This window comes from Engraulis encrasicolus, unplaced genomic scaffold, assembly GCF_034702125.1.
Source record: "Engraulis encrasicolus isolate BLACKSEA-1 unplaced genomic scaffold, IST_EnEncr_1.0 scaffold_149_np1212, whole genome shotgun sequence".
In the NCBI taxonomy this organism is placed as follows: Eukaryota; Metazoa; Chordata; class Actinopteri; order Clupeiformes; family Engraulidae; genus Engraulis; species Engraulis encrasicolus.
This window is the reverse complement of record NW_026945010.1, coordinates 17,186-89,274: the sequence shown is the minus strand read 5'-3', so window position 1 is coordinate 89,274 and position 72,089 is coordinate 17,186. Positions and strand designations below refer to the sequence as shown.

The 72,089-nt window shown below is 42.2% G+C and overlaps 4 protein-coding genes across 4 annotated transcripts; all 4 read right to left on the bottom strand.

Moving 5' to 3' along the window:
* Window positions 1-45,022: 45,022 nt before the first annotated feature.
* On the bottom strand, window positions 45,023-45,834 carry LOC134442387 (stonustoxin subunit alpha-like). Its single transcript, XM_063192559.1, has one exon. It carries the CDS (start codon window positions 45,812-45,814, stop codon window positions 45,335-45,337), a length of 480 nt encoding a protein of 159 aa, XP_063048629.1. The 5' UTR covers window positions 45,815-45,834; the 3' UTR covers window positions 45,023-45,334.
* Window positions 45,835-46,140: 306 nt separating this feature from the next.
* On the bottom strand, window positions 46,141-53,092 carry LOC134442389 (E3 ubiquitin-protein ligase TRIM47-like). Its single transcript, XM_063192561.1, has 5 exons — window positions 52,441-53,092; window positions 51,937-52,017; window positions 50,646-50,879; window positions 48,434-48,590; window positions 46,141-46,208 (listed from the first exon to the last, which is right to left on the bottom strand). Exons 1-5 carry the CDS (start codon window positions 53,062-53,064, stop codon window positions 46,141-46,143), a joined length of 1,164 nt encoding a protein of 387 aa, XP_063048631.1. The 5' UTR covers window positions 53,065-53,092.
* Window positions 53,093-57,863: 4,771 nt separating this feature from the next.
* Window positions 57,864-63,902, bottom strand: LOC134442386 (tripartite motif-containing protein 16-like protein). Its single transcript, XM_063192558.1, has 3 exons — window positions 63,750-63,902; window positions 60,898-60,957; window positions 57,864-59,718 (listed from the first exon to the last, which is right to left on the bottom strand). Exons 1-3 carry the CDS (start codon window positions 63,760-63,762, stop codon window positions 59,183-59,185), a joined length of 609 nt encoding a protein of 202 aa, XP_063048628.1. The 5' UTR covers window positions 63,763-63,902; the 3' UTR covers window positions 57,864-59,182.
* Window positions 63,903-63,977: 75 nt separating this feature from the next.
* Window positions 63,978-65,878, bottom strand: LOC134442388 (tripartite motif-containing protein 29-like). The gene is made up of 4 exons (XM_063192560.1): window positions 65,872-65,878; window positions 65,412-65,710; window positions 64,564-64,659; window positions 63,978-64,241 (listed from the first exon to the last, which is right to left on the bottom strand). Exons 1-4 carry the CDS (start codon window positions 65,876-65,878, stop codon window positions 63,978-63,980), a joined length of 666 nt encoding a protein of 221 aa, XP_063048630.1.
* Between the last annotated feature and the right edge of the window lie 6,211 nt (window positions 65,879-72,089).

Sequence of the window (72,089 nt, the reverse complement as noted above, 5' to 3'; positions counted from 1 at the left end):
CAGTTCTTTGTTGAGAATAGCCACAGCTGATGGTACAAATGACCGCTTGTAGCCATTCTTCCTAGCCATTGGAATTTTCAGTCTGCGTCCAGATGGCAGCATCTGGAAAGCACCGTGAAGAGGGTGAGTAGGATCCAGATAGACTTGATGTGCCTTCTTTGTTAGGGCCTGCGTGTGCAAGTGTGGAAGTTGCAGCTGTTTGTATCCAATGATCTTTCCAGCCTGGTTGACGATCTGTGCCAATTTGTTCTTTTGTTTGACAGAGAGGTATCCATACCATGACACAATGTTGAATGTCAGTACACTCTCTGTCAGGGACTTATAGACCATGGACATTGTGCGCTGACTGGTGTTAAGGCCCCTGAGTTTCCGCAGGAGAGCCAGGCGCTGTCTACCTTTTTTGAATGTGTAGTCCACATGGTCTTGGAACTGTAGCTGACTATCTATGACTGTCCCAAGGTATTTGAACTGAGACACCTGCTCCACCTCCTGACCCTTCATGCTGATTGGCTTGAAGGTGTGCCCAGAGTCTTTATTGCCTCCCTTCTTGCTGGTTCCCAGCCACATCTCCTTGGTTTTGGAGACATTAAGATCCAGGAAGCTGCTGTCAAACCATGCAGATAGGGTGTTGATGTACTGCAGGTAGGGGGAGCTGTCTGTTTCCGACAGGCAGGCAATTAGGGCCATGTCATCTGCATACTTGATGAGGGAGAGGTCATCAGTGTTGCATTGTAGCTCATTGGTGTATATGGAGAAGAGCAGGGGTGATAGCACACATCCTTGAGGGACACCGGTGTTGAGGACCAGAGAGTCAGAGAGGCAGTTCTTGATGCACACCCGCTGAGGTCTGTCCTTCAGAAAGTCCCTGATGAGGAGGACCAGGCCAGAACTGACTTTCAGGTCACAGAGGCGCTGTAGAAGGAGGTGTGGTTGCACCGTGTTAAAGGCAGAGGAAAAATCCATGAAAAGAACACGAATCCAAGTGACAGTGCAGGTTATTTAGGAGAGTGAGTGTAGCGTCCTCCACCCCCCTGTTGGAACGATAGGCAAATTGCATGGGGTCTAATTGACCTGCTACCTGGCGGGTCAGATTATTGCGGATTAAGCGCTCCATGCATTTGCTGAGGATGGGAGTAAGGGCAATGGGTCTGAAGTCATTATTGGTTTTGGCGTGGGGAGTTTTTGGCACAGGGATGATGGTTGCTGTCTTCCAGGCTGTAGGATAAGAGTTGCTGTTGAGGAGCAGTTGGAATATTTTTGTGATGGTTGGACCTAGTTGGGTGGCACATTCTTTTAGCACCCTCCCCTTGAGTCCATCTGGACCAGGGGCTTTGTGAGGGTTTAGCCTCTGGAATATGGAGGTCACTGTGTGCTCCTGAATGATCATAGGGTCAGGTGTCAGACCAGCACACACATCATCACACTCCTTTTGAAAGTCATGGATATCAAACCTAGAGTAGAACATATTTAAATTGTTGGCGAGCTGGAGAGGGTCTTGGTCGTATCGCGAGATGAGTTTTTGCTCCCTGCCCATCATTTTATTCAGCCCTCTCCAGGCATCTCTGGCATTACCAGTCCTTAATTTTTCTTCAACCTTATCCTTATAGTCCAGCTGGGTCTTTTTCATTAGCCGTTTAACTTCCTTAGTCAGTTCCTTTGTTTTTTCTAGGTTGCCCTCCATGAAGGCTTTTTTCTTCAGGTTCAGTTGATGTTTCAGTTCTTTACTGACCCAGGGTTTATTATTTGAATATAATTTGATTTCTTTTGTTCCAATTACTGAGTCCACACAGAAATTAATATAACTTGTTACAGTATCAACTAGTTGCTCATTATTGCCCTCACAGTCATTAAAAAACAGTTCCCACTCTGTTGCCTCAAAGCAGCCTCTCAACATGTCCACCGAGCTGTCTGTCCAGGGCTGACAGTGAATTACAGTGGGTTTAGTCCTTTTCAGCGATTGGCGATACTTTGGGAGAAGGTGAATGACGTTATGGTCTGACAGCCCCAGAGGGGGGCGGGCCCGGGAGACATAGGCGCCATGCACATTCCCATAGCATTTATCGAGAATTTTGCTCTGTCTAGTCGAGCATGTGATGTACTGTTCCAGGTTTAGCAAGTGTGGAGAGACGACACATTTATTAAAGTCCCCCAGGAGAAAGACAGGGTCGTCCCCTGAGTGGCGCATGCGCTTTATTATAACTGGCAGCTATGCTCTCTGCCGCGAGTTTAAAATCTGGCCCAGGAACATATACCAGGATAACTGTTATTTGGCCAAATTCGCGAGGCAAATAGTATGGTCTGAATGAAACAGTCATTAGTTCATAGTGAGCTGTGCATTTAGTGTCACGTACAGTGATGTTTGTTGCCCAGTTGGAATTTATAAACATGCACAGCCCGCCTCCGATGCGCTTTGCTGTCTTAGTTGCGTCACGATCATAGCGAATTAAGGAATATCCCTCCAAGTGTATGTTGTTTATTTCATCGTTCAGCCATGTCTCTGTTAAACAAATCAGACTGGATTGTTTGTAGTCCCTGTCGAGCATTATGAGTGCCGAGAGTTCATTCATTTTGTTTTTAAGTGAGCGCACATTAGAAAGAGTTAATGTCGGAAGAGGGAAGCGACTCCCCCTCCGTTTCAACCTGTTACGAATCCCGCCTCTTGATCCCCTTTTCTTTTTCTTTTTCTTTGTATCGCCCCATCCGTGGTTGATTATTCCAGGAGCGTTGAGGAGTAACTTCGGAGGTTCATTGAAGGAATATCGGAGATTCAGTAGATCCTCCCGAGTGTAGCGAAAGTTGGGTACCTGACAGTGCAGTGGAGTTTCTCTTCCGTGTGCGCTTACAGTGTCCCAGATTACTGTCAGGATCCATGTCAGTGTCGCAATCTTTGTCAGCATGTTGTCCAACATGTTTTCTTCCCGTGTTATCAAGAGCTTTACTTACAAACTTAACTACAAACAAAGACAAACAAAGACAACTCGTCACACGCCACTACTGAGGGTCAGCACGTACGCATGCGCCCCTTCGAAACAAAACAAACCAACAAATAACACAACGGTACTATAGAGTAGAATAGGAGTATAGCACTGTAAAAGCTAGCCTGATGCCAGGAGTAGCCTTTTGTCTTCATCATCACATGTTAGGTATGAACATGATAGTTTGTAGAAATACACTTACAGTTTTTGCCGACTGCTTGCACACAATTTGCAAAATTTGGCTCATAGAGTCAAAACTCTACACACAAGCCAATTACTCTCAACACTTGGAGATAAACCCATCACATATATGGCAACATGAAGCTCTGCTATAAAAGCATAAACATTGCCATAAACACCTACAATCTTTTGTCAAAACCTCACTTTCATGTCAAAAGACACACAAAAGCACCAAATGAGAAAACAAATTAGATCAACTTTAAAACAGTTGTCTGCTTTATACAAAACACAGCAGTCTTTCTTTTTGGAGTAGTCTATTCAGTCTCACAGAATGTACATTTTCACAATACCCCAAAATTCAGTACTGTACATTACAAAACTGCACCTTACAGTATAGGACATTAAACCGAAGCAAAATACAGTATATCTCAAACAGTACATCACTCTAAATACAACAGTGTGTTGGTGGTCTTATGAACCTTTTTTGTGTATTGGTTATATTCACACATTTTCAAACATCTAAATATGATATAGTAAATATGGGGTTACGTCAACATGCTGTAATGACAATCATCAATGACAATCAAGTCAATATCAAGTCAAGTCAAGTTGGTTTAATTGTCAATCTCTTTACATGCACTGGTCATACAAAGAATTTGAAATTACGTTTCTTGCTTTCCCATGCAGACATAGACTAATCTAGATAAGGACATAGACAGTATTGACATAGACAGTACTCATACATGGACATAAGACAGTATGGACATAGACAGTGCTCATACAGACATTTAAAGTGCAAGACTGGACAACAGAAGACTTGTAGAGAACATACATTAAGAGGAGGTATTTTGTTGTGCTTTTTTTTTTCTAAAAGTCCTTTGTAGCGTTCTGACATAGTAGCATTGAAGAAAAAAAAAAAAATAATAATAATAATAATAATAATACAGTTTTTGCCAACTGCTTGCACACAATTTGCAAAATTTGGCTCATAGAGTCAAAACTCTACACACAAGCCAATTACTCTCAACACTTGGAGATAAACCCATCACATATATGGCAACATGAAGCTCTGCTATAAAAGCATAAACATTGCCATAAAAACCTTACAATCTTTTGTCAAAACCTCACTTTCATGTCAAAAGACACACAAAAGCACCAAATGAGAAAACAAATTAGATCAACTTTAAAACAGTTGTCTGCTTTATACAAAACACAGCAGTCTTTCTTTTTGGAGCAGTCTATTCAGTCTCACAGAATGTACATTTTCACAAGACCCCAAAATTCAATAGGCCTACTGTACATTACAAAACTGCACCTTACAGTACAGGACATTAAACCGAAGCAAAATATATCTCCAACAGTACATCACTCTAAATACAACAGTGTGTAGGTGAGCTTATGTACATTTTTTCTGTATTGGTTATACGTATTCACAAATTTTCAAACATCTAAATATGATATAAATATGGGGTTACGTCAACATGCTGTAATGACAATCATCAATGACAATCAAGTCAATATAGGCTACTTTGTTTGGTTATGAGGTATGAGGTATCTAACGAAATACAATACATTTTCACAGACACACTATGCAGCTGACATATAGGCCTACATGACATCATCAACATTATGTTCAGTCAGTTTGCTCAAGTGGTCTTGCTTGGTTGTGTTCTGAAAATGACACTATTTCTACAAACTATCATGTTCACATTACCTAACATGTGATGATGAAGACAAAAGGCTACTCTTGGCGGCATGTATCAGGCTAGGTTTTACAGTACGTGAGTCAGTCAATGCCATACTCCATATTCTACACTTTAGTACCATTGTGCTATTCGCCTTGTTTAGCATACAAGCAATCAAAGTAAAACAAATAAATGTGAAATAAAACAAATGCAATGTAATATAAAGCATGCAACTTTGTAACATGGCAGAATAGTGTTCAATTTTGAAAGCATGTGTTTTATTGTCTGTGTCTAAATCTTGTCATACATCAGTGTGTTTTGTTTTTTTAACAGATGTGTTTTCACAATGACACTCTGAGATTTTACTTTTGAACAAAGTGTCTTGTGTATGAAATTGTGTGTAGACAGCTGGAGTCTGTGTGTTGCGTAAATGAGCAAGTGCCTTGCTAAACCGGTATGAAAGTGTAATGCTTACTTTTGTTTAAAGTCAAGCAATAAGTGTTTAAGTTATGCACCAACAACTTAACGATATGCTACTTTGGTTTAAGCATCTGCCTATAGTGTTTAAGCAGTAGGAAAAACTGTAATAATAATAATAAATATTAAAAATGTCTATCAAGTACACCAGCAGCAGTGAGTGAGTGAGTGTGTGTGTGTGTGTGTGTGTGTGTGTGTGTGTGTGTGTGTGTGTGTGTGTGTGGGTGTGGGTGTGGGTGTGTGTGTGTTTGTTTAGTGCAGGTAGAAAGTGCGGTGTGTGTCTGTGTGTGTGTGTGTGTGTGTGTGTGTGTGTGTGTGTGTGTGTGTGTGTGTGTGTGTGTGGTGTGTGTGTGTATGTGTGTGCGTGTGTGTGTGTGTGTGTGTGTGTGTGTGTATGAGTTGTGTGTCAGTGTGTGTATGTTTGGGTTTAGTGCAGAAAGTGCAGTGTGCGTGCGTGTGTGTGTGTGGTGTGTGTGTGTGTGTGTGTGTGTGTGTGTGTGTGTGTGTGTGTGTGTGTGTGTGTGTGTGTGTGTGTGTGTGTGTGTGTGTGTGTGTGTGTGTGTGTGTGTGTGTATGTGTGTGCGTGTGCATGTTTTGAGTTAGTGCAGGTTGAAAGTTCAGTCACAGATGTAGTAGTGCAGGTGGAATGTTCAGTCGCAGATATGGTGGTGGGGATGAGGGGGGGGGGTGTCAGTGGCCTGGCTGGCTAAAGGCTGACATATAGGCTACTTTGTTTGGTTATGAGGTATGAGGTATTTATGAATTACAATACATTTTCACAGACACACTATGCAGCTGACATCTACATGACATCATCAAAATTGTATCATGTTCAGTCAGTTTGCGGTCTTGCTTGGTTGTGTTCTGAAAATGACACTATTTCTACAAACTATCATGTTCACATTACCCAACATGTGATGATGAAGACAAAAGGCTACTCTTGGCGGCATGTATCAGGCTAGGTTTTACAGTACGTGAGTCAGTCAATGCCATACTCCATATTCTACACTTTAGTACCATTGTGCTATTCGCCTTGTTTAGCATACAAGCAATCAAAGTAAAACAAATAAATGTGAAATAAAACAAATGCAATGTAATATAAAGCATGCAACTTTGTAACATGGCAGAATAGTGTTCAATTTTGAAAGCATGTGTTTTATTGTCTGTGTCTAAATCTTGTCATACATCAGTGTGTTTTGTTTTTTTAACAGATGTGTTTTCACAATGACACTCTGAGATTTTACTTTTGAACAAAGTGTCTTGTGTATGAAATTGTGTGTAGACAGCTGGAGTCTGTGTGTTGCGTAAATGAGAAAGTGCCTTGCTAAACTGGTATGAAAGTGTAATGCTTACTTTTGTTTAAAGTCAAGCAATAAGTGTTTAAGTTATGCACCAATAACTTAACGATATGCTACTTTGGTTTAAGCATCTGCCTATAGTGTTTAAGCAGTAGGCAAAACTGTAATAATAATAATAAATATTAAAAATGTCTATCAATTACACCAGCAGCAGTGAGTGAGTGTGTGTGTGTGTGTGTGTGTGTGTGTGTGTGTGTGTGTGTGTGTGTGTGTGGGTGTGGGTGTGGGTGTGTGTGTGTGTGTTTAGTGCAGGTAGAAAGTGCGGTGTGTGTGTGTGTGTGTGTGTGTGTGTGTGTGTGTGTGTGTGTGTGTGTGTGTGTGTGTGTGTGTGTGTGTGTGTGTGTGTGTGTGTGTGTGTGTGCATGTTTTGAGTTAGTGCAGGTTGAAAGTTCAGTCACAGATGTAGTAGTGCAGGTGGAATGTTCAGTCGCAGATATGGTGGTGGGGATGGGGGGGGGGGGGGTGTCAGTGGCCTGGCTGGCTAGAGGNTGACATATAGGCTACTTTGTTTGGTTATGAGGTATGAGGTATTTATGAAATACAATACATTTCCACAGACACAATATGCAGCTGACATCTACATGACGTCATCAAAATTATATAATGTTCAGTCAGTTTGCTGCTTGGTTGTGTTCTGAAAATGACACTATTTCTACAAACTATCATGTTCACATTACCTAACATGTGATGATGAAGACAAAAGGCTACTCTTGGCGGCATGTATCAGGCTAGGTTTTACAGTACGTGAGTCAGTCAATGCCATACTCCATATTCTACACTTTAGTACCATTGTGCTATTCGCCTTGTTTAGCATACAAGCAATCAAAGTAAAACAAATAAATGTGAAATAAAACAAATGCAATGTAATATAAAGCATGCAACTTTGTAACATGGCAGAATAGTGTTCAATTTTGAAAGCATGTGTTTTATTGTCTGTGTCTAAATCTTGTCATACATCAGTGTGTTTTGTTTTTTTAACAGATGTGTTTTCACAATGACACTCTGAGATTTTACTTTTGAACAAAGTGTCTTGTGTATGAAATTGTGTGTAGACAGCTGGAGTCTGTGTGTTGCGTAAAGGAGCAAGTGCCTTGCTAAACCGGTATGAAAGTGTAATGCTTCCTTTTGTTTAAAGTCAAGCAATAAGTGTTTAAGTTATGCACCAACAACTTAACGATATGCTACTTTGGTTTAAGCATCTGCCTATAGTGTTTAAGCAGTAGGCAAAAACTGTAATGTCATTTTCAGAACACAACCAAGCAAGCACTTGAGCAACCTCACTGAACATGATATAATTTTGATGATGTCATGTACTGTAGATGTAAGCTGCATATTGTGTCTGGAAATATGTTGTACTTTGCTAGAGTAAGAATACCTCATACCCAAGCAAACAAAATATATTGACTATGTTTTTCATTACAGCATGTTGACATCAACCACATATTCATATCATATTTGACAATTTGTGAATATACTCAATACACAAACAAATGGTCCATAAGCTCACCTACACATGGTTGTGTTGAGAGTGATGTACTGTTTACAGTTCTTGCCTACTGCTTAAACACTATAGGCCGATGCGTAGCCTCTTACTGCAGCAGGGGTCACCGACTTAACTACATCATAACAACATTGCTATGACATTACAGAGAGCCATAGTGCTGCGCTAAGGGGTTAAAGCACTTTTGAGAGTTTGGCTCCCCGGCTATATGGGGAAGGGATGGCAAAGGACCCAGGCTGCAAATCAAACCCGGGTCGGCCGCATAGCAAACGAGTGCCCTACAATTTGTGCCATGGTAGGGCCCAAAATGCATCGTTTTGTGAGTACAGACCATATTTGTACTACTGTGGAAGTCGGGTGTCATGGCATGTGATTTTAGTGTGGTAATTTTGGAGATACTGCCAGGATCCATTAGCACTTTTACTAAGCTATTTGGGATCACTCTGTAACTTGGGCCAATGTTCAGCCAAGGTAGAAAAAACTTCGGCTGGGCTACTTGACTGATGTCACGGTTCAAATAACTCTAGACTGAATCTACTCCGAACCATCACTTTAAGTAACAGATTAAGACATAGCCATTACAGTTTTCGTGACAGTAAGGTCATAACCTAGGCTCTGCGCTAAGGGGTTAAACTAAAGTAGCATATCGTTAAGTTGTTGTACCATAACTTACAGTAAACACATGTTACAAAGTCAAGAATTACACTTTCATACCAGTTTTGATAAGCACTTGTCCCTTTACACAACACAAAGACTCCAGCTGTCTGCACACAATTTTATACACATGACACTTTGTTAAAAAGTAAAATCTCGGAGTGTCATTGTGAAAACACATCTGTTAAAAACAAAAAAACACTGAATGTATGACAAGATTTAGACACAGACAATAAAACACATGCTTTCAAAATGTACCACTATTCTGCCAGATACAAAGTTGCATTCTTTATATTACATTGCACTTATTTTATTTCACATTTATTTGTTTTACTTTGATTGCTTCTATGCTAAATTCACACCTTCCTACACTCAAAACAAAACAACAGATAGCACAACGGCACTAAAGAGTAGAATATGGAGTATGGCATTGACTGACTCACGTACTGTCAGGCATGAAAATCCCTCACCTTTCGGCGAAATTCGCCGTTTTGAAATCAAAATGGGTCATTTCTGTGAATCGTGTAGATCCGAGGAGAAAATTTTAGGGGAGGGGGGGGAGGGGGATCGAGCGAGGAGAAAAGTGTAGCACCAACTTACTGTAGGCCTATCATAGTGTATCGCTCTACCGCAGAAAACTTCATACAGTTTCAGGAGAGATTCCATAACTGACAATGACGTCTGACCAAACACTGCATTTGTTGCTGTCGGCACAGCCAATAACGTGAACGAGCTCAATGTAAGTCCCGCCCTTCATACTTCTTTGAAAGCGCAATTTAAAACAGGTGCCGCTTTGGTCTGCGAGGCTGGTGTGGTTGTATGAAAATATCTTTCTGTATAGTTCTAGAACATCTCTGATTATAAGAAAATGTCCAAACGATCTGTCACAGATAGGCTAGTCTACACGTTTCCCAGAGAGGTAGCTATTTGAGATCATGATTCTTGTTATGAGAACATCAGGACGCAAGCATTTCGGTGAGAAGTGAGTGGATGTAGTTAGCCACAGTGGTTAAGCTGTTTTTCCTAATAATTTGAAACCGCATTTGCCCTGCCCACGTGAAAATGTATTTATTCTCAAAAGAGCTCCGTTAATGAAAGCTTGGGTAGGACTATGGTACGTTTTCCTGACAGCTATTTTAACGGGTCTGTGCGCTACGAAATGGCGAAAGTATCTAGTAGGCGCTTGTAAGAAGCGCATGTAGGCTACGCGAGGCATCCAACATCATGCTTCGAATCATATGCTGCGGCTTCTTATAGCACGCACGAGAGGGAGAGGGAGAGGGAGAAAGAGCGAAGCCTAGTCAATCGTTTGACACGGGACAAATTGTTATAGGAATCATGCTAAGTTTTTTGTAATCCCTTGCCTACATCTAATGACATATTAAAAATCTACCGATTTATATTTAGTGGAACACGGTCAAACAGTTTTTTTCACGGTCAAAGTTGGAGCTTTCCTATTATTGTTTTTCATAGGGAAACAGATATACTAGATGAATGGACTAAAATTTGAGTAGTTTGGATAAAATTTCAGTAGTTTATCCAAACTATGACAAAGATTTTTTTGTATTTCAAGTTATGATGTATGAAATATGATGATTAACCAGGCAAGCGTTGAGGGGACATTGGATAGTGTTGAGAGGAGGGGGTGCTTTGTTGCCATTGGCAGTTGCCACCTGCAATGTTTAGGTTTTGATAGCAGAGTTTCATGTTGGTATATATGTGTAGGGTTTATCTCCAAGTGTTGAGAGTAATTGGCTTGTGTGTAGAGTTTTGACTCTATGAGCCAAATTTTGCAAATTGTGTGCAAGCAGTCGGCAAAAACTGTAAGATATATTTTGCTTCAGTTTAACGTTCTGACTGTAAGATGCAGTTATGTAATGTACAGTATTGAATGTTGGGGTCTTGTGAAGATGTACATTCTGTGAGTTTAAAAAGACTGTTACAAAAAGAAAGACTGCTGTGTTTTGTATAAAGTAGACAACTGTTTTCACATTGATCTAAGTTAATTTGTTTTCTCATTTGGTGCTAATGTGTGTCTTTTGACATGAAAGTGAGGTTGTGACAAAAGGTTGTTGAGTTTTTATGGCAATATTTAGGTTTTGATTCATTCCAATTATCTATATCTCTTTCAGTAACCTACCAGCTGGTCTTGAGAAGATGCCAGTTAATTTGACACATTTGGCTGCCACCGCCTTTCTTTTTTTATTTTAGCCCTCTTTCTGCTTTCCATCACTGACGCTCTGTTTCGCGCCAGTGTGATTTAAAAAGACGAGTTTTGGGCCAAACCATCTGAAACACTTGGGAGGGGTCGGGGGAATTATGCTGCTTACATGTTAGTAGAACCACAGGTTTTCTAGGAAGGGGCTCTGGACCTATTTAATTCACTATGATGCAGCTGGCGGTTGCAACTTAATTGATATTAATGCAAGAATAAGACACAAGAAGTTAAAATTAGTTGTCGCCATGGGCCACGTCGATGGTTTGGGCCGGGAAAACTCCCGATCACTTTAATGTGCACCCCGGCTTTGTGTGTGTGTGTGTGTGTGTGCTTTTGAGTTAGTTCAGTGTGTGTGTGTGTTTGTTTTGAGTTTTGAGTAGAATGTGTAATCACAATGCAGTGTGTGTGGGGGAGGGGGAGGCGCTTTCCGTGCATGTGTGTTTGTAGCAGTGTGTGTGTGTGTGTGTGTGTGTGTGTGTGTGTGTGTGTGTTTGTGTTTGAGTTAGTGCAAGTAGAATGTGCAATCACAATTGAGTGTAGGCCTGGGCTATTGGATGCAGAATGCAAATGGCAAAAAGGCAGATAGGCTAGGAAGGGAGGTGCTTTATTTCGGAGCAGAAAGGTTCAATTTATGCACCACAATCAATAAAAGACCGCAAAATGTTGGAATTAACTAATCTACTTGTAGGTTACCAAAAATCATCTGTGTGCAAACATGCGTCATGGCAAGCACGGTGAACCGATCTGAATATTATTAGGCTTAAAGGAACAGCCCAAGCAGCAAATTAACGTGCCAAACATTTTTTAACATTTATTTTTGATGAGTGACACGTTAAGAATTAGTTCAGAATTGGTTCAGAATTGCGTTCAGATACACTGGCCCTCATTTATCAAAGCAGCGTACGTGCGTACGTTCTTTTTCTACGACCAGTTGGCATTTATTAAATCTCATCATAAGCGCAGGAAAGATGAAATCCTACGACTGCTCTCAGACGGTGTACGGCGTTTTCAAGTTGGACTTGAGATGACTATGATCGCCAACTTGTGCAGCAGTTGTAGTGCAACAATATTATCATAAATATGTGACCTACATAATTACAAAAGGTTTTGTATATGTATATTGTATTTGTATATTGTATATTTTGGCTATAAGCCAACGTCTACCTATTTGAATTGGTGCACCTTTCCTGGGAGCGCGAGAAGGACATGTAAAACTCTCCTTCCCCAACAAATGGTTTGGGCACTGTTTGTTTGCCTGTTTCACGTAGGAACCCTTTCTTGACCTCATTTACAAAAAGGTTTATCATATTTAAAAAAAAAAAATAATAATAATAATAATATAATGCAATAATATAGATTAAAAAATATATTCATTATGTCTACTGTGTCAAGCAAACAATTAATTGTAAGTATTTGGAAATCAATCTCTACCCCTTACATATTGAGAACCGAAACACTGTTGACTGCTGCTGTTGATTATTTCCATGTGTTATTTTGTTGTCTGCCTCGCGTAAAGCCTAATTTCAAGCTGTCAATCAACCAGAAACATGGATGTTTTAGCCGGTTTACGTCTCTTCATGTCGCAAACTCAGGGCAGTGGTCTCCTTCCTGTTGTTTTAGAGAAGGTGTGATTATTCTAATTACGATGGTTTTCAGACGCTGGATTTATCAACAGCCGCTCGCTCTTACGATGGGATTGGAGAGGTACACATGTTTAGTAAATCTCACGTCATACGACGAGATGTCAATAAATTGTTTAAATGAATTGTAAATAGTTCACTCTCTTTTAGTTATAAACTTAAAATATCCTATACCCCTTGGGTATAGCTTTAAATAAACCTTAGATATATTCACTTAGTTCCTATTTAAACCAATATACCTTTGAGTTATTCAAACCATGAAATATCACATTCAAATACCTTCACAGACTGGCGAACAATGTCCGTTTTCGAAAGCACACGATATGGCTAACTCACAATGAAAGTTTACATTAACATGAATGGCGACTGCCTGAACTTTTAACGCGAGTGGCAGTAGGTCTTCTTAAACAGTCCCAAAGTCGTTGTAGCAACGTCATAAGCTCATTTTAACTTATCTTCATGTAAATCCGACTTCACACGCACACATCAAAATCTTTTCTCCTTCTTCTCCAGCTTCAACTACACTTTCTGCAACCTCTCAACTCTCTAGCTTCTGATTGGGTAGGCCTACAGAAATTAAGACATAACGAAATATTATGTATCTTCAGAAACTTCTCTGACATTAATATAAACATCTTTCAGACATTTAAACCCTTCAGAAAATAATAGTAAAGCAAACAAAAATACACATTTCAGGAAACTCTCAATGCATATTGCATTACATCCTCATTTTAGACATGACGTCACCACACATTCAATGTAATGAACTCTCATTAATCCAAGCTCTTAATATTTTAACCTTGTAAACTAGAACCTATTTATTACTAATTCTGGTAACACTTTATTTTAGGGACACATCTATTAGCACTAATACATACAATATTAATGCATGTGTAAGTAACTTGTAAGGCATGTACTAAGCAAAATAAGACAGTTGTTAAGCATGTATTCACAAATGTCTTGTTCATGCCCAATTAGGGATGTATTACTAATATAACCTTAGTAAGGACCAGTAAGCCTATATTTCTATTTATTAGTAAGTAGTAAGTGGCAGAATACAATGTGTATAAGCTCCCGACACACTGTGTGAACAAACCCTGAACAGTGTGAAAACAGATGCAGAATAAGGGTCCCTATTCTAAAGTGATGCATTGGTCAGTCCAGATGGCTCAGGGCCTCTGCACTACCAAAGTCCTAGGGCCCCCACACCACCCAGGCCTGCACTACCTAGCCCCCCCGATCTATAAAAAGGGAAAGGGTAAATCAAATAATTAATACTTATCCAGCTGAGTCATCTAACTTTCTCTTGTTCATATCAATGAGTGGGAGGTAACAAGAGCCTATATATAGCAAGGATTGAACGTACACTTGTCAATGGCGGTGGGTTGGTGAGATGTATTTTTTTTTCATGTACCACTGAGTTTTAATTGTAAAAAAACCCCAAAATAAATGCAGGACATTAGAATAATAGTTTTGAAGCAAAACTAAACTACTCTTATGTGATAATTAAGTGAATGTTTGAGAACATTAGCTTCAAGAAGTGCAGTGCATGATGGGTACGCAATCTAGGCCAACAGACAACCTACCCAGCTCTGAGCCTACGTCCTTATCTCCTCCCCTCACTTGTGAAATTTAGTTGCTATCCAAACAATTTGCCATGTACGTAACAACAGAAATATTATCATTGCTGCATTGGCCATGCATTGCATTTCTGACTAAGGGCATACCCATCATGCAATGCACTTCTTGTAGCTAAGTATCTCAAACATTAACTTTTTTATCACAAAGGAAAAACTTAGTTTCGCTTCCAAAGTATTACTCATCGTTATATTCTGCATTTATTGTAGGGTTTTAACGAATTGGTGTATGAAAAAATGACATCTCACCACCCACCGTCATTGAGAAGTTTACGTCCAATCCTTGCTATATAATGCTTCCAATTACTCAATAACATAATGAGTAGAATAAGTGAGATCTTCATACCTACTGAGACTAATGTAGAATCTGAAATGTTCTTACACTTTGCTTCCCGGGGTGTGGGTGTGGGTGGGGTGGGGTGGGGTGGGGTGGGGTGGGTGGTGGTGGTGGGTGGTGGTGGTGGGGGCGGGGGACGTAGAGTCGGGGCCCTAGGTAGTGCGGGGGCCCTAAGCCATCTGGGCTGAGCAATGCATCACTTTAGAATAGGGACCCTTATTCCACATCTGTTTTCACACTGTTCAGGGTTTGTTCACACAGTGTACCAGGAGCTTATACACATTGTATTCTGGCCCTTACTGCTTACACATAAATAGAAATCTAGGTCTACTAGGTCCTTACTAAGGTTATATTGGTAATAAATCCCTTATTGTGCATGAACAAGACATTTGTGAATACATGCTTAACAACTGTCTTATTTTGCTTAGTACATGCCTTACAAGTTACTTACACATGCATTAATATTTTATGTATTAGTGCTAATAGATGTGTCCCTAAAATAAAGTGTTACCCTAATTATGAACAGTATTTATTCAAAGTATGTATTATACCATCTATTTATTATTAAAGGATATTAAATTCTCACAGGGCTACAGTAGAAACATGTTTGCAACTGGTGACAATATTGTGGTGGCGCATAATACGATACTACCGCTTAACAGAATCAAAACTGGTTTGGCCTGCTGTGCGTTTGGACTGTGTTACAAGTCCGTAGAACGGAACCATGCCAGCACCGTACAACGGCTTCAGCCCCGCTCCGTTCTGAGTCCAAATGCACAGCACAGCCTGTCCAGCTAGTTTTGAATCCGTTAAGCTGTATCGCTAGTGAAGTCAAACACTGACATGACAGTAAAGTGTCTTTTACAATCTGTAGTTACGGTGAGCTATTGTAGGCCTACTACATGAAATATAACCATAATTGTCTTACCATATACATGTCTTACCATTATGCTTCTTCTGTTTTGTGGTCATCTGCCATTTTCCCTCGAGGTATAGCTATCTGATAAAACAAACAAACAAAAAAGCCTGTTAAGCTTTAGAATTTGATCTCTCTACTGCCGAAGCCAGTAGTTTTGCAGCATCTCCACCGCAAACCGCTGCATAACCACCGCATTCCGTTCGTAACCACTGTAAAGAAAACAATTTAGTTCACGGATTCAGTAGTGCTCATAGGCTATATGTGTACACTTAGGAAATTATCAATCAATATAGCTACGATTCCCACTAGCACTTGTAGTCTGTCACCATCAGCGACATACTGTAGCTGCCTCCCAGTTTTTCTTCAGAATGTCTACAAACAGTCACTGTAAACTTAGGTTAAATTAAATAATATATAGCTGGTATTCAAGCAACACGTAGGCAATTTAGTACCCTATTTAACAGAAAGCACTTACTTGTGGTAATTTTAGACGAGCCCACTTTCAATTGATTCCCATGCACGTCAGGGTTCCAAAGACTAATGGTCACTACATTTGGCTGCAATGTGTTTTACGGGTGTGTCATGTATCCGTATGGGACCTGGTGAAGCGACTTGTCTGCAGCATCGCTTTAGATCCGTCTTACGGATCTGCGCCATATCCGTGTATGACTTGTAAAAATACATCTGTTTTAGTGCTGCACCATATCAGTGTATGACTTGTAAAAACACATCTGTTTTAGTGGCAACAAACGGATCTGGACCAGGTCGGTGCAGCCTCTTGAAAACAGTGCAGACTCGGTTGGAATATTGAAGACAGAGTTCTGGTTCTGTTACGGGTCCGTAACACAATCAGAAACCTCATCTGAGCTAGTTCTTCTAGGCATTGACAGTTGGAGTTAGACTGTCTTCAAAATGCATTTACAGTAGGCTATCACACAGAATGTTGTACAGCTATGGCACTGGCAAGATTTCAACAGTTTGTGTTGTTGTCTATGTTCCATGCAGTGCATGAGGTAGAATAAGTTTGGTGTTTGAAATGCAGCTCCTATCACACACACGAGTGACGTCTCTCTACTTTCACCTCACACACAATAACGTCTCTCTAATCTACTGGTTATAAAAAATCAATCAAACAACACCTACCATGGCAGAAAGAGTAATGTTTACAGCTTGCAAACACTGTCCATATTTGGCAGGTCTACTTAAGCAAGAGGTGGAGAAGCGACTGGAAGAAAGTCTGAAAGTGTCTGTCAATGGGACGCTGTGCGCACGTGCATATGCCCAACTCGCAACCAATTTTGAGAATAGATTAACGCGCGACATTTTCTTTATCGCCCGATAAGAGCATCACATTATCGCAGCACGTTAACGCCGATAACGGCCCACCACTAATAAATATGAAACAAAATCTTATCAATATACTCCTATCGTCTTCTCATCTTATTCATAAAATAATAGCCTACAGAGGTGACACCTATAGTAATCCTAAATAATAGCCTACAGTACAATACATGTCTGTAAAGATATGGAAACATTTCATTACAGCCTAAAAGCCCCCATTGTTTTTTAATGGATAAATGTTATTAGCGAAATGCTAATGGAAAGTCACCGGAGATCACGTTTGAAGTTTCAACACGTCGGAAATCCAGAAATAGAAATTGTGAAGAAGAGTGTTGATAGTTGGTAGTAAAGAGGATGCAGGGAAAGTCAAAGAAGGTGAAAATATGAAAGATGAAGGATCAAATAGTCAAAGTTTACGGAGAAATCAAGAGGGTGAAGGTCTCAGTCAGGTCAGGCAAAGAACAACAAGTGAATTTTCAGTTAAACAGAGCGGTCGCCTAGCAACCGGAAAGCCGTGAGCTGCACAGCTGGATCCAGTTCAGACAAAAACAATTTGGACTTCGCTAAATGTAATGTAACATGACCTCTGTGTCCTCAATGGTGGTTACGGCCATGCTCAAGTGTCTTTGGCACTTAGACAAAATGTAAAGATACATATTGTCTAAATTTCCTTCACAAAGTAGACTATCGTCTGTGTAATTAAGCATGTAATTATAGCGTAATAATAATTACCTAGCCTACCTGACATCTTTGTAAGACTTGCACATTGCATAATTGATGACATGGATTTTCTCTCTAAAAAATATGATTGCTTGAAAAAAAGTGGTCATGTGTTTTACCCAAGTGACGGGGTAAACCGAGACAGATCAGAGAAATGAGGGGTAAAGTGAAGAATCTACTGAGATGTTGTTCATGAGCTGCAGTCTAACTCAGCATGGCTTGCCCCCAGTGTATGAGCTGTACCTGATGGAGGCAGCAGGTGTGAGGGGGGGTGAGGGGCCTCCTCATAACGATGGTCCAGATGACATCACTTTGGCCAAACAGAGAACCTGTATGGAGGTGAAGCATCCCGGCACAGCAGCCTCCGGAGACCTGGAGCATGAAGAACCCCACTCTGGAATCACCATACCCTGGAAAGACCACCCTGATGAGGACATGGCTAAGGAAGACCTCTCTGCAGACAACACAGCAGGTGCCAGTGGGGGACAAAGGTGAGCACAGTCAGGCTTGTACGTGTTGGGAGGCTCAAAAGTAAGTGAATAAAGAAGCACCCATCAGATTTCTTTTTTCGTTTTTAATCGCCTCACATCACAGACGTTTCGGGCTTACACCCTTCTTCAGTGTGAAATGAAGGGTGTAAGCCCGAAACGTCTGTGATGTGAGGCGATTAAAAATGAAAAAAGAAATCTGATGAGTGCTTCTTTATTCACTTACTTTTGAGATTTGAGTTCATTCATTGACGAAGTTAAGCACCCAGTGTAGTCCTAAACGACAAAGTGTTGAGCGCGCTTCCTGATCCTTCTACGTGTTGGGAGGCACCATCCATTTCCTCACAAATCATACTTTCTTACACTTGAATGACAACCTTACTGGGGTACGCACATGCCCAACTACAGGGGTATGCAAAAGCGTCCTTTTACATACTGCTCTTCCATTGGCAAGTAGGGACCACCAATATATAGGGCATGGATGGGGAACTGGAGGCCCGTGGGCCATTAAATTATACTTAATCTGTTGTAATTACTGTTGGCCAATATAGGCCTACCGGCAGGGGCGGAGCACTGGTATTGTGACAGGGGGTTGCAGTCAGATCCGTGGTCATTTGGGAACTTCTCATCATAAAAGTTGCCCAAAATGTTGGTTAGCGGGTGTGCTAATGAGGTGGACGCAGCATGTTGGCATTTTGTAACAATACGTAGATCATGTTGTCTACTTTGCTTCCTCAGCTTTCATCATGGTGGACAGTCACCAGTACCAAGGGTCATATCCATGAAGAGTGACCGGTCAATGGATCGTTTTATACAATTTACAGGAGAAAAAGACATAACCAGGTATTGGAGCTGCACCTCCACATTCAATTCAATTGAATTCCAATTTATTATAGTGTGGTATCACCGTATATGGTCTCAGAACACTTTACAAATGCACGATTGATATTACATAAAATATTGATTTAAAGATAATATCATAGTTACATTTTACTTATTACTTATTACATTAGTTTAAAAAAGGAGTTAAAAAATTCAAAATAATTAGAAAACATAAATGTTTTCAGCCTGGTCTTAAAAATGTCCACAGAGGGATTGGGAGGTCTTTCACCAAGAAAATGAACTGGATTGTATGGTGGATGTGATAACGGATTACATTCATTTTTGCGTCGACACCGTGGTGCCCAAGAAAACCATTAAAATATATCCAAATCATAAAGACTATGTTACATCTGACATAAAGGATTATGTATTATGTATTAAGAGGAAAAGGCGGGCCTTTCGGAACAATGACACTGTGGAACTAAAGACTGTCCAAAAAGAACTGAAATGGAAACTAAAAGCGGCGCGGGACCAGCATAGTTTAAAGATCAAAGAAGCATTCCTCGCTAAGGACACAAAAAATATGTGGGAATGTATAAAGGACATGACAAATCTAAACAACAAGGAGAGAGCACTCAGTGTGTACAATGAAAAGGAGTGTGCAGATGATTTGAATATGTTTTATAAAAGATTTGACACTGGGGGGGACGGGGGCCTGCCAGCAAATGTGGTCTGTAGTATTGATGATAGAATTGTCATTGACACATCTTCTGTAATAAAAGCTTTTAAGGCCTTGCACATTAGGAAAGCTAGTGGACCAGACAGGATACCCCCACTAATTTTACACAATTCGCATACAAAGATAGGAGAAGCACTGGGGACGCTTTATGCACGACATCCCATCTTATTCTGAAGCACTTGGAAAACAGCAAGGCCTATGCCAGATTGCTTTTTATGGATTTTAGTTCAGCTTTTAATACCATTAAACCAACTTTTTTGTTAGACACATTAAAACGAATGGAGGTGAACCCAGCAATGATTAAATGGTATGAGGCCTTCCTTACTAGGAGGACACAGCAAGTAAGGCTTAACTCCACACTATCAGACTCTTTGACTATCGATATTGGAGTCCCACAAGGCTGTGTGAATTCCCCGTTATTGTTTACTTTGTATACTAACGAATGTAGAAATTACCATCAAAATAATTTTATAATTAAGTTCTCAGACGACACAGCAATTCTGAGTCTTTTAATGCAGGACTCTGATATGTCTGGCTATCAGGAAGAAATAGACAGGGTGGTGAGGTGGTGTGAGTCTAATAAACTGGTGCGACTAAAACAAAAGAAATAATCTTTGACCCAAGATCTATAGGAAATCATTCTGTGGTGACATTGAATGGGGAGGCGGTGGAACAAGTAGTCATATACAAATACCTGTTTTATTTGACTCTGACCTAAATTGGGGCCAGCAGGTTGAGTTTTTATGTTCAAGGATCAGTCAGCGTCCTAATTTTTTGAGAAGGCTGAGAGTGTTTGAGATCGATTGAATCCATTATTAGATATTAGGCATCACAGTATGGTTTGGGAATTTGTCTGTGAAATTGAAGGCCCAACTACAAACACTCATAAAAAGAGCAGGGAAAATTATGGGCATGCCCCGTCCCACATCAATTCAGGTTTTATTTGATGAAGCAGTGATGAGGCAGGGATAGACAATCGCAGAGGACCAGGAGCATAATCTTTCATGGTAAATATGAACTGTTACCATCAGGTAAGATATAGGATACTAGCCTGGGAACTCCCATACTGCCTTTAGTTCTACACAATCGTTTCGATCTGAAAGACACTCACTTGTGATTAGGTCTGGTGTTAACCAGGCAAATAGCATACCTAATTGTAAGACAAATGGTTGTGTGTGTGTGTGTGTGTGTGTGTGTGTGTGTGTGTGTGTGTGTGTGTGTGTGTGTGTGTGTGTGTGTGTGTGTGTGTGTGTGTGTGTGTGTGTGTGTGTGTGTGTGGTATGTGTGCGGTTGTGTGGGTCTGTGTGTCGTGTGTCGTGTGTGTGTGTGTATGTGTGTGTGTGTGTGTGTGTTGGGGGGGGTGGGGGGTCTTCCTAGTTCCACGCTGCTAAGGTTGTATACTCAGGATTCTTTTTTGTGTAAATGTTCCAGGTCTATTCAATTGGGGAGTGTGTGTGTGTGTGTGTGTGTGTTTGTGTGTGTGTGTGGGGGGGGGTGGTATGATATATTTGTGTGTATATGTGCATGTTTGGATGTAGGCTACATGTTTACATGTTTTGTGGTCCAGTCCTGTGTGTTTTTATGTTTGTCTAATGTGTTGATATGTGTTCTTTGTGTAAACGCTTAGACTCTGTGCCCATACCAAATTTCTCTCTAGAAAAGATAATATAGGCTCATCCTTTCCTATCCTATGAGCCAGCAACCCTAATGACACATGGCAGGCCATTCCACAGTGTTGGGGCATGGAAAGCAAATGCCCTATGACCTTCTGATTTATTTTGCACTGAAGGGATACTTGGAAGACCAGCATTTGCAGAGCACAGTGGGCGTGCTGGTATGTAGGGCTTAAGGAGCTCACTTAAGTAGGCTGGACCAAGATTATTTAATGCTCTGTATGTAAGGAGGAGGATCTTGAAATCAGCCCTTGCTTTTATAGGCAGCCAGTGGAGAGAGGCTAGAATAGATGTAATATGGCTGTACTTCTTTTGATCTCATCAACACTCTAGCTGCAGCATTTTAGACAAGCTGAAGACTCCTTATTGTGCTTGCCAGAGAACAGTGCATTGCAATAATCGGCTGCCAGCAACATGATCTCCAAAAATTCTGTGCTCCTGGACACGGATGCTAAGGACACGAAATCCGTGTCCAGGAGCACGGATTTTGCCAAAATTCCGTGCTCCTGGACACAGAATTGTTTTCCGTGCTCCTGGACACGGAATTGTTTTCCGTGATGGACACACAGAAGTGCTCTCTCTATACTCCCACAGCTCTATGTTTCCACAGTCTTGTGTTTTCTCATGATTTTTCTAATTTCAAATGTTTTTCCTCTAAAAAAAACATTTCTTACTGACAGGTTAGGGTTAGGGATTGTTTTGGTCTGGGCACAGCTAATATTCTTTCATTCATTATATGAATTTGATAGCCTATCAACCAACTGGAAAAGGTATTTCTCAAAAATATGTCTGTATGACAGGTTAAGGTTAGGGAATGTTTTGGTCAGGGCACAACTTAAATTGCTATTTAGGATTAGCATTTGGTATGTATTTTCTAATGATAGAGTTAACACAGTGCTGTGGGAATATAGAAAGCACTTCCGTGTGCCCATCACGGAAAACAATTCCGTGTCCAGGAGCACGGAATTTTGGCAAAATCCGTGCTCCTGGACACGGATTTCGTGTCCTTAACATCCGTGTCCAGGAGCACAGAATTTTTGGAGATCAGGCTGAATAATCCAGCCTTGATGATACAAACGCATGCACAAGAGTTTCTGTATCCTGGAGAGAGAACATGGGTCTAATCCTGGCAATATTGCTAAGATGATAAAATGCATCTAGTGACAGCTTTGATGTGGAGCTGTGACTTCAGTAATTTCTTTGAAAATTCGATCATTGCTGTATTTAGCATTGTTATTCCCTTGCAATTGATTTTTAGCACATCAAAAAACTGCTAGAAGTGCTTGCAAAGTGCACACCTCCTCTAAGGTAGCTCAGTTTGTTTGAAGACATTGTATAGGATATTTGTCATGATGTGGTATGTATACATACCATAGGTGTGTTCAGAGAATTGAACTGTCAAGTGTTAATGAAATTGTATGATTTTTTTTATGATCTTTTTATGATTACAATGTCAACTGGTCTATTAGTTCACCTGCCATTGTGAAACTGACGAATGTGATTCATGTCTTACTGCAATATGTAAATTCACTCATTGGAGATTGCAGGTTGCTACATATTGGTGGCATTGTCAATTGTATTGTTATATTATTATACTGTTTGAGGTGATGAGGTGGACGCAGCATGTGGTGTGATGTGAAGCACTTTCCATTTTGTAACAGTAGAGCATGTTGTCTGCTTTTCTTCACCAGCCTTCATCATGGTAGACAGTCACCAGTACCGAGTGTCATATCCATGAAGAGTGACCGGTCAATGGATCGTTTTATACAATTTACAGGAGAAAGTAACATGACCAGGTATTGAAACTGCACCTCCACATTCAGTAATTTCTTTGAAAATTCGATAATTGCTGAATCATTGCTATTCCCTTCACTGATTCTTGAGAATGTGGATAAAACAGTTTTTAATTTTGAAAGAAAGAAAGTTGTTCAAATCCAAAATATGGAGGTAAATTATCATAGACGAAGGTCGTGACTCTGTGATGTATAAGATCAATATTTTACTTTTTTCATAAAATAGAATATTACTTGGTTTTGTCAACACCGTCAGACACAATTAGAAGTAAAAACATGTTTACCGTGTTAAAGGGACACTGTGCAGGAAATGGTCAAAAAAGGTACTGCAACTATGCTGCTCATTTTTATATTTTCATGAAAGTTTACAAAGTAATAAACAAATATTTTGTAGTATGGCCCAAGTACAGTCAGTTTTACAGCTAAAAATGGCTATTTCTGGAAATTCAAAATGGGGGACCACGGAGAAGATCCCCTTTTCATGTATGAAAAGTGCAATTTTTCCAGTCATAATGAATAAATTGAATGTGATGGTGGTGGTAAGAATTCATGAAAAAGGTAACATTAGTGAATGGGCAGCATGAATTCTGGAAATAAACAACTTAAAATCTTACACAGTGTCCCTTTAAAGTGAAGAATTATTTCCATGATACATATTGTAAGCATATTCTTAAAACATTTCTAAAACACGTAAAACTCTTTCTGAAAAAAACTTCTTCACCTCCGTCAAATGTCACCACCATCAGGTTGTAAATATACGAAAAAGGTTCCTCAGTAATGACAATGACCTTGTACATGTCTAAATTAAATGGCTTTTAAAACATATCTGACTGTGGTGAGGAATAGTTTGTGGGACACATTTTGAGCAATCAGACAATAATAGTAACTAGATGTACTCTGAGTGTTCAGACATCCGCCAAGGAAGCTGTTTGATAGAACATTTGACTATGTTACACCCTATTTTAAAGGATAAGTTCAACCAATTTCAATATGCAGTTGTGCTCACACCCATGTAGGGGTGATATTCCATCAGTGAGTTTTTTTATTCTTTGTCAATTGAAATGATGATGGCTGTCCTTGTGACAGCAGGTTTTACAGGGTGTGGGCAGGTTTACAGCAATGAAAAATAATAAAATTACTAGACATGCACCGGATCCTGATTTTTTAAGATCCTGCTTAAGATCCTGCCGGAACCGGAACCGAATACCGGATCCTACGCCAATCATCATCTGGTACATTACAATGCAGCCAATAATTTCTACAACTATATATGAAGGGTTTATTTGCAAAGCGGTGTATCTCTATTTTTTGACTTTTGCATTTTATTATTGGAAATGACTGTTCAGAGGTCATATCACCCATGTGTGAATTATTACCATTCAAATATTTTGAGAACATACTTTTTTTAAGCTATATAAAATGCATTTTGCAATGCAATTCAATGGAATGCCCAATACAAAAATGTCAATTTCCCAACATTCTATAAAATGGAGATACACCGTTTTGCAAATAAAGCCTTCATATACAGTATTGGCCTATTTGAGATACGTGGCTACCTGGGACTACTTCAGCCTAATTCTTTCTTCACAAAATCTTCCTGAAAAATATATCCCAGAACTGCAAAAATATCACACTCAGATAGGTCTACATTTAACCAGTATAACAGTTCATAGTAAGACCACACTTAGGATATGATGGTGGAGTTGGAGTTGGTTAGTGCAGAATGCAGAATATTCTAATGGCACAGAATGGGATAGACTGAGGATAATCACGGGCTACTCCTTTTCCTGTTAATAGATAGGTTGGTAGCCTATGTTTTACAAATTTTCAAAGAACCTTCACCTTTGCGATTGCTGAGTTCAGTACTAGCGTGATTTACGCTACTGTGTTTGGAGCGCTCCGCCAAATCACGATTTAGGCTACTCCGGTTTGGCGTGTTGGGTCTGGCCGGTACCGGACCCTGTCAAAAAGGCTGATATCTGTCCGGATCCGGAACCGGATTTTAGATCCGGCGCATCTCTAATAATTACATTTAAATCTTTAAAACAACTGTACATTTGTGTAATAGAACCCTAGATCATTACCTGGATTTATTTTCTTCATGAAAATGTAGGCCTAATTGATTTTCAACAGAATTTGCACTTTTATAGATGGACATGTTTCAAGAAACACTGCCTTGCAGTTGGTTTTTAGAACATAAAAAACAATTAAGGTGTTTACATGTCTCAAAGAAATTGAGTTATTGACTGAATTGGTTACAGCAATGGACATTTAATGAATGTCGTTATATTTTTATGTGCATATAAACACACCCATTGATGCTTGTTGTGTGATGGCAATTCTTGATATCATTTCTAATGGGCCTAATTATTAGGGAGTTGGTCTTAAGATCAAAGGATAACAGGTTTGAAACACAACCTTACCAGTAGGAAAGAGATTCATCTTTACACCTTCATCCATGGCTGAAGGTATTGAGCACAGCACCTAACCCTCATATTATATTTTTTACAGATATTTTTGAAAATTATAACAAGATGAAATATAACCAAGAATGAATTATATATGGGATGAGCAAAATAAAATGAATTGTAATAATTATGTAAAGGCAATAGCATGAAACTTAGGTGGACAGATTTCTGGACAGAAACACCAGCCTGTCAGTATGTTCTGGCTTCAAGGACACTCTCAAAGGTAGGTCACTAATGCCACGATTAAATCACGATCGAAATCACAACTTCGATTTCACGATTTTATCACGATTTTCGATTATTTTCTATTAATTGTTCAGCCCTATTGTGGACCGTTTCATATTTCAAATCTGGTGTTTGATTAATGTGTTACTTCATATTCAAACAGTTTTAGTCAATTTTTTGACAGGGGTGGGCATGTTCTCCATTGACTCGCATTGCCTGAAGGTACCTACACTACCTACGGAAGTTGGGAAGCTCCATCTTGCATTTCCCAGTGCTGTCACAAATTGCTGTGTCCTCTAGTGTTATTTTCTACCTATGACCCAGGTTTATACATTACAAAGGACAGCAACATGTGTTCCATAAATATGTTACAATTTATTTTGTACACAGATCGTTAGATAAAACAAACAATTCCTGTCGTCTCACTGAGTTCTCGTTCAAGTCACACATGTCCCCTTTTTCGCATGTCACATTAGACCATGGCAAGCACTGTATTGTACTATGGGGCACCTATATGTATGCTAAATTTGACTGCAATGGCCCATGCACCGCTACTGATACAAAACAGGCAGGAACTGTAAGCAAGCATTCGTAGGCCTACTTCAGGCGAGACTGCACACCCCAAATGCCATTTTTCTCAAATTTGGGAGATTTTGAGATTGTTTCAGAATTTGTTCCATTTACATGTCTTCTTTCAAAATAATGACAGAAAAATATAATTAAAAGTCGTTTGGTTGCTTATTTTGTGTATTTTGTATGAGTGGGACCATGAATTTGGCATAAAATCGCCTAAATATTATACTCTACAAAATAGAGACTGATTTTTACATCAAACCCACACATTCAACACATGTCAGACAAAGGTATTGTTTTCTACATTCCAAAGAAGGTGATATCATGGAACATTTTTTGCATCCTTTTCTGCAAAACACTAAATTAGACCAGGAAGTCAGACCAACCCCTTTTGGCCCTATTTGGCTTGTGTTGACATTAGCCTTCAAGATAGGCCAAAAAAAATTGTTTAATAGATAGGACTATGAAACTGCTCCAGTTTGTAATGGACATAAAACCTTAAAAAAATTGTATTGGAAGTTTTCAGAATTTTATTTATTTATAAATGTATTGTGCAAATTAGGCCCTAGCTCATTAAATATGCGCACAGGCGTCCTGAATATCAATCCATGAAATACCTGATTCTCTACTACCTAGATACACCAAACTTGGTATACGTATTCATATCCTCCCCCTGTTTCTGTGTACCAAAGGGTTTGTGGATACAGTATATCACGAAAGTGAATACACCCCTCACAGTTTTTGCAGATTTTTGAGTATATCTTTTCATAGGAAAGCATTACAGAAATTTCACTTTGACACAATGATTAGTGGCCTTTTAACAACTTATTTAACCGCTTAAATTTCTTGTTCACCCAAAAAAAAAAGAAAATAAGGCCATTAATGTTTCAACATGCACTGACAAAAGTGAGTACACTCCAGATTAAAATCTGGTAGAGAAGGGGCTGTGTTGGCTCGAATTGTCTCGAAATGAAACGAAATGGAAAGGGAGGTCATCAGTGTGCGTTTCAACCTTTCTTTGCATTGAACTTTCACATTTTGAGTCTGCATCTGTCTTAAATAGATTGGTGTGAGATTTGAATGCTTCAGTAGTCACAGTGCATGTTGACATGCACGTTTCTTTTAGGTGTATTTCAGATTGCCAATGTTGACAGCATTCATGCATCCCCAAACCATGTCAGTCCCACTACCATGCTTGGCTATTGAGAGGATACACTTAAGTGGCTGAAAGGGACCAAGTGTGAAAATGGCCTTATATCGTCTGGTGAATCAGTGCTTTCGTGTTCCCACAGTCCTCTCACCTTGGCACCTGGGGCAGTCCTGTGTGATGTTTGCCCAAAGACGGCATGTAAATCCTGCCTGACCTGCATGACCTCGTTCTGTGAGATCCATGTGAAGCGCCACTACACAGTCCCTGCACTAAAGATCCACAGGCTGGTGGAGGCCACTGAACACCTGGAGCAGAGGCTGTGCCAACGCCACAACAGAGAAGTGGAGCTGTACTGCAACACTGACCAAACCGCTATATGTGCTCTATGTGTGAAGGAGCATAGGGGACACCATGTAACAGACCTGGAGGAACATCAGGTAGATTGTATTGCCATACAGCAAGATATATTTAAAAAGCTATATATAAATGTCATGTAAATGTAATATTTAATATAAAATATGTAATTTGGAAAAGCCAACATCACAATGTTCACTCTTGTATCCTTAGCGATTAAGGAAATCAGTTTCAAATACGACAACAGGTAAGCACAGATATTATCAATTAAAAGACAAATGATTGGGTTGGTTTATCATTTATTTTTAGCCAAGTATGGAAGGATATACATCATTAAAACCATTTTAATGTCATTCCCAGCTGTGCCTCCTTCTGGGCCCATTGAGTTCACCTCAGTGAAGCCAGACTCTGTGTGTCTTTGCTGGGGACCTCCTGAGGGACTCACTGGACCCCACACATTCAGGGTCACATGGGAAGCTGAAGACAAACAGGAAAAATGTCAAGTCCAAGGGCAGAAGCTACACGTTCAAGAGCTCAGTCCAGGAGCAGAGTACACCTTTACTGTGGCCACCCTCATGGATGATGGCAGAGATAGTCAGTGTGTGGCAGCAACTACACATACAGGTTTGTGTTTGACTTTCCTATGTCACCATGTATAGTTATTAATATTCCTATTGACATGTGCAGGCACACACAAATATACGCGCATGCATGCACGCACGCACGCACGCACGTATGCACGCACACACACACACACACACACAATCACACAATCAACATAAGCAAAACGTTGGCAGATAGGGGGGCTTCACTTTGGCTGAATCGGTGTGAGGAGGCCCTAACTCCCTCATCCATCTCTAAACCACCCAATAATGAATGGATTTCCTCTTCAATACCAAAGAGACAACCTAACAGTCCCTTTAAAAAAATAAAATAGAATAAATACATAGTAAACAAATAAACTTACAGTAGCCTACATATTTGCTTTTTTTCTCAGCTGTTCCCCCTCCGGAGGATCTTGCTGTGAAGGTGGATTTACCATCAGCAACAGTGTCATGGAGCAAACCAGCAGGAGTGGACCAGGCCTCATACCTGCTGACCCTCAGCACTGATGGGGAATGCATAGACACCGTTTCAGTCAAATCTCTCCGACACAGCTTTACTGAGCTGCATATTGGGGGAGAATACACCATCAATGTTTCCACAGTGCTACATGGAAGACAGAGCCAGCCTGTTTGCAGACACATCAGAACAAGTAAGTCAACTCCAATAGGAATATCTAGTTTCTTCATCATGTCGTGAAGCATTTTCAATTGCATATGGTGAGACAGAGAGGAAAATACTTCAAAAATTGACCAGTACACACACACACATGTCCAGGTATGAGAATGTATTCTCAGATTGAAGTGATGTTTCATCTAAAGTCCTGTGGGTTCCTGACAGGTATTCCAGCCCCAGAGAACTTGAGAGTGGTTTCAGTGACACCAACATCTGTGGATCTCAACTGGAGCCTACAGCAGGGGATGCAGCAGATTCCGCACAGGTTCCTGATCTCCTACAACAGTGAAGGAACTGAACTGCAGACCATGTAGTATAGGTCCATATGTATGTTTTGGAACATTTGATATGGATTTGTCCATTTTGTGCTTCTTTTTTTAGTTCTAGGACCCACCCGAATACAAATCCACCTGTTTCAATTTTTTCCCTTAATATTTAGTGGCAAATTCAAGATGGCTGCCATTATGTGTACAAATGTCACCATTAATGCTGTTTTAAGGTTCAGTTGAACTTTCTTTCAATTCTAGGGCAACATTGAAATGTTTTCCTTCATTTTTTGTGGCAAAATCCAAGATGAGGGCAGTCATGGGTGAGCGGTTAGGGCGTCAGACTTGTATCCCAGAGGTTGCCGGTTCGACTCCCGACCCGCCAGGTTGGTGGGGGGAGTAATCAACCAGTGCTCTCCCCCAACCTCCTCCATGACTGAGGTACCCTGAGCATGGTACCGTCCCACCGCACTGCTCCCCATGGGGCGCCACTGAGGGCTGCCCCCTTGCACGGGTGAGGCATAAAATGCAATTTTGTTGTGTGCAGTGTTCACTTGTGTGCTGTGTCACAATGACAATGGGAGTTGGAGTTTCCCAATGGGCTTTCACTTTTCACTTTCACTTATATATATGGCAAAATTGGCATATTTAGTCATTTTAAGTCTATAAAGCCATTGTTGACTTGTATTGGTAATATTTGTTAAAATGTGAAGGAAAGGTGAAGGAAAAATCTAAATTAGTGGTGCATTCGGGTCTATAAAGCCATTCATTTGTGAAAGATTTCATGCAGGTCCAAATTATTGTTCAAAGATAAATTACTATGTATCACTTCATGTACACTACAGTACTTATTATGCAGCGTTACCTGTACAGTAATATTGCACATTCACTGGATTGGCTGTCTGTGTCAAGGCCAAGGCCTACAACCTTGCTTCAAGGTCAGCTTCAGCTTATCTGAAGGCTATGAAACCTTACTGTATGTTCTATCCGGGATGTTGTATTCCTCCAATGCCAACAATATTGCCATGCTCTCTGCTCACAGGACTACACGCTTTTGCATGACAGTCCACAACTCTAGCGATGGGTCACATATGATATGGCCTTCCTTTCGTTAAAGGCCAACTTGCTTCACACACTTTGAACAGCCCTCATATAACTCCAAACATACTTGAATCATCCATAGTGTCTCACATTATGCTTCAACCATCAGTAGCATCCATTGAGATCACGTCTATGTGGGTCTGCTGTATAGCTCATCTGTTTGGGCCCAATTCTGAAGCCATTTGTAGTGATAAAGAGCTCACACGGCTTGGAACCAAGACCTTCTGTAATTTGAACCAAAGAGTCTTGAGACAAGAGGGCTTATTCACGTCATAACAGCGTAGTACGAATCGATGGCGAATGGAAGCATCAGGGAAGCATGCAATAGGTGCATTCGACATGTGTCAATGCATGCATGCGCATTTAGACAGCAATGCACCCTGGATAGAAAATGCTGCATGACGGTTAGATTTCCTGTCAAACTTCGAAATTTCGTCGACGTTGCATTGACGAGGTGACATGTCACATGGTGTAAAACTATCGCGGGATGAATGCGGCTGCAGTCAGATCTTGCAACCTCTGCAGTTGCTTATCCCCTTCAACGCTCGTCGGCGGACTGCCTCCGAGGTCACGCGCCCATGAACTGGTTGGTCAACAACTCACTCACGTGTGTAGGGGTCTTGTCTCACACCTCTACACAAGTTTGCGCAGGTCCCCACTTCAGCTCCTCCTCACTGCCTGTCCCCCCACTCCTCACACGTGGTGTGTTAGTAGAGCAAACCGGTGCGAGCTCATCGTCTCGTTCATATTTGTGGCCGACTTTAAATGCGCTGTATTTAATAACACCCACATCGTGACAACAAGTTCTCGCTCACGTGCTTCCGTTAACGTTGGTTGACAGCAACAAAGTCGTATGGGCTTATTGACACTTCCGGGAGGGTCGGAGTGTGGAACAGGTCATAGGACAGCATGAATGTTTGTCAGCTGTCCTTAATTACCCCCAGCAATTACTGCTGACCAACAGCTGCCGTTAATTTGGCCACAAATTATCCATCATGGTGTCGCCCCCACTGACCATGCGCAGTTAGAGTACCTCTGGCGCAAGGGAGTACGGAAATTTTATCCATCGCACCTACTGACCAATGACCATGCGCAAGGGAGCATAGAGGTAGAAAATAACACTAGAGGTGACCCCGCCCCCCCTTTTACGGCAATCTGTAGTGGCCATTATCTGTAGGTTGATCAGAGAAATGGAAATGAATGGAGAGGGGGGCTCACCTCTGTCAAAAAATGGCTTAATAACGTTTAGATGTCCATCAACACACTGTACAAGGACAATAGTTGACGTGTGTTTATAAAACATATTATTTGATTTTTATTTGATTTGATGTATTTTATCGACTCATATGATTTAAGTAGATATTTAGCCTGACATTTCAAATCTGGTCTTTGATTAATGTGTTACTTCATATTCACACAGTTTAAGTAAAACATTTTGACAGGGGTGGGCGTGTTCTCCATTGAATTGCATTGACTGAAGGTGCCTACACTACCTACGGAAGTTGGGAAGCTCCAGCTGCCATTTCCCAGTGCTGTCGCAAATTGCTGTGTCCTCTCTAGTGTTATTTTCTACCTCTATGCAAGGGAGTTAATTTTCCATCCACTCGTGTCCTCAGGCTATGCCCCCGTACTACACCGTGGCCAATGCATTTCCCCCCGAGAGATTGTTCTTCTGTTGAGTTTCTTTGATTTGAACCCAGAGCCCAAGTACCAAATGTCTCGACTACAGGGGGCGTGGCTGTCCTCCCTGCTGGTTTCTTGGTCTGTCTGTATGTGTTTCAGGTGCAAGATTTAGGTAGGTACTCTGACTGCCGATTGCTCATGAGTGGAGATGGTGCACAGGTGCACCAAACCCCTTAAAAAACTCCCACACGCAGCAGAGCAACGGGGCACAAGGACAACTTGGTCTTTAATGCAAGATTCTGGGTATCTTTGAGTGTAACACTAAATGAAGTGCCTTTCCAGAAACATTTCATAATTCATTTGCATTTAATAATAATCTATCAAAATTTATATATTTTTTTTTTATTCATGTAATTTAAATATTTTTATGTATTATCAAATACATGAATTTAAACCAAACCAACAGTGGGGTTCCTAAAAATATATAAGTGCATGTCTTCAGATATGGAGTTGCAGGGTTTTGCCTCTGAACTCTTCAAATATAGGCCTACGTTTTGACAGCTGCAGCAAAGAAACTGGTTAATTGTCACGACAACCAGATTACACACACGATCCAGGGGTTATTAGATGCCATGTAGAATTTTGACAACAGATGAAATAAACATGGATAACATTTTATGTAATGACTGTGCATATCAGAGTATTACCAATAGGCATACACAACAGCATAATAGCTTAATAGACCTGAAAATACCAAATGTCCTTTTCTTGCTATAATGTTGGCCATCTTGGATTTGCTTCTAAAAATTAAAGGGAAATGGAAACAGGTTGTTTTGTATTCGGAGGGGGTCCTACAAAAAAACAAACAAAAAAAAAATGATCAGAGGGGCCAACTCAGATTTGGGACAAGACACATTTGTTGGTCATATAAAAAAGGTGTTCAATGCTTTTTTAGATGTCATGTTGCAACAAATTAAATATATTTTTTTAATGAAGTTTAAGGGATGGCTGACTGTACAGTCTGAACAGTAAGTATCCATCATGAATATTACAAATACAAGAAATAAACAATGACTTTAGAGGCATTGAAACACCAAATATGTAATTTTGGCAATGTTATGTCAGACATATTGGATTGTAGAACAGAGGGGTCCAAGAAATATAAGAAACACCAATTCGAAAAATGTATATTACATTCAATTGTATTAGAATACGACTGCACATCCACCATCTTGGATTTTGGGTGTTTCCACTGCAGGAAAAAAAATGGAAACAGGTGGATTTGAAGATTATGGGGATTGTAGTTGATAAAAAACACAATTAGGAAAAATCTATATGAAATGTTCCTAAACCTCTTTTTTCAGACATTTCAACCTGCACTAATCTCCACAGAGTCCTGCAGCACAACTCTTGCAGGCCTGCAGCCAGACACTCAGTACAGGATCGGTGTCTGCTGTGAGCTCAGAGAGGAAGACAGAAAGAGTGAAGTTACCTTTGGTATTGCTCAAACAGGTGAGGCACAAAGTAGAGATCTTTTTTAGGCATTGATGGTCAGAACACTAGATTAGGCATACGTATTTTGGCATGTGAAAACCAGGACACTTCCTGTGATGTGCATGTTGGGGTGGGGATGGGGGATGGGCTAGGTGGATTTGTTTGTTTGTTTATTTAGTAAGGCTCCACAATCTCTTTAATAACCTATATTCCAGTTCCGCAAATTATTTCAGAATAGCCTATATAAATTTTGTACACCTCTTGTTCTATTTGATGTTAGTGCTGGACAATCTGGATTCATTAGTTTACTATCCAGTGCCACATATTCCAAATGACCTGTTTTTTTTCTGTCCAATTCAACCAGGTGGTATACAGAATGTGTAGGTAAAACCAGGTGATTTGAAAAAAAAAAAACAAGCACTATATAGTAAGTTACTGGACTATAACTAATGAATGTAAGTTGTCCATCACTAAAATGTGACATCTAGATATGTTAATGAAGTTAATCTTGATGTGAATCAGGAGATGTCTGTACCATAAAGTTTGTGGGCTGCATTGACTCAGAATGACAAATGTATGTGCAGGAGTTAACATAAATTTGATTGTGATAGCCTTTCATCTTCTTAAACCTTTTCATGTCACAGGTGGGGCACGCGTTTGCTGGCCGCGCCCACTTTTACTACTACCCTGGGAGTTCACTGCACAACACCAAAAACACACCAAGACACAAGTTCCAGTTTTCGTTCTATTCATTTACCACCACTGCATTAAAAGTCAAAGGGGTAGGCCTAGTTGTCTCTGTCCATTACCCAGGACAGGGGCTGTTCACTCACGGAACTTGCTACTAGCCACAACTGGCTAACCCTAACCACGGGACAGTGCAAAATGAATGGGTGTCAATGGAGTTTTTCACCATTATAATTTTTGTGATTTTTTATAATTTTTTGTCCTGAAATATTAATATTAAGTTCGAAGCTAGAAATAATAAGACCCCATTTGAGTAGCGTTTCGATTATTTTGCGCCACTAGATTATTATATACTCTGTCACAAAGCTCAATTTTTATGGGGCCAAACCCATAAACATTAGCACGATGCTAGCGAGTACAGGTTGAAATCTTCTAACCTGCTGTAAAACTACACACCTGAACGATTTGTCAATACAGCCTATTGTTAAACAACAGTCATAGTGCTTACCAGGAATGTTTTGTTGATAATATTTGTGACTGGAAATGGCAGTAGCAATGTATTTAGCATGGGTTCCCCTTTCCATTCCATACATTTTCCCACATGAAGGACTGGCCTACGCTCGTTACTGCAGTATGCATGCAAAGCTAACTGGCTACAATGGGAACCAATGAGACTGAGCCTTCTCCCTGTGTTCTAATTTCTCTGCCCACGGGGGAACCCACCCACACCCAAGTCTGAAGTCTCCAATGGCATGCTTGGACAGTCCAGCCACCAAGTCCATCCGTACGGGGGTTGCGAGCTTGACAGGAGAGAGAGAGTACAGACTTTAGTTCCATGGTTCCATGCAGACAGTCTTTGCGCACTCACACACCGGCAGGGCTGCTCAAAGCACACGTGAAGAAAATACACCAAAGTCCACTACAAACCGTACACACGTGAATTACACTGCAAAGGGGGCATGGCACACACGTTCAATCGGGAGCAGCTGGTGGTGATGAGAAGCGATGAGAGTTCTTCTGCGTAGGCCCGGAATAGGTGGTTGGTCTTCAGCCGTCTTGGGTGAGAGCGAGAAGAAAAGAGAGCGAGAGAGAGAGAGAGAGCGTGAGCGGCGCACTCACGGGGGCCACAGTAACCAGGCGAATACGAGTCACTCATCTTCACGGTGGGGTGCATGTCCGTCTCACCCCTTTCCATCGAGGCAGGTTCACCTGGCCGTCACTCTGATTGCGGACTCCTTCTGGGCACTATGCCAGTCGCGCTCTCCTCCGAGCTGCCAGTTTGCCTTCTGATCCATAGGATCGTGTCCACTTCTCATCCAACTTCTCCTCCCTTTCGCCTGGCTCTGTCCGGTTACCGGTGTCCGACATCTCCCATCTTGCCGCTCCACTCTCGCTTCTCTCTCCCCTCAGGATGGCATTCTCGCAGTCATCTCTCCTTGCGGCTTCCTCCTCACAGTCTAGTTTCTTGCCGTTTAAAACTCTGCTCACCAACCCACGTGCACCAATCACCTCCATCCTCCTCACCTGCGCTCCATTGTCCTAATCATGCTCCAGGTGCATTACATTGAGAATGAATGACATCTAGTTTTCGGTTTACCCCGTGACATTTTCATCTACCATATTATTATTATTATTACACTTGTTAATTTTATTTAACCCATTTTCGCCAAAGGCACATTCAAAAAACGCCTGCTGAATGCCTGAGCCCTTTTTGGGAAAAGGTGCTCTCTCTACCTTTAAAACCTAAATATCTCAGCCTCTACAGCGCATAAGAACATGAAATAAGGTGCATGGAAAAACCAGGACCCTCATCTTGCATTAGGATGTGTTCATTCAGCTCTAACGTTTCAGAGGGAGCTTTGTCCCCTCTGCCTTTAGAGAAATAAACAATATAGCCTCCTAACATAGACAGTGATTTTTCTATTATAATGTTTTTATTGTTTTACCATATTTCTATTTTCTGATATATTTATCTTATTATATATGTGTATATAGCCTTTGTATCAATCTACCATCATTTTTAATCCTTGTCGCTATGTGACTCCATGGCTGTGTCTCAAATCACACACTTGTGCACTTCGGGCACTGTTTTTCAGTGCTTAGGGTGCTCACGCTGAAAATTTCAGTTGAGCCAGTGCACTGAAAGTGCCAGGATGATCCCCTAACAATGGCGGAAAAATGCAGTGATGGACACTGCACGCACTAAACGGCGGCCATGTTGACAATGACACAGAGGAAATGTGGCATTCAGTTCAGTAGAAGAGTTTGGTCAACAGTCTCCTAATTCTGTAAGGCAGTCTTTCTCAAAGTGGGGCGTAAGCCCCCCTGGGGGGGCGCGGAGGCATCTCAGGGGGGGCGTGTGACATCTGATTTTGGATTTTTTTTTCTCCCAAGGAAATGATTTCCTGTCTCGCCAATAAGTCAATAAGTTTAAAGCCCTCACCAACATTATATTATTAATTGTCATGAATTTGAATAGCATAGGAAATGAACACACATCTGCATTCGACCTCAGTCCCTCTTTGTTTAATCTCACCAGTCACCTTTCCTTTGATTCTGCGCAGCGATCGCAAAATCAGTCTGCACGAGTAGGCTACTGCTGTTGCTTGGGGGGGCTCGGAAGCATTCAGACCCTCTGAAGGGGGGGATGATGGAAAAAGTTTGAGAACCACTGCTGTAAGTAATGTTGATGGGACACCAACCTTTTCATGCCAACCAAAGTATTGTATGTGTGATTGTTGTCCTTTGGTGTGAAGGAAATGGAAATACAAGCACCAGATGCTGTGCATTGTAAACAGTAGCCAACTCATATTTTGGCGAGCTAATGCCATGCTCAGCCATCACTTCCAGCGAGGGCACAGTGCACAGTGCTCCAATTTTTCCACAACACTATGCACTAAAGACCTCAGTGCACTGTGAGCACTGTGCACTGGCTGTCAGTGCACTGACATAAGTGCATGATTTGAGACATAGCCCATGTCTCTTCAGTAGGATGCACAACTTTGTGGTATTGAGTAAATGCGCGGCTTTGAATGATAAAATGTGAAATGTTTGTATATTATGTGTGGCATAAATGTTTAAGATGTGTTGTATGGGTGGAGATCACTTACCTGCAAACCAAATCTACCTTTGATACTAATAAAGTTATCTAATCTAATCTAACATGCAAACATGTTTAATAACAAAAACTAAAAATCTCAAGAGCCTGAATGCAGCATATGTCGCTCCAGGCGCCAAAGGTCAAACAACGTATACGCAGAATCAGGCTAAAATGGGTAAAGCTACATCTAGTATTTGATTTGCTAAGCAGAAGTTTATATTAGGTTATTTCAGCTCACTCATTTATCTGCTAATTATCAACTTTGTGCTAAATGCACTCGTCCGCGTTGCCTCACACTTTGCCTAAACAGATATTGGTAAATTTCCCCAGTAACTCACCGATGAAGAACGTTTTGTGTTCAGCATATATGCGCTCATGTCATGTGGATAGGTAGTTTGTGTTTCCTTTACGCCACCACACTAAAGTTCTTATGTTGTTGCCACTTCAGGTATTCAATGTATGCGTGAGTGTCTGTGGATTTGGCACAAGTGAGATGCAAAACAGGCTACGGAGAACGAAAGGGTTGAAATTGACAGTAATGTTGATGACATTCAAGCTTATTTTAGAGTCAAGACCAGTTGTAAAATCAGGACGTTTGGTCATCGCTAAACATAGTTTTGTTTAGCCAAGAACCAAGTCTTGTTTCGACAAATGTGTTTTTGTAAATGGCATTAACAGATGTTTTTGTTTTTGTTTTGCAGATATGTGGATGCACTTCAGGTAAAAAATCTTTTGTAAGTGGGACGCAGCACTCAGATGGAGTCTTCCTGGAGGTGACCAGAAATTGGACAGATCTCCTGCGAGGGCATTCCACAGCCAATCAAAACAAAAAACGATCTGCAGGTCTGAATGACCTGCAGCCGGACACCAAGTACAAGGTGGAGGTCTCTGCTGTCTACAAAAGTGGAAGGAGGAAGAGCTCTTCAGTCACCTTTCAGACAAGTAAGCTATTTACAAAGGCATTACAAACATATACACAATATGAATTTAAAAAAAATATATATCAGTGATATTTTCAGTAACACTTGTTTTTTTTGTCAGGGCAACGAAGAATTCTGCTTGTGGGGCAAACAGGCGATGGAAAAAGCAGCACTGGGAACACCATCCTGGGAGAAGATGTCTTCAGTGTGACACACCTGGAATTTTTGATACAAACAAAACAGAGAAGCATGACATTGCGAAGTGCATCACTGCATGTTCCCCAGGGATCAGGAGGAGGGGGAATGCAGCAATAGGTCCAGATTAGTAAAGCTGTTCAGCACAGTAGAAGAGATGGTGCAGAAAAATGGGTCTTACACGAATGAATTTTTATTGGTGGTGCGGGAAGCTATAAAACAAAAAATGGCATCAGCCAGAGCTGCCAACTTCAGCTCAGCATTGGGGGGTACAAACACTGATTCTATACATAAGAATTGTAGAATACTGTAATGACTGAAGTGTGTGCACAGTCAGATATAAGACAGCAAGCAACATTTTCATTATTATTGGTATATTTTTGCCCATCCACCTTTATCTTTGAGGGGGTCAAAAAGGTCACTTAGTACTGTACTAGGTGAAGTATGAATAAAGTGCAACTTGTACATGGCATTTACAGAGAACGTGTATGATCCAATTACTTTCTTTGTATGCTTCATATAATGTGTTGTTCAGATAGCAATTCATTCTGTATGAGAAAACACCAAAAGGAGGCATTTTCATGAGTAAATCATACATGGAATATATATTTTCGTTAATAATTCTTATAGATTCTTAACCTTTTTTTTCAGTAGATCAGCAGATTGCAGGGGTCTGGATGGGCAGCATGTCTGATAGGTTGGACGATACTTATTGAGAGATTAAAAAAAAGCAATAGGGCTTTAAAATCAATTCTGTAAGAGAGATTTTTTTCTGAATCAGGATTTGACTTCAGACCCTGACGTTTTTAAGATGATAAAATGCAGACCTAGTAGGTTTAGTTCTGATGTTATGAAATTGGGCTGTTGACCACTTCCAGACTAATTTTATTTAGCACTATTAATATTACTATTATTTGTATGCGTGTGCGTGTGCGAGCGTGTGTGTGTGTGCGCGCGCACGCGCACAGGGATTCTCTTATGCATACCTCAGTTGTAATGAGTGGTTATGTGACTTACAGTAATGTTGCCTTTGTATCAATTCAAACCAGTCTGGCCATTCTCCTCTGGCCTGTGCCATCAACAAGGCATTTTTGACCACAGAATCGCTGCTCATTGCATTTTTTTTCTTTGTCGTGCAAGTTCTTCCCATTAAATTATTTTGAGAACTTACATTTTACAACCTATATAAAATACATATTTTTTGCAAAAAGACCTATCCGACAGACCACTTTGCATCTTGGCCGATATGTATATGGCCATATGTTCATGCTAAAATTCGAATTAAAACTGCAGGATTTGTATCAGTTTCAACCCATATTTATGAACTATTATGACCTTAAGTTAATCAAAAACATATCCTCGGTTTTAAAGACGTGTCAATTAGCTGAAGCCTATAGTGTTACTTACTAAATTATGGAATTATGGAAGTTGTTGACCTGGGAATTTCCCGTTTACATCCAATGTCCCTTTTGTCTGACCCTCCAATCTATAGTGGCATACTCTGGCTTCATTGTTGAATCTTGATATATGGGCTTAGTATCAGGGCTCTGAATTAACCTTTTCCAGCACTAGCCAAATGGATAAAAGGAACTCCTCAGTTACACATGTGCACGGCACACACATATAAAGTTAGCAAGTTGAGATCAGACACAAGCCACCTCCACAACATCATGGAGGTCTTCATCTCCACTCTGCTCTCCTCTTCTGCTCCAACGTACCAAGATCTGATGTTCTCCTCTGCTCTGATGTCCAGAGGTCTGCTGCTCTCTTCTGTCCCTCATGTTGACCCAGATCACTGCAGCCACCAGCCCCAGCAGCACGCAGCCCAGCACTACAGAGCGTGCTACGTAGAGTGGTAAGTACATCAGGTCGATAATTCCCTCATAACAAACATATTGTAAATTAACTTTTCCCTCCACCTCCTCCTCAACCACTCCACGTAAGCAGCTGTGGTTTTCTCACGGTGAAAGTGTCTTTTTTAAGAATGCTACGCAGCTGAACATTACAAGAGTAGAGGGGAGGTCACTGTACCGCCAAAACATTCTCATGCCAAATGACCTCATTCTGGACCAGGCTGGTGGGTATACGAGATTTGGTAGCAATATGATGGACAGAGTGAAATCACCCACATATTATGATGATGATGATTATATACATTATTACAATTATGATGATGATGATGAAGATCTGTCCATGTTCAATCTGTCGGCAGGGGATAGTGGTGTCTACACATGGAGAATGTTTGGAGTGGTTGAGGAGGAGGTGGAGGAAGAATGGAATTTACAATATGTTTGTTATGAGGGAATTATCGACCTGATGTACTTACCACTCTACGTAGCACGCTCTGTAGTGCTGAGCTGTGTGCTGCTGGGGCTGGTGGCTGCAGTGACCTGGGTCAACCTGAGAGGCAGAAGAGGGCAGCAGACCCCTAGACACCAGACCTCTGGACCGGGGCATCAGAGTGGAAATGAAGAGCTCCAAGATGTTGTGGAGGTGGCTGGTGTCTGATCTGAGTTTGGTATCTTTATGTGTGTGTGTGTGTGTGTGTGCGCATGCACCGACTGTAGTTGTTGATGGCACAGCTTTTTACTCATGCTTATAATATGTTGCTTATTGCTATACTAATTTCCATGTTATTTAGCCTGTTTACAAGTTAAAGTCAAATAAAATCCAAGTGAAATAATACAATCTTGAGAGCTTTCATTCTTTAATCATGCAGCTTGGTTATGTTCTGATTTATGAAAATGTGTTCTGTGATGTGATATGGAGGGCTATGCATTCACATTTAAAATACATTTGCTTTTAAATCTGGATGTTTTTTTTTCATGGTGCTCTGGGAAGACCTCCTCAGTTTGTTAAGTACACAGCACAGGGTAGTCGTGTGGGTATAGTAGTTTCCCAACCAGGGGTGCGTGTACCACTAGGGGTACGCGAGCACACACTGCAGGGGGTACATGGAAAAAATGTAATTTTAACAAATGCATAGTTACACTGCAATAGAAAAAGTGATGTAAAACACGAATTAGGGGGTACTCATGGCACAACGAAAAAGCTTAGGGGGTACATGACACGAAAAAAGGTTGGGAAAGAGTGGTATACAGCACAGTAGGCCTACATGTATGGATCGGTCTTATTGCATACAGGACATGTGCCCAGTGGACAGTTGGATGGACCTCCCCTCAATGGTATTAGCCATCATGTATTTTAATAGAAGAAGGTACCGCACACTCTTGTCCATCGTGCTGCAATTTATTGACAAACAACGTTTCGGCCCGTATGGCCTTTCTCAAGTTTTCAAAGTTCAACGTTTCGGCCCGTATGGCCTTTCTCAAGTTTTCTCAAAAACTTGAGAAAGGCCATACGGGCCGAAACGTTGTTTGTCAATAAATTGCAGCACGATGGACAAGAGTGTGCGGTACCTTCTTCTACAAAATTGATCTTGCACCCGCTACCTGCACCTCGAAACCTCTGGTGTGCGTTGGTTTCCTCCCTCAAAATTAGTCATCATGTAATCATGATATTAGTCATCAATCATATTAGTCATCAGTCAGGTATTAATAACACATTAATAACGGTGTTGTGGTCAGCATAGCTCATATTACGTAGATAACAAAAACTATTGTCACAAGCTTCATTGTTTATCAATACCTGGTGAAATGATTCTAAATGCACAAAAAGCTGACAGCATTGGCTGGGCCTGGGGAAGTTATCTGAAAAGACAACTTACTGGCCACATTGACTGGTAGAGAGTGTATGTGTAGCTAGTAAGATTTTGATGAAAAAAAAAGTTAATTTATAGAGATGAGAACCAAATACTACCCCTCGGCCCCTCCTCCCTCTCCCTGGGCCTGGGACAACTGACCCCTCTATCCACCCCTGTCGGCTTCTCTGCTCCCTTGGTAACGGAGCGGTTGTATATCACGGCGACTGGAGGAATGTAGAAACCTGAAGGGAGCTGCTGTCTCCTGTCTCCTCCTAGTTAGGGAGCTGCTAGCCTGATTATCATCGATGTTCAAATCTCTTCGAGATTTGGTCTGACCAAGAGCATAACAATTAACATTTCCCAAACGGCTTAGTTGACCTGCCTCCCTTGGTTTGCTTGTGGTTGTGCACTTCCTGACTAAGTGGGAGGAGTTCCCATATTTTCAGGAACTCAGAAAGTACTTGCATTGCTCTTGACCTGACTAGTTGCAACACTGAAAGTGTTGCGTCACTAGGAGGGCCAGAGGCGCATCTTGTCACCAGGCTAGGCAGGCAGCCACTTGGGGCCCCCAAGGCCCTAGATAGTGAATAACAGCCCATACTGTATTATGGTAGTGGTGATTTTGGTTCAAATGTTCATTCATTTACATTTTAGCTTGGGGCCCCACCTGGCCCTAGAATTGCCTCTGAGGGCACCACGGCCTGGCTAGGGAGCTGCTGCCTCCTGCATGCATTAGATCAGACTCCATTAGCCATTATTGTCTCTTCAGGAGAGAACGTCTGAGTGGACATGAGGGAGAGAGTGTCTCTCTAGGTCGTCCTCAGACGAGCCTTCCACGGTTGCTTCCAGTCATCCCGATTCTCCATACATCTTTTCAGTTCGCTGCACTCTGGGCTCCGGCGTCCTTCTTGAGTATGTCCACAAATGTTAGTGTGGGACGTCCTCTTAACCGGCACTCATATGATGGTTCCCATAGCACCAGTTTGCTGGCTGGCAGTTCTGGGTGCCTTTGGCAATGTCCTCCAAGTCTCATTCACAGAGTGCGATTCACAACTAACAACACATCAACACAACAGACAAGACGTGCGGACCACAAACATGTTCTAAACAGGGAAATGAGTTACAAAAAACACCCATTGCGGCTAGAGCTGTGACGATGCACTGAACTCACAATTCGGTTTGTATCACGATTCATGACCTACGGTTCGATACACCCCACGATTTCGCATTTGTCAACATTGTATACTTTATGAATAAAAACTGTGATAGTTTATAGGTAGAATAGGTTACAAGAGTCTACTAATGATTTTAAAAAGGTTCTATATAATAATGATGATGCTTATAAGCACTATCACTTCATATCATGTAGTTGTTCTTAATACATAATGAGACCACGAAAATTAGATCAGATTTACAATTGGCTTTCGCGAAAGGAGAGAGATTCAGAAGCCTGGAAAACGTGTTCCTAGCTTGGCATCCTTGGTCTCTGTCTCTCCTTCCACGGAGGCCATCTTTAATGGGAAGCGCACCAAAGAAGAATAAACATGCAAGGTCATAGTTCAGCTAAGTGGTAACTCTTGTGTTAAAGGTCATGGCAAACTGTGGTTTTACGACTACACCACTGGTGGCCTTGCACCACCAGATTTAGTTGTGCAGCAAGGTTCGCAGACCAAGTTTTCGACCAGAGGGTTTCCCAAGTAAGTAAAGTCAGAGACATGGGTTCAAGTGAAATATAATTGTCAGTATTTATTGAACAATCATAAAAGAGAGTGTTGTTTGTTAATTTCTTTTCTTTTGACCAATAACACTGATAAACTCAAACCAAAATAAATGAAAAGGGCAACAACTGGTTTAAGAGAGGGCTAGCAGAGCAGCAGTGGCAATTGCTCTCTCTGCCTCCAATTGAGGATTAAGCCCTCATGCCTTTCCAATGAAGCACCTAAGTCACGCCCTCTACTTCCTGGTTCATGGGGCATGGGGAGTCAAAAAATAATTACTGGGCTTGAAATGAGACACCAGTCCAAACCTTGGACCTCCACCTATTCACCATGAACCAGGAAGTAGAGGGCGTGACTTAAGCCCAATCTCAATTCACCCCTTACCCCTACACCTTACCCCTCCAAACGGAGTCTGCCTGGCCGAACCCCTCATTTTTGAGGGCTACAAAGTCCTCCCCCTTACCTCTACCCCTCTGCCTTAACGACTATTGGGATACCCCTACCCCTACACAAAACGGAGGGGAGGGGTAAGGGGTAGGGCCAAGGGGTGAATTGAGATTGGGCCTTAGGCTTTTGATGAGGTCAAGGGGTCTAACAACCCGGTCTCGTCAATAAACAGCTATGGTATAGAAACAGCACGTTTTTACTTTTATTTGTTCTTGACGTCGTCTATACACTGTATAACACATATACATAATCTTGGAAACCAAAAGTCAGTATAAACAGGATCAATATAATCTTTACGATGATTATTTTGCATAGATTTGTGTGTGACAACATTCTAGTAGTTAGGAGCAGAGGAATATACTAAGAAGGTGATTCAGGACTAAACCAGGTTAGGTTAAGATGTAAATCATCTAATGGAAGAGCCTGGAGCGCTCATTTTCTTAAGAAAACCCTTGTTTTATATATTCTTTAAGAAAATTTTACCTCTTAACTTAATCTGGTTTACTCCTGAACCATCTTCTTAGTACAGGCCTCAGAGCAGTTTACTCCTGAACCAGCTTCTTAGGGTGTGTTCCAATATGCGACCTTGCCTCCTCCACTTGTGCTTGTCTCCTCGTACCAGGAAGCAATATGTCATGATGACATCACTGACAACAGCATTATATCTTGCAAAAGTTCAATTGTAAAGTCTTTTTCTCATTTGCAATTGGGATGGTGAATGAAAAACAGTCCCTCAAAAGTTGTTGTGGCTAGGCTGACAGCTGGGAAACTTTATCATTTTCTCCACGGAGGAGGGGCCAAGAGGCGGGACGAGGACACAAGCACAAATGGAGGAGGCAAGGTCGCATATTGTAACGCACTCCTAGTATACCCCCTCAGAGCAGTTCTACAGATGCATGAGGACTCACACGGAACCCAGGATGAAGAGGTTCCGTGAACTCCGCCTGAACTCTGTGTAGAAGGGCCATTGTGCCATCGTCTTCGACACTGTAGAAGGCCAGAATTCCTGCCCTGTGATCCACATACACTCCTATTCTAGACGTGCGAACGAAGAAGATTTTGGTCTCTTTGCCGCCATGCCAGAACACGGTTCTCCCAATTCTTATTAACTTTTGACATTGCAGACTCCAGGACTTCCGATTGACATTTCCGAAATTACACTGGCTCATATTCTTTCCCCTGGTTATGCTCTTGTAAGCTACCGCAACATCAACATAAGAGTCAGTCTGCCTCAGATCCAGCTCCACCTCCCAGTAAACGCGTCTACTGAAGCCCTGCTCACACAGCACCTGTGGGCTAAACTGGAATCGGTCCGGATGATCTGGGTAGGTCTGGGCCTTCCTGTGCGACGCCATCTTGTTCCTCTTAGACAGAGAGATCTCTTTGTGGGCCGTGTTTGGATCCAAGGTGAGGGCACAGGAGTCTGAAGTGGACAGAAAAAGCACAGACTTCAGCCAAGGTGCTACTCTTGTCTCCAGTCTCGTCAACGCAAGCAGCTCTTGTACTACCTCCTCTTCAATTTATATGTACTAGGTTGCCAGGTCAACTCCCGACCCGTCAGGTTTGTATGCATGCCAATCTCACCTGGGTCTCTCGCCAGTCGAGTTGGCAATTAAATAAAATGAATCAACATTTTAACCATTGACTATTAATCACTAATAGTTGCCATCCATAATATGTGCTACTCACACTTCAAGAAGTCCTCCCTGGTGCTTGGCTCCTCAGGGACAACGCTCTCCACACTGGCCACTACAAAATAGAAACAGATGAACACCGGGTTTTAATTGGACGAGAAAGAGCCTGAAAAGTTTCACATTTTTAAATCAGAAAGCTTGGCCATTTAAGGGGCATTCCATCGGTGGAGACATAAATATGTATTGAAAGTAGGTCATATATTTAGTAGAATAGTAGCATACATTTCTAATTTGGTGCCTTTTTGGCCCGAGAAAAGGCAGAAAATGACTTTTAGTGCTTGTGAATTTGTGATAACAATCCCCATAATGCATTGCAATGCTCAAGTTCCACAGGCCACACCCAGGCAGCTCTGCCAGTGACTTACTGAAGCCCCAATGGGGCACCTAAGTCACGCCCTTCTACTTCCGATCCATGGGGCTGGAGCTCTCAAAATTTTGAATGCGAGTTAATGGAGCGAGTCAAGATAAATCCTCATCCCGTTTGTCATGTGCTCCGGATTTCACATATGATGAATTTGAAAGGTTTGGATTTGCGTCGTAAGACCACTCATTTTCGGCACGCAAGAAACGTTAGGCCTATTTTAGCTTTTGTGCAAAACTGTGTTGGAGACTACACGTGCGCCTCGCATATCTGACGTGAACCGAGGCACAGCCAACCCTACCGCTGCACCGTGGCTTAAGTGGCTGCACGTCGGACATGCGACGTCTGTTGTGTAGTCCAAATAATTACATATTTTTGCACACACACAACTCAAAAATCGCTTGCCAAGTGAAGTCAACAAGCACACCATTGGTTGTTATTAATTCTGAGGCACAGCATATGTGTGATTGACGGGGAAATGCGAGGTGGGTCGGAAAATAGCTTTGATCAGTCCATTACAGCCCAGTCAAAAGTTTTTCCGTTGCCAGCCCCAGAAGCCGCCCGGAAGGGGTGGAGACTTAGGTGCCCCATGCCAGTGATTTCAAAAGCACTGGGACACTGATCTGTGATAGGTCTGTTAACGCATTAGGTCCAAACCCCTATGGGCAAGATTGAAAGGGTGGAAAAAAGGCTTGTAGTCTCAACAGAAATCCACCTCTCTTACACTTTATCCTACAATGATGCAAAATGACGATTTTTACATCATTGTAGGAGGAAATGTTAAGAGATGAATACGGATATCTCCTGTCTCAGGGGGAATTGCGAGAGTGTTGCACGACCATTCAAAAGTATGACTGGGTGTCTAACAATCGAAAGCCTAATGCAAATGGGTGGAGTGCCCCTGAACAAAAGGATACAACTGGGAAGACATTTTTCTTTAACATATTAAAAATGAAACGTGATTAAAAAAAAAACCTTTTCAACAACTCTATCACAATCACTTTTTGAAATAGCTGTGACTAGGGCTGGGCGATATGGAAAAAAAACTATATCACGATATGGATTACTTTATATCACGATAAAGCACAATAATGTATGTTTTCAGTTATTCTCTTAATTCGCTCTTTATTTTTTCATGTCGCAAATCAACCTTTCCTTAAAATAGATCTTTTTATTGTTATTTTTACAGTTACATGAACATATAGTGTGTATTGTGACAACATTGTTGTTGCCTGTGTTGAGATGAATGAAAGAGATTGCCTGATGAAGGTCTAGCACCGAAACGTCGTTTCTTAAAGAAAGAACAGCGAAATGGTCAGTGTGCGGGAGTTTCTTTGAACTATTGTGACAACATGACATGTAATTAAATGATACTCACTTGTATGCAACTGGTAAAATTACTATCACGATATAAACGATACAGGAGAAAGGTCACTATATACACTTTTATATCAAGATAATATATATTGTTATATTGCCCAGCCCTAGCTGTGACTACGTATAACAGAAGATAAACACCTGGAGATTTATTTCAGCCAGGATCAAACATACAATATTACAGGATATCTAATACAGTATGTCCCATTGCTCATGAGCAAACATATTTTATGTCTAAAATGTCCCATTGCTCATGACCAATGAGCCACACAGAGCCTTGGTAGCAGCATGGCAGAGGCATGCTTTTGTCTAATTGCCTGGTTACCACCAGACCTAATTTCAAGTGAGATCGAATCAATTGTGCAGAACTAAAGGCAGTATGGGAGTTCCCAGGCTAAATGTCTAACACCATACAGCAAATCAAGTCTCCATCTCTGCAAATTAACCACCTTACCATTCAGGTTTTATCCATCTGCAATTTCGAAATGGTTATGCAGAAAACTTCAAACATTTACCTTGTCCAGATATCTTCAAACATTTACCTTCTCCAGATATCTTCATCACATCCTGTTTGCACAGCTCTTCCACTCCGCTCTTCAAGGCAGACACAGATGTAATCAAGTCATTAAACGACACGTGTGGACTGGGACTGATGCTGGATGACGTTTTGGACACAGAGGATTCGAGGGCCTGAAAAGCCTAGTAAACGGTAAAAGATATTCATTAGAGTAAAACAACGCACATCCCACCTCTCTGAGACCTGTTGCAAGACAAAGGTGTATTTGACAGAGGAAAGAGTTTTATTCAGATCACACAACGTTTCCACCCAACAGGGTCTTCATCAGACGTGTTCATTTCGCATGTGTGCCTGATGAAGACCCTGTTGGGTCAAAACGTTGTATGATTTGAATAAATGTTCAAAGCGGAGCGATAGTCAAACGGTAGAAGATAGACATCTCAATCAGACACACTGTGGAACACTGTAGGCTACAACACAACGAGAAAGGCCGGGATATGATGTAGAACAGGAGTTTCCAAGCTTAAGCCCGATTCGCACGGGATAAATTACCTATGGACCCCTGGTAATTCGCAATTACCCCCGGACCTCCGTGATTATTCGGGGCGCATTCGGACTGGATAAATAAACGTCTGTTATTTACTCAATTCACGGACATTACAAGGGGGTACAGACGGCGCGTCCTATGTGAAACTACCCTAGGACGTCTGTGTTTTGCCGAAATACAGTAGGTAATACGCCGCGGAATTATTACCTCACAAATCGCGGACATGGCACATTCGCACAGGACTAAGAACTCAGACATTCTCCGAAATTATTCCGAATTACCGGGGGTCCATAGGTAATAAAAGTCCCGTCCGAATCGGGCTTTAACCATACCAAGGCCCCCCATACACCGGTAGATTCCAGCAAAGGCCCCCTTTACATGGGTCGTGCCGAACTACTTCTCCTGTGCTCCCCCCACAACCACAGTCCTAGGCCTGTGAGTCGGTGCCCCACTAGGATGTATAAAATGAACGAATAGGAATATTGTGTATCTCAATTTGGGATCATTTTAGCGTACATTAGTTATTCAATTTCTTCAATAATTCATTTTATTATTCCCTACCAACTTTTTGCGGCCCCCCCTAGCATCCACTTGTGGCCCCCCAGGGGTCCCCGGCCCCACTTCGAAAACCACTGATATAGAATACTGTACAACAGAACAGTAATGTCCCAGTCCCAGTCATGTCCTCAGTATTTAGTTTTGTTTAGTCATGTAAAATATATTTATGATGAAAATCTATATGTGATCAACAATGACAAATTCAGTCTGTATACACCACCCCCATTTATCCTCTAATTAGTGCTTGAATTTGACTGAAGTGTTTGAAGCATTCTAAATGTACAGTAGTATGCAGCACAGCACACATTATTTGACCCCGGTATTTGAAAATGTCTGGTTAAGGCCCTGCCCTCAGTCTTTCCTCTAGCTCAGTGGTTCCTAGGGATGCACCGAAACCACTTTTTTGAAAACCGATACCAGTACCAGTACATTGATGTGTGTACTTGACGATACCGAGTACCGATACCGATACCTTTTACCACCAAAATACAATGAAAATAAATGCATGGCCTTGTTTTTTCCACCTGTGATATTTTTATTGTCCATTTCCATGTATATTTAAATGTTAGTAAATGTATGAGGAGGCACTTTTTTCCATGCTGCTTTCAAGTCCACAGAACGTGACAAGATTTTGCATTGTTTTGTGTAATAGCAGTATAGTTCCTGGTATCGGCAAGTGCTTGACGAGTACGAATATAATGAGCAATATCGGGTGCCAGTGCATCCCTAGTGGTTCCCAAACTTTATCATGACTCGGCCCCCCATATAGCCTAGACTAGAGGTAGATTCCTTACTCGTGCCACACTATTTCTTCTGCACACCCCTTTCACAACCATAGTCTAGGTCTATAAGTCTGTTTCCCATTGGGACATACAGTATAAAATAACGATAAAGGTACTAATGTTCAGAGATGCCGTAGATTATAATAATGCAGTTCTTAACTAAAGGGATTTTTGTTTGATTTATTTCTTGTTTATTTTAGTTACTCAATTTATCCAATTATTTATTTTGCCTTTCCTGCCAACCTGCCGCGGCCCCCCTAGCGCCCCCCTCGTGGCCCCCCTAGCACCCCCTCGTGGCCCCCCGGTGGTCCCCGGACCCCACTTTGAAAACCAGTCCTCTAGCTACAAACCTGGAGGAAATTGACGTGATCTTCCTCAACCGAGAGCTTCTCCAAGTCAGCGTGTCCTCTCCTCAACTCAGCCAGCTCCTGCTCCAGTTTCTCCAAAACATCTTCAGCATCTCTCACCGCTGCCTTCTGCTGAGCTCTGATCAGCTCTTTCACCTCAGAGCGTCTCCTCTCAATAGACTCCAGCAGCTCAGTGAAGATCTTCTCACTCTGCTGCTCTGCCTCTTGGGCAGAACGCTGTAAAGAATAGAGTAGGGTAGGGTATAAGAAGAGAGAAGAGATGAGAAGAGAAGAGTAGAGTAGAGTAGAGGAGAGGAGAGTAGAGTAGAGAAGAAAATGAAAGAGAAGAGGGGAGGAGAGGAGAGGAGAGGATAGGAGAGAAGGGAGTAGAATGTAAGAGGAGAGGAGAGGAGAGGAGAGGAGAGGAGAGGAGAGGAGAGGAGAGGAGAGGAGATGGGAGAGGAGAGGAGAGGAGAGGAGGAGAGGATAGGAGCGGAGAGGAGAGGAGATGAGATGAGAGGAGAGGAAAGTAGAGGAGAGGAGGAGAGAAGAGGAGGGGAGAGTAGAGTAGAGTAGAGTAGAGTAGAGTAGAGTAGANAAGACAAGACAAAGAAAGAGGAGAGCAGAGGAGAGGAGATGAGAGAAGGGAGTAGAATGTAAGAGGAGAGGAGAGGAAATGCGATGAGAGGAGGAGAAGAGGAGAGGAAAGGAGAGGAGAGGAAAGAAGAGGAGAGGAGGAGAGAAGAGGAGAGGAGAGGATAGGAGGGGAGAGTAGAGTAGAGTAGAGTAGAGTAAAGAAGAGTTGAGGAGAGGAGAGGAGAGGAGATGGGAGGAGAGGAGAGGAGAGGAGGAGAAGAGGAGTGGAAAGGAGAGGAGATGGGAGGAGAGAGGAGAGAGTAGAATGTAAGAGAAGAGACTACTGTAGAATGTGTTTGTGTCAGTTCTTATTGTTACAGGGGTCGCCGGCGACCCTATTCACTTGCTGAACATGCTTCACTACATCATAACAACATTGCTGTGACATTACAGAGAGCCATAGTGCTGCGCTAAGGGGTTAAAAAGAAGACAAATATTAGCTATTGAGAACTGACAACAGAAATATTTGTTGATAATTTGTTATTTAGAATCCACAGAGGAATGTCTCCTGACCAGGTGAGATGTCAGTCTTCCGCATTTCCAGCATTTCCTTTTCCATCTCATGTTATAATATGACATAATATAATATTACCTATATTTGTTATTTTTATACATTATCTGTTATTTAGATTAAATCCACAGAGGAATGCCTTCTGACCAGGTGGAATGTCACAGTCTCCCGTGCCTCCAGCACTTTCTTCTCCATCTCCTCGATTTTCTTCAGACACGCTGTCTGTGTCTGACACACACACGCACACACGCACACACGCACACACGCACACACGCGCGCACACACACACACACACACACACACACACACACACACACACACACACACACACACACACACACACACACTTTACGTATGCAATTCACACCAGATATGCAGTTCAATGTGCTCAATGCAGTTTGATTCTTTTTTTTAAATCATCATTATTATTAATATTATAGCAATATGTTCATTTAAAAAAAGACATAGAGTATTGTGTATACGTATATATTTCCATTAAAAAGGCAAAGTTAAGACTCCCTATTACTGGATCTTTATAAAACTTAAAAAAAATAAAAAAATAAATAAAAACAAAGCAAAACAAACAAAACAAAACAAAAAACAGATTGTAGCTTCATATTTCAGATAGTGTGTTGGTCATTGAGACCTTACCTCTCTCACATTCCGTTCCACCGTTGCTGTAACTGTATCGTGACCCTTGTGGTCCTCCATGGTGCACAACATGCAAATAAACTTCTCATCAGTACGACAAAACACCTCCATCAGCTTGCTATGCTGAGGGCAGATTATCTCCTCTAAATGTGTGGAGGCCTGGACCAGTTTGTGATTCTTCAGGGCAGGGATGTTGAGATGAGGCTCGATGTGTGTCTGACAGAGAGACACCAGGCACACCAGACACGACTTGACAGCTTTCAGTTTTCTTTCAGTGCAGAAGTCACACTCCACGTCCCCTGGTCCACCATACGAAGCAGCAACAGCAGCAGCAGCAGCAGCAGCAGGAACAGCAAGAGCAGGAGAGATAGTTTGAGAAGCACTGCTCTTTTTCATTTTCTCCACCAGTTCAGCTAAGATGGTGTTTTTCTTCAGGACAGGCCGTGTAGTAAACGTCTCTCTGCATTGAGGGCAGCTGTACTCTTTCCTCTTCTTGTCCCAAAAAACACTGATGCACTTCATGCAGTAGCTGTGTCCACATGGAATGGTGACTGGATCCTTCAATGGCTCCAAACAAATGGAACAACGAGAGGCGTCCTGCTCTTCAACGACGGCTTCAGACATATCGTTTTCCTCTGCTAACTTTGCCAATACGTCCTGAAATTGGGGATAAAAACAAAATGGAACAAGGTTTTGTCAGAGATGTTCGAAAGGAACCTAGAAAATCGTTGGTTTTGTTGCTTTTGCAGTCTCGAGATAGAGCTCTAAGGTGTGCACACAATGACAGAACAGAGAGACAATGTGCACAGTCTGTGGTATGTAGCCAAAAATGTTCCCGGGCTTATTGAAAAACGGCCTGTTCCAAGTGAACTATTGACCTAGCCTCCCTGCTCAAGACCAGACTGGGGGAGAAATATGGCCCGGGCACTTTCGGCTTAACCCATTGATGCCTAAAGCATCTGGAAAAAATGCCTGCTGAATGCCTAAGCCCTTGTTGGGAAAGTTGCCCTCAGCCTATAAAAGCCTTAATATCTTAGCCTCTGATGCACATAAAAACATGAGATAAGCATTTAAACCCAAAGACCCTCATTTTGCATTAGAATATGTTCATTCAGCCGTAACATACCTACATTTTTATTTTAAAAAAGCACTAAGTCTCCAAGCACCAAGGGGCAAATAACATACTGCAGAGGTTCCCAACCTATGGGCCAGGGCCCACTGGTGGGCCCTGAAGGTATTCCAAGTGGGACTTGAAATAATTTTCCAAAAATAATAATCATATTTTGGTGTGTGTTGCTGTTTGTTTATTTGAGTTTTATACTTAATTGGGTCAGAGGTGGGCCCCGAACATTTTTGACAAGTTCGAGTGGGCCCCAAGTTGAAAAAGGTCACCGGCCTGAAATGGGTTAAAGAGGCCCCTCATAATTACCTGTAGTGTCCCGCAACTAACTAATTGGTGGGCCCCACACCCTCGTAGGCCCCTATTTTGAGAAATGTAAAAAAAAAAAAATTAATTTCAGAGAATAGGGGCCCACGAGGGTGCGGGGCCCATCAGGAAATGCCTGCTATGCCAGATGGCCAGACCAGCCCTGTCCTAACTCTCTGCTCTTGATTTATTCAACAGGGATTCCAATGGGGCACCTAAGTCTCCACCCCTTCTGGACGGCTTATGGGGCTGTGAGAGCAGTGTTGCCAGGTTGGGCGGTTTCCCGCCCAATCGGGCTGCTTAGGACCGCCGTGTGCAGGAAAAAATGGATTTTGGAGAAAAAAAAACGCCCAATTTTTGGCCATAGAAATCAATAGTATTGGGCGGAATTTAGTGATTCCAGGCGGGTTTTGAGTTTTTTGGGCTGGAAATCATCAGCCTCATCTGGCAACCCTGTGTGAGAGGCAAAACTTTTGACTGGGCTGTAATGGAGTGAGCAAAGCTATTTTCCGATCCACCTCGCATTCCACTGTCGATCACACATATTATGCAGTACCTTAGAATTAATGGTAACCAATCGTGTGCTTGTCAAAATGCGTGAATGCTGTGTAGAGTGGAGTACTTCTATTAATCCTGAAAGAAATGAAGGAGTCTGACAGGTCACATAAATAAAAAAACGCACAAAAGACCAAATACAATATTGTACATTGCAGGGAACATATAGCACACCTTGTAACACACACACACACACACACACACACACACACACACACACACACACACACACACACACACACACACACACACACACACACACACACACGTGGCTGGTGTGGGTCCGATTCTCCTTCCTGGCGGGCCCGCGCCTTGTACTCAGGGACCGATCATGACTCCATGGGCCCCTTGACTTTCGGTGCATTCCAATATGCGACCTTGCGTCCTCCACTTGGGCTTGTTGCCTCACCCCGCCTCCTGGCCTATCCTCCGTGGAGAAAACAAATAAGTTTCCCCGCTGTCAGCCTAGCCAAAACAACTTTTGAGGGACTATTCTTCATTCACCATCCAGTTTGCAAATAAGAAAAAAAGGACTCTACAATTGAGCTTTTGCAAGATATTGAAATATAATGCCGTTGTCAGTGATATCATCATGACATATTACTTCTTGGTACGAGGTCACAAGGACAAGTGGAAGACGCAAGGTCGCATATTGGAACGCACAGCAGGGAAGAAAGGCCCCTTCCATGGGTGTTGCTAGAGAAGTTTCCAAAAAGATTTAGTGTTTCAGGCCAGAAGTTTAAGACCATAATGTTGTTGGGGATTTGAAAATAGAGTTTTTAAAAAGATTTTAACGCATATATATAAGGTAGAGGTGGGTGATATGGCAAGAAATTCACATCACGGTTTTTTAACCTTAATCTCGATTTCGATTTTTTTTGTTCACCATTTTCCATTAAAATAAAAAAAATGAAAAAAAAAAAAAAAACCAAGGAAATATTGGGCTACAACCCTTTCTGGACAGATGTGAATGAATATTTGCAATTTTGAATTTGCATGCAAACATTAAACAAACTAAAATGTGAAGGTTTTCTGTAATCCCTTTTCATACGAGTGCTGAGCAATTTTCCCTCACTAAAGTGTTATTTCATGTGTGCATGCTTGCTGTCACCTAGGCCTATTTGAAGAGACGTTGGTTTGGGATTATTTCATGTGTGCATGCTTGCTGTCACCTAGGCCTATTTGAAGTGACGTTGGTTTGGGATTATTTCATGTGTGCATGCTTGCTGTCACCTAGGCCAGTGTTTCCCAACCAGGGGTACGTGTACCACTAGGGGTATGAAAGCAGGGGGTATGAAATACAGCAGGGGGTACTTGGGAAAATATAATGATAGCAAATGTATGTAGCATAGTCACATTGGGACAGAGGAAGAGATGTACAGCTTGAGTGAAGGGGTACTCAAGGCACAACAAAAAGGCTTAAGGGGTACGCGGGGCACAAAAGTTGGGAAACACTGACCTAGGCTTATTTGAAGTGACGTTGGTTTGGGAATATTTCATGTGTGCATGCTTGCATTTTTTATGGGCAGCCATGGGTGAATGGGCAGTCATGGGTGAGCGGTTAGGGCGTCAGACTTGCATCCCAGAGGTTGCCGGTTCGACTCCCGACCCGCCAGGTTGGTGGGGGGAGTAATCAACCAGTGCTCTCCCCCATCCTCCTCCATGACTGAGGTACCCTGAGCATGGTACCATCCCACCGCACTGCTCCCCCACGGAAAGAAATGGTAAATGCCCATTTTTCAAGGATTCCACATCATCGCAGCTCACCAATAGTAGGCCTACTGTTCCAAAATGAAGCATGCTTCAACATCTACCAAGTACACTTCCATGACCCCCAACCAACCCGGAAATTTGTCAAAATCATTGAAACTGCCACTAATTTGGTGTCCCAAGGGTTTGTGTTCATCATTTCATGGAATTCTGTGAGATCAGGTTCTGTCCTTGTGTGCATTCCAATATGCGCACTCCCGTCCTCCCTCCGTTGCTCATCTGCCTGCTTGTTGCCTCATGATGACGTCACTGACGACAGAAAATTAATTCAATAGGCTATCTATTAATAATAATACTTTTGTTTTATATAGCGCCTTTCAAAACACCCAAGGTCGCTTTACATACGTAGTATCAGTGTAAGTGTGTGTAGGTGTGTGCTTGTGGACACTAGAAGCCAAAAGCCTCCAAAACGAGATGGGGTTTAAGGTTGTTTAAAGATGGCCACTGAAGAGGCATTTTGAATGTGGCTGGGTAGGTTGTTCCAGAGGAGTGGGGCAGCCACATGAAAGGCTCTGTCACTGGCGGCCTTGAGTCTACTGCAGGGATGACCAGCTCGCCCTTGGAGGAGGACCGCAGTGATCTTGAGGGGTCATATTGTCCGTTTCTCATTAGCAATTGGTTGAATGAATAACAGTCCCCCTAAAGTTGTTGTGGCTGTAGGCTGACAGTTGGCAAACTTTATCGTTTTCTCCGCGGAAGCAGGGCATCAGCAAACTGTGAGGCCACAAGCAGAAGTGGAGAACAGGAGTCCGCATATTGGAATGCACCCCTTGTGTTGTGTGATGCTGTTCACGAGGCCTCACTGGGGAAATGATTTTAGAGCAGTCATGGGTGAGCGGTTAGGGCGTCAGACTTGCATCCCAGAGGTTGCCGGTTCGACTCCCGACCCGCCAGGTTGGTGGGGGGAGTAATCAACCAGTGATCTCCCCCATCCTCCTCCATGACTGAGGTACCCTGAGCATGGTACCGTCCCACCGCACTGCTCCCCATGGGGAGCCACTGAAGGCTGCCCTCTTGCACGGGTGAGGCATAAAATGCAATTTCGTTGTGTGCAGTGTTCACTTGTGTGCTGTGGAATGCTGTGTCACAATGACAAATGGGAGTTGGAGTTTCCCAATGGGATTTGACTGGGAAATCTACACACTCCTCTCCTCTCTGCACTGTACTGCCACCAAGTGGATTACAGATAGCACTGCATGTTTTACAGGCTGCAGAGATCTTCAAGTGAAGCCAGTTCCTACAGTAGTTACTGTTGTACACAGTGTATGTGTATATCAGTCATGGGTAAGCGGTTTGGCTACGTCAGACTTGTAGCCCAAAGGTTGCTGGTTCGACTCCCGACCCTTAAGGTTGGTGGGGAGAGTAATTAACCAGTGCTCTCGCCCATCCTCCACCATGACTGAGGTACCCTAAGCATGGTACCGTCCTGCCCTTAAGGCATCATTTGGGGCTGTCCCCTTGCACGGGTGAGGCATAAATGCAATTTTGTTGTGTGCAGTGAACACTTGTGTGATGTGGAGTGCTGTGTCACAATGAAAATGGGAGTTTCCCAGGTGGGTTTTCACTACATACTATATGTGCTTGATTAAATATGCACCAATAAGGCTGGGCTGATCACGGTTTTCATACAGGAACAGGTGAATCTGGACCCACGAACACACTCGACAAAAAGTTTCAGCGAAAGGGATTTTTAATAACATCCAACACAGACCAAAACAGAGTCATGTGTGTCAATGGCAACAGTTTGTGAAATGAAGGCAATAAATTCAGAAAACATACACAATTCTCATCAGTTTGAGCATAAGACAATGAAAATGAAATGATTATCTAGACACAAATGTATATGCTTATGTAAAAAACAGTATAAGTCATCTATCAGATTCCATTGGTAACACTTTATTTTAGGGATACATCTATTAGCACAAATACATACAATGTACCTGTATAAGTAACTTGTAAGGCATATACAAAGCAAAATCAAACATTTGTTAGGCATGTATTCGCAAATGTCTTGTTCATGCACAATAAGGGATTTATTACCAATTTAACCTTAGTAAGGACCTTGTAGGCCTTAGCGTTAGCTTAGTACATGCCCTACAAGTTACTTATGCAGGATTAACATTGTATGCATTAGTGCTAAGAGATGTATCCTGAAAATAAAGTGTTACCATTCCATTCTTATCATTTATTTACTGTATGTGAGGGACAGTGTGTGTGTGTGTGTGTGTGTGTGTGTGTGTGTGTGTGAAAATGAAAAAAACATGTACAGGTGTATAATCAATATATCAACATCCATTAACAGGTATAGTGTATAATCATGACTCTTTATGATGATCATTTTGCAAATACATTGTACAGTATTTGTAAACACCAATAAGAAAATACGGATCATAATGAATTATTACCGGTAGTTGGTTCTGAACATTTAGGCTCCACACAACGCCCAACTTATCTCCACATATAACGCTTAACACAAATAAAGGAAACGGCAAATAAATTTCAAGTGGTCCCCAAGTTGGAAGAGGTTGGTTACCCTGCGATAAGGGATTCTGTCTAGTGATTCTCGAACTGTGGGCCGGGGCCATATAACTACATGATGGATTATTGGTAAATTCTAACATTTTTTGCCCACCAAAAAATAGATATAACGACCAGCACATACATTGTTATACCATAAATGGATATGATAAAATAGATATAACGTCTTAACCAAAGATCCCCTTTAGAGTTTCCCCATTCCCTTTCTAATGGATGCCATGGGAGATACATGACATCACACCCGGCAAAACACGAGTAGCCAGTAGCCACTACTCTCCTGACGTGTCAAAGGATTAGTATGCTTTCTTAAATGTATTTATTTACTCTACATCAGAGTGGGTGCCCCATCTTCCCACAATATCTTGGGCTCCTTCATCCGCACTCCTTTTTTATAGGCCAATGTTTTTTTTCTGTCTTTCTTTGCAATGGCATGTGCATGGTTTGAGCATTCATTTACAGAAGTTTGACAGAGGCATCCTTACCCAGCCAGAAGCCAGGATAAACGGGCTCACTGAAGGACTTGGAAACCGTACGGATAAGGGTCATGTTGTCAGACACGTTGTAGAAGGACAAATTGCCTGCCCTGTAATCCACATACACTCCAATCCTACAGGGGGCAGTAGCGTAGAAAATGTCGTCATAGCTACTCCAGTGGGAGTAATCTGCAAGCCTACATCTGAGGAACCAATCAAACGCATTATCACTATACTCGTAATGATCGTAATAGCTATACCCACGAGAGATCCTCTTGGTTGTACTTTTATAGGCTACTGCAACTTGAACGTTTTCACCCTTCTTCAGATCCAGCTCCACCTCCCAGTAAGCGCGTCTACAAAAGCCCTGTTCACACAGCACCTGCTCAGTGCCTCGGAATCGGTATGGATGATCTGGGTAGGACTGGGCCTCACCACGCGTCGCCATCTTGTTCCCCTCAGACAGAGAGATCTCTTTGTGTGCTGTGTTTGGATCCAGGGTGAGATCGAAGCAGTCTGGTGGTTTGAGAGACATGTTACATATTGGTCACATATAGTAATAATAATAAAATGTTACATACCAGTCATGTAGCCTATAGTAAATTATGATACTAATAAAATATTTGCATTTTTACCCTATGCCAAGGCCCATCATATCTTGTTTCATTACATTTGTAAAATAACAAACTATGAACCAAGATTATTTTAAATACTGCAATCATATCCCCCCACATATTCTTTGGCTTCCTTTGTGAAATCTAAGAAAGATGTTCTTGCTTTTGCCACCCTACTGGCGAGACCACCGATTGTTCTGAACAGGAAATCTTCTGTACCACCCTCACACACCCGTTGGATCAAGGACATTCTCTATTTTCTCAAACTAGAAAAAAACAGACACTCGATGATTGGTAGAAATGGAATGTTTATGAGTCTTTGGGGATCACTCCTTGAATATGTCAACAAGCCTGATATCTCAACTTATTCCTGATTCCAACGCTTAAATGGGACATGAGCACGATTCATATGCCATGTCTGGCTGTGGATACGTCCATTTAATTTTGTCTTGTATTTAGCATTTGCTGTTTGATGTGTAGTTTTTATTGGTCTTTGTATTTTTGTTTTTGTTTGTATGTGTGGGGGTTGATTGTTCTTCAAAAAAAAAGAAAACTACACTTATTTTACTTTTATCCGCTGAATCGGCGTGCGCTTAGCCTTTTGCATAATTTAATCTTAATTATTATTAATAACTAACATTACCAGGCGACAGTGTCCACCAACAAAAACAACTACTGGCGATGTCTTGTACGTAAGTATGAAGTGACATGACATTACCAACCAGCTCGTGTGCGTTATTTTCACTGAAGGTTCATCAGAAGGAGCGGAATAATTTCCACATGTGTTGTGCGCCTATACGTACGCGGCCTATACTCCTCGGACCAATCTGTTTCGAAATTTCAGCCAAAGAGTAGTTCAACCCCATCTTAACCAAGAACATAAACTGCCAATGCCAGGTTTGAGATGTAGAGTAAATTGCCATGGCAGTAATACATCCCGTCAAACATATCCACCTTTCGTAGTATGGGTTAACCAGAAGCATATGCTGCACGAGACAAAGTTACTCTCGAAGTCACCCCGATAAGCCAGAAAACCAGCTTCGTGGTACAGGCCCCTGGTCTTTGGATATCTGCTACTCACACTTTAAGAAGTCCTGCCTGGTCTTTGGCTCCGGTGACTTGATGATTTCCAATATCGCCGCTAGAGAAAGAGAGAGGAGGAAACAGGAAGTAGCAAAAAGGACACAGGAAACAGCTGGCCATGTGATAACATGCATACACTACACTGTATATATTTTCAGAATTAAACACACACAGATTCACAGATTGATATTAAAACATGTACAGTACGTATATAGATAAAACTCACCGAACATTAAACCAGTACATAAATACATTCAACATTTAAAACAATAATAATAAAAATGCCTAACAATTTATTTTAAATAGAGAACATACTGTATAGCGTTCTACAGCTCAGTTTCAGATTTTTTGATTGGGGGGAATAATGAAGACCTGAGGAGAAGGTTTTGAGGAACTCTGTAGTGGTAGTGGATGAACTGTACATTGCATTACAGTATATCACGAAAGTGAATACACCACTCACAGTTTTGCAGATGTTTGAGTATATCTTTTCATAGGAAAGCATTACAGAAATGTAACTTTGACACAATGATTAGTGACCTTTTAACAACATATTTAACCGCTTAAATTTCTTGTTCACTCAGAAAAAAAAACAAAATACAGCCATTAATGTTTGAACATGTACTCACAAAAGTGAGTACACCCCAGATTAAAATCCGGTAGAGAAGGGGCTATGTTGGCTCGAATCGTCTCGAAATGAAAAGGGATGACAAGGGAGGTCATCAGTGTGCGTTTCAACCTTTCTTTGCATTGAGCTTTTAAATGTTGAGTCTGCATCTGGCTTAAATAGATTGGTGTGAGATTTGAATGCAATCCTATGGAGAATATCATGATCTGCTTCAGTAGTCACAGTGCATGTTGACATGCATGTTTCTTTTAGGTGTATTTCAGATTGCCAATGTTGACAGCATTCATGCATCCCCAAACCATGTCAGTCCCACTACCATACTTGGCTTATGAGAGGATACACCTTTTTTGTACAACTCACTTGTTTACCACCACACATGCTTGACACCATCTAAAGCAAATCATTGTGTCAAAGTAACATTTCTGTAATGTTTTCCTATGAAAAGATATACTCAAAAATCTGCAAAACTGTGAGGGGTGTATTCACTTTTGTGATATACTGTACATACAGTACACCATTACCGCGCGGTCACACCGCCAGCGCTGAACGCCTGGAAAGATGCGGAAGTAATTGACTTTGTATGGGACAGCAGGCGACAGAAGCGTAAAAAGCCGCAAAGCCTGTCTAGAGTCAAAAGCATCAAAAGCCAAGGGCGTCAGAAGTTGAAATTCAGCTAAAAATATTTAATGAGCTCGGCGCCAGCAGCCGTCAGCCAATGGAATGTTCACATTTTTCTAAACACAAGCTTCGGTTGGTTGAGATTCTTGGTCGAACGCTTCAGGTTGAATCTTTTGCCTCGTTCAACGCCCCTGACCTGTGCTTTCCAGGTAGGAGTCAGCAACGTTGTAGCTCTTTCAACGCCGGCGGTGTGACCGCAGCATTACATTAGGCTGACGAGGTTATCCAAAACGATTTACAGTTATTTTACAGGGTTTTGGTTACAGAACCCTGGAGCAATGTGGCGTTAGGTTAGCCTAGTAAACTAGCCCCACTCGCCAGCGGCCAAAATTATATTTTGTCTAGCCTCAGACAACGCCTCAGGCCCTGAAACTGGCGGACCAATCACAACGCAGGACATTTGTTTTTAATCTTTGGATGCAAATCGGGTGGGGCTTTTGGTCAGAGCGTTGGCCTGTAGGCACATACACGGTTTGAAAAACAACGGGTTGTTCCCTTCAACAATCTTCCGATGTCTCATTGATCAGGGCCAGACTAAATATTCACATCCTGTATGATCTCACATTTAGTCTGGCTTGCGTTAAGCCTGATTTATGCTTTGGACGCATAGCCTCTGCAGCCGTCCGTCCTGTGTCTGTGCGCGACCACGCCCCCCATGCAGAGGCTCTGCGTCGAGTGCCTCGAAAAAATCCTGACTATCCGTCGGACGGACACGGAGGACGCAGACAAAAAGGCGCAGTGATTGGTCGTCTCGCTACTTCCCTGTTCTTGTGGCAACGCAATGCTGGCAGTTTGCGAGAGCAAAGCTGTATTCTGTTAAAAACATCTGTATATTGATGCCTTGTGTGTAAATGTGTGTAAATACACAAAGCTATAATGTAAGTAACAAACAATGCATCAGTTGAACACTCGTGGCACAATGCCTGCAGTCTGACTACTGGTAGCTGTTCACCGAATGTAAACACACATTGGCAAAGTCAACTGTTTCTATACCTGCATTCTTTGCATGTGAAAATAGACTGGGTATGTCAAATAAGGTTACCAGTATATTGCCTTTGCAGTTTGTGTGAAAATACTTCACTAACTGAGCTAGAAAGAAACATTACTTCATAATGGCCGCAGTGCTTGCAATGTAGTGAGGGTAACATGAGACCTCGGACGCAGATGCATGAAGGCAAAGCTGGTTCCTGACCACTCCCAAGCGACATTTGATGCACGCAGTTGCTGAAGTCTAATCTGCCCTTTAGGTGCCTTGCTCAATGTCACTTCAAAAGTTGTTGTGATTGTGTTGACAGTGCGGAAACTTAATTGTTTTCTCCACAGAGGCTGGACATCACTGAAGCGCGAGGACACAAGCACGGGTTCAGGATGGGAAGAACATCACATACATGATGAGAAATTGGTGGGTCCGCAAACAAATAATGCAAGACCTGAAGAAATTGTCAATATACACTCTCAAGTCTACAGTTCTGTAACTGAACTTAATTTTTGTAGACCAGAACAACTATTCTATTCATTAAGATTTTTCTTTGCCAAACTCTTACCTTTTCCAGACATCTTCAACACACCACTCTCACAGAGTTTTTCAACTTCAATTTTCAAGTCAGATAGAGATTTTTTCAGGTCCTCAAATGACGTGTATGAACTGAAACTGATACTGGGAGTCGGTTGGGATATAGACGACTTCAAGACCAGAAAATTCTACAAACAGTAGAAAACATGCATCAATTAAAAAGTGTAAACTACAACACAATGCGTAATCTCAAGGCCTGCTAGTGATGATATGTCTTTCCTGGATATACCTGGAGGAAAAGGACTGGGTCTTCCTCAAGTGAGAGCTCCTCCAACTGAGCGTGTCCTCTCCTCAACTCAGCCAGCTCCTGCTCCAGTTTCTCCAAAACATCTTCAGCGTCTCTCACCGCTGCCTTCTGCTGAGCTCTGATCAGCTCTTTCACCTCAGAGCGTCTCCTCTCAATAGACTCCAGCAGCTCTGTGAAGATCTTCTCACTCTGCTGCTCTGCCTCTTTAGCGGAATGCTACGTAGAGCAGAGTAGAATAAAGGAGAATAGAATACAATCCAATGGAAGTCAATTCTTCATGGCCAGAACTCAACATGAAATACAATAAGTTGAAAGTGCACACCATCACCCCCCTAATAATAATAATAATAAAAAAAGAAAACATTAAAAGCCCCATGAAATTGGGAAAGAAGTATAGTATTTGCAGGCTTCATCCGTATTTTTTTACATTTAGATTGGAGTTCAAAAAAGAAATTCAAAAGTTGATTTTATTCATAATCAGTACTGTGAATGTCTAATACAAAGCTATACTACTAAGTCGAGTCGACTGGTTACCAACCTTGTAGGAGTCCACAGCTCGAAGCAGCTTCTGCCTTTCCTGCTCTTTTGACCGGATCCTCTTCAGGAAATTGGCCGTCGTCTTCGGACGCTCTTTCTAGTTACACACACACACACACACACACACACACACACACACACACACACACACACACACACACACACACACACACACACACACACACACACCATGGGTGTTAGAGGGTGTGTGTGTGTGTGTGTGTGTGTGTGTGTGTGTGTGTGCAGTGATGCATTTGCATCCCCATTTTTGGGCTCTCTAAATGAGGCTCTCAACTGCAGACAAATGAGTGAAGTGCAGAATTGTTGGAATAAAGAATCAAGAATGGGTGTGATGTGTTTCTTTTTCATTCTTTGGCTGATCAATATAATTATTTTTATGGAATGATATAACCACTAACACTACAGAAAAATCACACCACTATTTTAAAGCTGATTCTGGTGGCCTTGACACACACACACACACACACACACACACACACACACCATAGGTGCTAGAGAGTGTGTGTGTGTGTGTGTGTGTGCACTGCCATTGTCATTCAGTGTAACAGATACATTCTGCTGACTGTAACGGTAAAAAAAAACAAAAAAAAACATATGCCCTAATTTTTAAATTGTTTCAAGTGAATGGATGACAACCGAGGCTTTCATGAATTCACTGGGGAAAAATAAAATAAAAAGAGTCGTGATTTTTACAGTTAGTCAGCAGAAGATATCCGTTACACTAAATGACAATTTCATTTTGCACGTCTTTGATCTTGTAGTAATATGCATTGCATTAACTTACATATTTTGCAAAATACTGTATGTTGCTATTCAGTCCTCACTCACCTGTCCCTCTTCATACTGTGCGGCAGCTGAGACTGTGTCATGGCCCTTGTGTGTGTCCATGGTGCATAAGATGCAGACACACTTCTGGTCAGCTAGACAAAACACCTCCATCAGCTTGTTGTGCTGAGAGCAGATCTTCTGCTGCAGGTGTGTGGAGGCCTGGACCAGTTTGTGATTCTTCAAGGCAGGGATGCTGTTGTGAGGCTCTACGTGTGTCTGACAGAGAGACACCAGGCACACCAGACAGGACTTGACAGCTTTCAGTTTTCTTTCAGTGTGTAGTATATTCTTAGAATGTTCTGTGATCGATTGCTTTACCCTATGAGGAGCGCATTGACTCCGTGTTCGATATGTTTTGCCTACGGCAGTCTGTAGTATGTGAGCGGCAATAAATGTCACATACAAAGTGTCTCACCAGGTAAATAAGCCTCACCGTTTTATTTTATAGAGTAACAAGTACTCAACATGGTGTCAGAAGTGGTCTTTTCTTACTCTACATGAGACGCGAGACTACAATAGTTTTCGGTAGATCCTCCGCTGTAGAAAAGAAAAGTTTAGTTTAACGTCTTCAAGTGATCGAACGTACGTTAACGTTAGCTAGCTACAATGGACCAGTTTAAACCTCCAGCACCGCTAGTGCTAACCGGCAACATCAGCGAGAATTGGCGCCGATGGGAGCAACGGTTTCAGCTGTATATGACGGCTACGGGAGCGGACACAAAAGCTGAACCAGTGAAGATAGCCATTATGCTGCATACGGTCGGCGAGGAAGCGCTCGAGATCTACAACACAATGGACGTGTTTGTCGAAGCGGGTGAGGATGGACAGCCCGGTGAGCTAACGGTGAAACACATATTGGATGCCTTCAGAAAGTATTGCATTCCGAAAAAGAACATTGTATTTGAGCGCCATCAGTTCTGGTCACTACCGATGTCTGAGGGAGTCAACGTAGACCAGTTCGTGACTGAACTTCGCCAAAAATGTAAGAACTGTGAATTTGGACAAACTGAGAATGACATGATAAGAGACAAGCTAGTGTTTTCTGTGCCAGACGTTCGCGTGAAGGAGCGATTACTGCGTGAAACGGACTTAACTCTAGATAAAGCTGTTGATATCTGTAGAGCTGCTGAAGTTACGAGATCACAGATGCGAGCCATGAGATCGGCGCAGCCAGAGGCATCCGTAGAGGCTCTTCACAAGGTGTCTGCCAGCTACGACAAGGGGAGAGTCGCCATGAAAAAAATGTCACGACCACCTGAGAGGAAGGCACAGTCAGCGAGCAGTGTAAACAAATGCAGAAAGTGCGGCGGGGCGCACAAACCTCGTCAGTGTCCAGCATTCGGTGTCATCTGCCACAACTGCAACAAGAAGAACCACTACGCGAAGATGTGTGCGTCAACACAAGACAGAGGAGCCACTGCCCGGGGCGTGCACGATCTTGAGGTAGAGTCACTGTTCATATCTACAATGTCCTGTACCCAACCCAAACGCACTCAACAAGATAATTCGTGGTACACAACAGCCAACATAAAATACACAGAGGTCAAGTTTAAATTGGACACTGGGGCAGATGCAAATGTGCTACCTCTGAGCATTTTGCAGAAGATTCCGGGTCCTCATCAGCTGCAACCCACACACATCACACTCGTCGCCTATGGAGGAACACGTCTGAAGCCGGAGGGCACCGTGAGACTTACCTGCGATGTGGCCAGAACGACGACAGATCTTCTGTTCTTCATCACCAAGCACTCCTCCACTCCGATCCTGGGCCGAGACGCATGTGAACAGCTGCAGCTGGTGAAAAGAATGCAGACCATCGCACTCAAAGCACCAGCCACGAAAGAGGAGCTAGTGGACGCCTACCCCTCCGTCTTCAGTGGGCTGGGACAGTTTCCTGGGGTGCACCACATCCACACAGACCCACATGTGGCCCCAGTTGTGCACGGCTGCAGAAAAATCCCCATCGCTGTCATGGACCGTCTGAAAACGACGCTACAAGACCTCGTCGAAAGAGATGTCATCGCACCAGTGACGGAGCCCACAGAATGGGTAAATAGCCTTGTCATCACAGAGAAGAAAAACGGGACACTCAGGGTGTGCTTGGACCCTCGAGACCTGAATGAGGCGATCAAGAGACAGCACTTCTCAATACCAACCCCAGAAGAAGTACTACACCGGCTGTCAGGGAAAACCATCTTCTCCATCCTAGACGAAAAGGACGGATACTGGCAAGTGAGTCTGGACCAGCCCTCATCGATGCTCTGCACATTCAGCACACCGTGGGGCAGGTTTCGCTTTAAGAGACTTCCTTTTGGCATCAAGTCCGCCAGCGAGGTTTTCCAGCAAAAGAACTGTGAGACATTCGGCAACATTGAAGGAGTGCACATCATTGCAGACGACATGATCATCGCCGCTGCGTCTGAAGAAGAGCATGATGCCATTCTACAAAAAGTAATGGACACTGCACAGAAAAACAACATCAAATTCAACAAAGACAAAATACAGTACAAAGTGGACTCAGTCAAATACATGGGCCATGTAGTCACCACGAAGGGAGTGAAGCCGGACGAGTCCAAGGTGTTCGCCATCAGAGACATGCCGCAGCCAGACGACAAGAAAGCACTACAGAGACTGCTGGGAATGACAAGGTACCTCTGCCAATACATCCCAAATGAAGCCAGCATCACAAGCCCACTCAGAGAGCTGCTACGAAAGGACGCTGCCTGGCACTGGAGCCACCAACACACCGCTGCATTGGAGAAGCTCAAGACCGCCCTCATGCAAGCCCCAGTACTCCAGTTCTACGACCAGAGCAAGCCACTCACCATACAGTGCGACGCATCGAAAGACGGACTCGGCGCCTGTCTGCTGCAGGAAGGTAGGCCACTGTCTTATGCATCACGAGCACTCACAGACTCTGAGAAGAATTATGCTCAGATAGAGAAAGAGCTGCTGGCAATAGTCTTTTCCACCAAACGCTTTCACCAGTATGTCTATGGCAACACAGTGACTGTACAATCTGACCATAAGCCCCTAGAAGTCATCTTCAAAAAACACCTGAGCAAGGCACCAGCACGACTCCAGCGCATGCTATTGCAGCTCCAACGCTATGACCTGAGAATCGTCTACACAGCAGGCAAGGAGATGCACGTCGCAGATACCCTGTCCCGCGCTGTTGTCAGTGACTGCAAGGATGACGTGAAGGAAGACCTGTTCGAGGAGAGAGTAGTGCACGCAATGGAGGCCACAGCCGCACTCGACGAAGACACACTCTCAAAGCTCAAGGGGGCCACGGCAACAGACAGCACACTGCAACAGGTGATTGAGCTACACAAGAAAGGCTGGCCGAGGCGACAGCGCAGTGTTCCCACCAACCTACACCGGTACTGGTCGATGCGACACAACATCAGCATCAGGGATGGCATCCTGATGACTGGTGACAAGATTGTGATCCCACAGAGTGTGAAGCAGCAGATGCTTGACAGACTGCACCTCGCACACCAGGGGATACTGCGGTCGAAAGCGCACGCAAGAAAGGTGATGTACTGGCCAGGTATGAAGCACGACATCGAAAACCAGGTGGAGAAATGCCGCCCATGCCAACAACACCAGCCACAAAATCAGAAAGAACCCCTGATTCCACACGAGATACCTGAGCTGCCATGGCTGAAGATTGGTGCAGACATCTTTGAGCTACACGGACAGTCATATCTCCTGATGGTGGACTACATGTCAAAATACCCAGAAGTGCTCAACTTACCTGACAAAACCGCCCACACAGTCATACGCAAAATGAAGACCATCTTCGCCAGACATGGAATCCCGAAGGAGCTGGTAAGCGATCACGTCCCTTTCGCCAGCTCTGAAATGCGACAGTTTGCATCGTCGTGGGGCATAAAACTCATCCACTCCAGCCCTGGATATCCACAGTCGAACGGCCTGGCAGAGAGAATGGTAAAGACTGTGAAACATGCACTTAAGAAAGCAACACAGGCCGGCACAGACCCGCACTTAGCTCTCCTGTCACTCCGCAACACTCCAGTGACTGGAACAGAGTTTTCACCAGCACAAGTCCTGATGGGAAGAGTACTGCGAAGCACCCTGCCGACCTCCACAGCTGTTCTGCAACCAGCTGTGCCACACGGATTCCACTCACGGCTGAAAGACCTACAAGCCAGGCAAGTGCACTACTACAACCACAACACAAAGACATTGCCAGAGTTTGCTCCTGGCACTACAGTGCACATGTCAACACGTCGTGGCTGGGAACCAGCTACAGTCCTGCACAAGCGAGAGGAACCACGTGCATACAACGTCCAGACACCCAGTGGTGTCACGTTCCGGAGAAATCGACGTCATCTGCGGAGAATCCACCCCAGTCTTCATCGAGAGGACGACGACGATCTTCCAGAGCAGCCCATCGCTTCACAGAGAGAGGACAGCGCATCACAGGCCCAGCGAGACCAACGCACACCAGCCTGTGAACCATCCAGTCCCACTCCAGCTGCGCCCACCTACAGCACCAGAAGTGGGAGACTCGTGAAGATTCCTGCAAGGTTCAAGGACTATGAGTTGAAATAACACTTGAGTCCTGCCTACAGATAAGTCAAGTTCTGACTTTGTTTATGTATACTTGTTCTTGTTTAATGAGATGAATACTTACCCAATTTTTCTTCCACAGAGAGACTGAAAATATGTATATATATCAACTGTCTTTGAAAAAAAAAAAAAAAAAGGACAGACACATGAAAAAAAAAAAAAAAAAAAAAGAATCATCTGTGTCTTTGAAAAAAAATAAAATAAGAACAGACATATGAAAAAAACAAAACAAAAAAACATCATTTGTGTCTTGAAAAAAAGAAAAAAAAAGAACAGAAAGACAAATGTGAATGAAAGACTATGAATGATAGAATGTTTTTAAATGAATTGTATGCCATGTGATCCACTGGTTGTTTGTACAGTATAAGAATGTAATTTAAAATGCTTAGGGCAAATGTTATATCTTGTAGTAATTCTTAAAATGATAATTTAAAGACGCAGAACTACAGTAAAGTTAAATATGATTCTCATGCTTAAAAAGGGAGGATGTAGTATATTGTTCGAATGTTCTGTGATCGATTGGTTTACCCTATGAGGAGCGCATTGACTCAGTGTTCGATATGTTTTGCCTACGGCAGTCTGTAGTATGTGAGCGGCAATAAAAGCCTCATACAATGTGTCTCATCAGGTAAACAAGCCTCACCGTTTTATTTTATAGAAGAGTAACAAGTACTCAACACAGTGCAGAAGTCACACTCCACGTCCCCTGGTCCAGCATACGAAGAAGTCGCAGCAACAGCAGCAGGAGGAGGAGGAACAGCAAGAGTAGTGTGAGACCCCCTGCTATTCATTTTGTACATCACCAGTTCAGCTAGGATGGTGTTTTTCTTCAGGACAGGCCGTGTAGTAAACGTCTCTCTGCATTGAGGGCAGCTGTACTCTCCCTTCTGGTCCCAGAAACCACTGATGCACTTCATGCAGTAGCTGTGTCCACATGGAATGGTGGAGGGATCCTTCAGTGAATCCAAACAAATAGAACAACGACACGGGTCTTGATCATCAGTAACAACTTCAGACATGTTGTTTTTCCTCTGCTAACGTTGTTCTTGAAATTAAGTCTGCTTCCGTTTTATTTCTTACACGATCTGCGAGCCAAAACAAGTCTTACAAAAGAGCTGGAAGGTGTACAACGACAGAATAGGCTACATCGACTCATGTGATCCGATAACGCACATGAGCATCTTTCCCGGGCTTTTCACTTTTTTTTTTTACTTCCTAGTGCACATGAAAGGCACATAAACCTACCAACCATAGCAGTGTGAACCTAGCGAAATTAGAACGTTCAAACCGGACATGGAAAGGTGCTATCGAAAACGGCTAAATGTTAGCATTTTCTTCAAAACAAAAGCACCGAGACTGACGCAGACCAACAGTGGTTTACGAACATAAATAAATATTAATATCACGACAGCGTGCGGAACGTCAAACTCGTAATATTTATTATGCATAAATACATATATCTGAACGTCAAACTCGTAACTCTTCTGCATACTAAGCATATATCTCTCGATAATGGCAAATGTGTTTGTCTCACCTTACATGTTATTGGGGTGCCAGCCAGTATGAAACATAGTCGATAAAGCTTACCACGGCAGTTTCGAAGTAAAAACAGAATGCTACTTGCCTGACTGTCAAATGCATTTCTGCAGCTTAAATATAATGCCAATAGCCCTAAGGGTCTTTTTCTTGATTTTGGCAGCACAGTCACAATAATTTAGGGCTATTTTTTAACAAAGGGCTCAACCATAGGCCTACTTTATTGAATATTTTAATTACAGCCTTAATATTTACAGAATTTAATACATACTGTATTACCAAAGCTGAATTTCTTGTAGATATAGACCCTATAAAACTGGGCCTACTTTAGTCCTTACTGAGGACTTAATAGACAATAATAACGACATGTAACATGTTATGTCATGATGTAGGCATGGAATACATTTTGATTGTGAAAACACTGGTTTTAAAATAATTTATGATTTAGAAACCATAGATGCCCATATGTGACTTGGTCCATACCTTTAAAAGTGAGCATGTTTAGATGAAAACTAACTATGCAGGCCCTTCATGAGAGCACGT

Bases quoted from the DNA above. Each gene is read 5' to 3' on its own strand.
- LOC134442387 (XM_063192559.1), bottom strand. From the start codon at position 45,814: ATGGCGTCGCACAGGAAGGCCCAGACCTACCCAGATCATCCGGACCGA.
- LOC134442389 (XM_063192561.1), bottom strand. From the start codon at position 53,064: ATGTCTGAAGCCGTCGTTGAAGAGCAGGACGCCTCTCGTTGTTCCATT. The intron at 50,880-51,936 runs GTCAGAAGGCAT...TATTCTTTACAG, and splicing joins AGACTGTGACATTCCACCTG to CGTTCTGCCCAAGAGGCAGA. The intron at 48,591-50,645 runs GTTTGTAGCTAG...ACCGTTTACTAG, and splicing joins ATCACGTCAATTTCCTCCAG to GCTTTTCAGGCCCTCGAATC.
- LOC134442386 (XM_063192558.1), bottom strand. The intron at 59,719-60,897 runs GTGAGTAGCAGA...TCAAACCACCAG, and splicing joins CAGGCAGGACTTCTTAAAGT to ACTGCTTCGATCTCACCCTG.
- LOC134442388 (XM_063192560.1), bottom strand. The intron at 64,660-65,411 runs GTGAGTGAGGAC...GTGTGTAACTAG, and splicing joins CACAGTATGAAGAGGGACAG to AAAGAGCGTCCGAAGACGAC. The intron at 64,242-64,563 runs GTTGGTAACCAG...TGCTCTACGTAG, and splicing joins GAGCTGTGGACTCCTACAAG to CATTCCGCTAAAGAGGCAGA.